Genomic DNA, 72,089 nt, shown 5'->3' with positions numbered 1-72,089 from the left:
ATCTTGGTAGGTAGTATGTTTTAGGAATTCATGCATTTCTTCTAGTTTATTCAATTTGTTGGCATACAATTGTTCATAGTAATTTCTTATGGTCTTTTTTTTTTTTTGTATCTGCAATAGCAGCTGTAATAGCTCCTCTTTCATTTCTGATTTTATCTGTCTTTTCTCTTTTCCTTCTTTAACCTACCTAGAGGTTTGTCAATTTCATGTGTCTTTTCATGTGTCATGTTCTAAAAACCAAATCTTAGTTTTATTTATATTTTCTATTGTTTTTCTAGTCTCTCATTGATTAATTTCTGCTCTAATCTTTGTTATTTCCTTCCTTCTAATTTTGGCTTACTTTGTTTTACTTTTTCTGAGTTCCTGTATTCCTGAAGTGTAATGTTAGGGTTGTTGTTTTTTTGTTTTTTGGGTTTTTTTAATTAATTTGAGATCTCTCTTTTTTCTTCATGTGGGCTTTTATTACTGTAAGTTTTCTTCTTAAAAGTGCTTTTGCTGAATTCCATGAGTTTTGTTATGTTGTGTTTCCATTTTCATTTGTCTCAATATGTTTTTAAATTTCATTTTTGATTTCTTTTTGACCCATTTTGTTGTTCAGGAATGTGTTGTTTAATTTCTGCATATTTCTGAATTTTTCAGTTTTCCTACTTTCTACTTCTGTACTATTTTGGTTATGAAAGATCCCTTATATGTTTTCAATATTCTTAAATTTTTAAAGACTTTTTATGTGGCTTAACATTTGATCTGTCTTGGAGAATGTTACATGTGCACTTGAAAAGAATGTGTATTTTGCTGCAGTTGGATGGAATGTTCTGCATATGTCTGTTAGGTCCTTTTGTTCTAATGTGCAGTTCCAGTCCAATTTTTTTTATTGATTTTCTGTCTGGATGATCTATCCATTATTGAATGTGCAGTATTAAAATTCCCACCTATTACTGTATTATTGTCTATTATTCCCTTTGGATCTACTAATATTTGTTTTATATATTTTGGTGCTCCAATGTCAGGTACATATCTATTTACAATAATTATATCCTGTTGAGAAATTGTCCCCTTTATCATTGTATAATAGCCTTCATTGTCTCTTATGACAGTTTTTGACTTAAAATATTTTTCGTCTTATACAAGTACAGGTACACCTGCTCTTTTCATTACCATTTGATGAAACATCTTTTTCTATCTTTTCATTTTTGGTCTAGGTGTGTCCTTAAGGCTGAAGTGAGTCTCTTACAGGTAGTAGTTCTTGTTTAAAGTAGTTCTTGTTGTTGTTGTTTTTTTTAATTCATTCAGCAACTCTATGTCTTTTGATTGGGAATTTAATCTGCTTATATTCATGGTACTTAATAATAGGTAAAGACTTACGCTTGCCATTTTTTAAATTGTTTTCTGGTTGTTTAATAGATCAACAACCAGAAACCTTTATTCCTTTCTTGCTGTCTTCCTGTGTGATTTGGTATCTCTGTAGTTGTATGATTCAATTCTGTTCTCTTTATTTTTTGTGTATCTACTATAGGTTTTTGCTTTGTGGTTACCATGAGGCTTGCATAAAATGTCTTTCAGTTATAACAGGTTATTATAAGCTGATAACTTAACTTTAATCACTTACCAAAACTGTACAATTTTACTTTCTCCTACCAAATTTTATGTTTTGATGTCACAATTTACATATATTACATTTTGAATTTATTAATAAGTTAATTGTATCTATAATTATTTTAAATATTTTTAAAATTTATACTAGAGTTATGAGTGATTTGTATACCATTATTACAGTATTAGAGTATTCTGAATTTGACTATGTACTTATTTTTACTCGTGAGTTGTATACTTTCTTATATTTTCATGTCACTGGTTAGTGTCCTTTTGTTTCAATTTGAAGAACTCCCTTTAGCACTTCTTGTAAGGCAGACCTGGTCATAATGAACTCCCTCAGCTTTTGTTTGTCTTTGATTTTTCATAGTTGGGTTATAATACATCTTGGTGACGTCTTCTAAGGTTTAGCCTAACTGGGGGCACTTGAGCTTCATGCATCTAGTTGTCCATAATTCTCCCTGGTTTGGGGGAATTTTCAGCCATTACTTTTTAAATAAACTTTCTACCCTGTTCTGTCTTGTTTCTTCTTTTGTAATGCCTATGAAGTGAATGTTGTCTCTCTCAATGGTGTCCCCCCAAATCCCATAGGTCTTCTTCATTTATTTTCCTTCCTTTTTCTTTTTTCCCATCTGACTGGATATTTGCAAATGACCTGTTTTCAAGTTCACAGATTCTTTCTTCTGCTTGATCAAGTCTTCTGTTGATGCTCTCTATGGCATTTTTTTATCTCATTCATTGTATTCTTCAGCTCCAGAATTTCTGTTCTACTCTTTTTAGTGATTTCTATCTCTATAAAGTTCTCATTTTGTTCTTGCATTTTTTTTTTCTGAATTCACTGAGTTGTTTGTCTGTGTTTTCTTGTAGCTTTCTGAGCTTCTTTAAAACAAGTATTTTTAATTCTTTTTTAGAAAAAAATTATAGATCCTCATTTTGGGGGGATTTGTAACTTAAATATTATTTTTTTCCTATCATGTTCCCTTGATTTGTTACATTCCCTAACATTTTGCATTGCTGTTTTGCAGTCACCTCCCATTTTTACTGACTGTCTTCATGAGATAAGTACCTTCACCAAACAGCCTGGCTAGGGATTCTAAGTCTCTCTCAGATCCTTTCCATGGTTTCACCCACTCCAAGCCTCTTGTTCTTACTTGGGGGCAGGGAGAATTTTTAAGATTGTATTCTTTCTCTCAATCTTGCAAAGTTAGTTTGAGTGCTGAGAGCCTCCTGTTTGTTTTCCCTAGGGCAGTGCCTTGAAATGCTCAAGTTTTTGTGCCTTCTCTCAATCCTGAAGAGCCAAGCCAGCTGTCTGCATAAGATACTTGCACTCATTATCTTTGGTGCATTTGGGGCATCAACCTAGTAGGGTGTGAGGTACATAGAGTGTTTTGAATGCCTGTGGGCCAGTTGGTGGAAGGGTTTGAAGGTGAGGCATCACAAGTGGCTCATAGGCAGTCTTCCCAATGGAGTCTGCAGAGTGGTTAGTAAGTTACATGCTCCCTTTTTCCTAATCACTCAGATGTGCCAATCACCTCAGTATTTTGGGTGGGGAAAGAACCAATTGGGCCTTTTGGGCAGTGTCCTACATGGCTGGGGGAGTGAGGAGCTCAATGACTTTGCTCTCACTTTCCCCTGTGGGAAAAATTGTGGTCTGAGGAAGCCTTGCTTGGCACTATGCTATGCTGCCTTTGGGGAGGGGTGAGTCAAGTAAAGTGAAACTGTTCTTCTTACCTTCTTCAATGCATCTATTCTTAGATTTTATGATCCAGCAGTGTGCTGGTATTTGTCTGCTAGACTCCCAGACTCCCACAAAGATCCCCCAGTCCATGGATAATTGTCTAAATCAATAATTCTGCAGGGGGATGATTGTAGAAAGCTCCTGTTCTCACATCTTGCTGATGTCACTCTGGAACATATTTTCTTTTGTCTTTGACTTATTAAATGTTAAGTTTTCTTTACATTCTTGGAAAGAACACACTAAAGCCATTGCCAGGTACCTCACCCACAAGGTAGATGCAGATTAACAGAATCCAAAAGACATTTTAAGAACCACTTCATTTTCCAAAATAAGTATTACAGTCAACTTAAGTAATATTTTCTCTTTTTTGTGATTTACTACCAGTGAATTGCCTAATGAACCAAAAAACAATTAGGTACTTCACAGGATGCCTGTCATTTCTATTTTCTGCCCTTGTAGCTTGCCATTTTAGTAAATATAAACTTACTCTCTGATGAAGCAGGTTTAATTTCAGTTATGTCTACTAGAAGCTTACTGAAATTGACTTCATATTTGTTTAGGAACTGGAATTAAGCATCACTTTTCCTTCAAGCTTCTTAAGGAGCATTCCCTGTGCAATTGCAGGATTTTTATAAAATCTTCTGGGAATTTCCCCATAGATAGAAATTTGGATAAGACAAAGAGACAGTGTCTCAATCAGTTTCTGCTGCTATAACAAAATACCTTAGACTGGTTAATTCATAAAGAACAGAAAGTTATTTCTTACAGTTCTGAAGGCTGAGAAGTCTAAAATCAAGGTACCAACATTAAGTGTCTGGTGAGAACCTTCTTGCTGCATCCTCACATGGCAGAAGAGTGGAAAGGCAAAAAAGAGCCTAGATAGATCCCTATAGCCCTTTTATAAGGCACTAATCCCATTCATGAGGTCCAAGTCCTAATGGCCTAATCACCTCCTTAAGACTCCACCTGTTAATACTTTTGCATTGGTGATTGTTTCAGCATTAACTTTGGAGGTCACACAAGCATTCAAACTATAGCCTTTTGCCCTGGCCCCCCGAAATTCATGTCCTTCTCATTTACAAAATGCACTCATTTCATCCCAATAGTCCTAAAAGTCTTAACTCATTCCAGCACCAGCTTTAAAGTCTAAGTCCGAAGTCTCATCTAAATATCATCTAAATCAGATATGGGTGAAACTCAAAGTATGATTCATCCTGAGAAAAATTCTCTCTCCAGCTGTGAGCCTGTGTAATTAAACAAGGTATGTACTTCCAAAATATAATGTGGGACAGGCATAGGATAGACATTCCTATTCGAAAAGGGAGTAATAAGAAAGAAGTAAGGGATAACAGATCCCAGGTAAGTTCAAAATTCAACAAGGAAAACAACATTAAATCTTAAGGCTTTAGAATCATCTTCTTTAATTCCATGTTCTGCCTTCTGGACACATTGGGACAGGCATTGGGCCCAGAAGGTTCCAAGAGGCCCTGCCCCTGTGGCTTTGCTGTGCACAGCCTACACAGCAGTTCTCATAGGTTGGAGTTGGGTTCTTGCAACTCTTCCAGTCTGTCATTAAATGCTGGTGGCTGTACAGATCTGAGGTTTCAGGGGGCAGCACTGCCCACACAGCTCCACTAAATATTGCCTTCATGGGGGCTCTTTGTGGTAGCCCTGACCTTACAGTTCTGCTGGACATTTCCCTAGTGGGAACCCTCTGCAGCAGTCCTGCCTCTAGGGCAATTCTCTGCCTGGGCCTCAAGATTCCCAAAGACATCCTTTGAAATCTAGATGGAGGTAGCCATGTCTCCATAGCTTGTACACTCTGGATTTGCAGAGTTAGCACGCTGTGAATGCAGACAAGGTTTACTGCTTGTGCCCTCTGAAGTTGCAACCCAAGCTGCACCTGGGCCTGAATGAGCCACAGCTAGGGTGGCTGAATAGTACTGTGCCAGAATGTGTGGAGCATAAACTTGAGACATAGATAATCCTGTAAGTGTTCCAAACTTGTGCATGTGTCATTAGTGACATTCTTTTTAATGTAAGCTCAGTATGTTTATGACTGAGTCTACATTTTTGAGAAGAGGAACAGGCTGGCTCATTTACTACCAAGAGATGAAAACATTGGGAAAGTCACGCATAGTAGCATTAGGCAGGATTTGCTCCATCTCTAGCCAGGTCTACCTAGGAAACGAGGTTCTTCCTGCAGTACAGCCAACTTCATTTAGGAAAAAACTTTGGGATTTGATGCCTCAAATCCAGTATCAATGATGTATTCTTCTGTGTGTCACAGATGAATAATTTGCTGAGGGCAAGATAATTTATTTACAGTTCAAAATTTCTACCCCATCTTTCTGTAATAACATTATGCTTCTTAAAAACTGAACACCAAAATCTGACAACCACATTTCTAGCCATATCTCATTAACCTCATTTATTGACTTTTCTAACAATCTCTCCTCCTTATATCAGGCAAACTTCAACACCATGCACATGGCTGTCATTGGTGCTGTCCCCAGAATAGATAAATATCTTATCCTACACCAAAGACTGAGACACTGACAGGATTGCCGCCACTGCTGTATTGTTTGGGATCTGACACACCACACCAGGCTGATGCCATTGCCTCTTTAATGCAGAGACTCCCATTACCCCACTCACACCCCAACAGTCTGCTCCTGGCTATCTCTGCTCACTCTCCCTACCTATATGGCCAACTACTCTGCTAGGTCCCCCTAATTCCCTTTTCTATTATTAGAAATTTTTTATTTTGAAGTAATAATACCTTCAAAAGAAGTTACCTAAAAACCACAGAAGATAGTATGTCCTCTACCCCCAGTTTCTTCCAATGGTAACATCTTACATAACAATAGTACAGCACCAAAACCGGAAAATTGACATCAGCATAATAAAAAACATATCCAGATATAACCAGCTTTATATGCAATTATTTGTATTGTGCATATAGTTTTGTGCAATTTTATCACATCTATATTCATGTAAACACCATCACAATCAAGAGACAGAACTGTTCTATCACCACAAAGACCCCCCATTCTATCTCTATAGTCACATTCATCGCCATCTACCCACACTCCCGTCTTTAAACCTCGACAACCACTAACATGTTCTCTATCTCAGATTTTTTGTTACTGTTTCTAGCATGTTATATAAATGCAGTTATACAGTATGGAACTTATTTAAATTGAGGTAAATTTTACATAACATAAAATTAACCATTTCAGAGTATACAATTCAGTAGCATTTAGTACATTCATAATGTTGTGCCATCATCACCTTTATCTAGCTCCAAAATGTTTTTATCACCACCCCCAACCAAAAAAAAGAAAAAACCACCATTAAGCAGTCACTCCCTGTGATTTCTTAATTTCCCTTTCACATAGGTCATTGCTAGTGTATAGATATAAAACTGATTTTTGTGTTGATCTAGCATCCTGCATCTTTCTTGAATTCATTTATTTTCTCTAGTGCTTTCTTTTTTGTGTGGTATTTTTAGGATTTTCTATATGTAGAATCATGTCATCTGTCTATAGAGATGATTTCACTTTTTCCTTTTCAGTTTGCCTTTTATTTCCTTTTCTTGCCTAATTGCTCTGTCTAGAACTTCTAATACAATGTTGAACAGCAGTGGTGAAAGCAAGCATCCTTTTCTTGTTCTTGATCTTAGGGGGAAAAGTTTCAGTCTTTCCCCATTAAGTATAATTTTAGCTGTGGGTTTCCTATAAATGCCTTTTATGCTATTGAGGATATCCCCCTTTATTCCTAGTTTTCTCAGTGCTTTTATCATGAAAGTGTGCTGAATTTTGTCACTTTTTTTTGCATTAATTGAGATGATCATGGGATATTTTCCCCTTTATTCTATTAATGTGGTATATTACACTGATTAATTTTTGTATATTGAACCACTCGCATTTTTGTGATAAATCGCACTTGATCATGATCTATAATCTTATTAATATGCTACTGGATTTGGTTTGCTAGAATTTTGTTCAGGATTTCTGCAACTATTTGTTCAGGATCTGGATTCAAAAAGGATATTGGTTTATAATTTCCTTTTCTTCAGATGTGTTTATCTTGCTCTCATATCAGGATAGTGTTGGCTTCATAGAATGAGTTATGAGATGTTGCCTACTATTCTATTCTTTGGGAGAGTTTGAGAAGGGTTGGTATTAATTCTTTTCTAAATGTTTGGTAGAATTCACCAGTGAAACCATCTGGCCCTGGACTTTCCTTTGTTAGGGGATTTTTGATTACTGGTTCTCTCTTTTTACTTCTTAAAGGCCAGATCAAATTTTTCAATTTTTTATTGAGTCGGTTTTGTTAGTTTACATTTTACTAGAAATTTATACATTTCATTAGGTTACCTAATTAGTTGGTGTACAATCATTTATAATATTCCATTAAAATCCTTAATTTCCCTGTATGGTCTGTATTAATAAGCCCAGTTTTATTTTTGATTTTAATAATTTGAGTCTTCTCTCTTCTTGCCCAATCTAGCTAAAGATTAATGAATTTTGTGGATCTTTGCAAAGAAGCAAATTTTGGTTTCGGAGATTCTCTCTATTGCTTTTCTTTTTTTTTTAAGACCAACTTAACTTTAATCTTGTACAAAAACTTTACTCCTTTGCAGCTCCACTTCCCCGCTTTATGATAGTGATGTCATAAGTCACACCTTTGTGTTATGTGTACCAATTAACATAGATTTATAGTCATATTTTATAAATTTGTGTTTAAATATTTTATAAATTTGTGTTGCTCTGCAACATTTTCAGGCTTTTGGCATATAGTCCCTGGTGTGCTGGGGGCTGCTTGTTTATTATGATAGAGTCATGGGTATTGTCATCCCAGATCTTATAGTGGCTCCTCATTCACAATCACTGTAATGGGGTGGAGACAGAGCTGGCATCCTATTAATAATATTTGCTCTGAGAACTACTTTAAGATCTTTTTTTCTTTGCTAGAGGATCCACACAGGTGTAAGTATGGGATTGGATGTGGAGACCTCTATTCCCTGCAAAGAAAAACCTCCAGTTAACCAAGCTTTAAAACAATGTTATTGGAAAGTGACAGCAGACTTTGGTGGAAAGTTTTTTTGTGCCATATAGAATAACTTTTAGGGGTGTGGGGAGTTCTTATTGAGACTTATTCTATTATCTTCCCTCAATTCAAGAGCCAATCTGGCATGACTTGTGCCAGTATAGAAAGGGGATAGTAGAACGGGGAGGTGTCATTAAGTGGAAGGCGATTTACATTTAGGTATTGTATACCTAGACTCATAAGTGGGAAGTGCCCATTTTGTGACTAGAAAAGTGATGACAAAGAGTTAAGGAACAAAATGGAAAGTTCAAGAAGAGATCCAATATATAGAAATATTTAATGAAAGCCTGAGTTCAGCTTCTTGCTGTTTGCATGATAATTGACTATAATTATGTATTTTCCCTAAGGACTTATTTCTTAATCTGTGAAAAAGAAATAAAAGTACACACCATATAAAAGTTTTGTGAAGTGTAAAAGAAAGAATGCACATATCTTATGTGGTATGGTTCCTGGCACTTAAATTCTTAATATATTTTAACTGACTATATCATTATTTATACTCCTCCCAGCCAACAGAAGGAACATGCAAATTAGTGGAGACTGGGGAAGTTTAATACATTTTGTCCAGTCCAGTACCCTCCCTCTGGTGCTGTGATATGAACAGACCCATATAGACCCTCTGCTGGAAAATGAGTGGTCTGGGAAGTTCCTTGGGCTACTGAAGTGCAATTGGTTGGCTCTGGTTGTATATGGTTACATCTTGGCATTTGTTCACGACCACTTACATAATCTCTAAGAAGACTCAGGCTTTCTTTACATCTCTCCTCTTCTTCTGAGCACTCACCAGAATTGCCCTTAATGCTCTGTTCATGGCAGGGTAGGCTTTTTCTAGCATGCTTCTCCAAGTTGTTCCAGCCTCTATGCATTGCCCAGTTCCAAGACCGCTTCCACATTTTTAGGTATTTGTTACAGCAGCACCCCACTTCTTGGTACCAATTTCCATCTTAGTTCATTCAGGTTGCTATAACAAAATACCTTAGACTGGATAATGTATAAGCAACAAAAATTTAATTCTCATATTTCTGGAGCCTGGGAAGTCTAAGATCAAGACACAGGCAGATATGGTGTCTGGTGAGGGCACATTCCTCATAAATGATGCCTTCTAGCTGTGTCCTCACATAGCAGACAGGCAAAAGGTACAAACAAGCTCCCTCAGGCCTCTTTGATAAGGGAACTAATCCCATTCACGAGGGCTCTGCCCTCTTGACCTAGTCACTTCCCAAAGACCTTACCTCTTAATCCAACACATTGGGGATTTGATTTCCACATATGAATTTGGAGGGACACTAACATTCAGACCATAGCAAATGTCAAAGAATTTGTGGACATGATTTAAAATCATGATGCTTTCTTTTTATCCTACTAACTTTCTTCCTTTTATCCTAACTTTTCACAATAAATATCAACAAATAATATTCTTTTAAACTTTGTTGTTGATGTTGCTGTTATTGTTGAATAGGTGTTTGCAAGGGTTGAAGTAAGTGTGCATGGTCCTTGTACTATGGGGGGAGAGAGGCATATCATTATATTCAGGATTCAGTGGTTGTAGGATGAGCTACCTAATGGAGTTGGTAAAGAAGAAAGGAATAATTTTACCACTTTATTTTCTTTTATGTATTTTCCTAACCACTGATTGTATCTTACAGTATAATTTAAGAGAAAATTTTCCATTGAGTTCCAAAAGTAAAAAATGGTACAAAGAGTTGGACTGCTAGACAGAGAAATGGATTCAAGAAACTCATGCTGTTGGGCCCATGCATAACCTCCATCACTGCTGTTAATGGATACTCCCTTCATGTACCCATTTTACCAGCTCTGCTAGTAGGGACTGGCTGATGTCAACTGGCTGTGTTATTCTGTCTACTAAACTGTTTAGTACCTCTTCTATGGTAGATGCTCTCTAGTGGGCATCAATATGTAATACAAAGATTTTCACTTTTTGACTACTCCCATTAGTCCATCTGCATGCCTCCTCCTTAGACTTTCTTGACATATCTAATATTCCAATATTTCTCTTTCCAGGACCCTGACCAACTTGAAAAGTCATGTTCTACTGCTTGGGTGTTCATATATATTCTTATCTTCGGCCAGTTCTCTTTGAACAAAGGTAAGTGACACAATGTTCTGTCCACAGCTATGTACATTGGGAAGTTTTACCCTTAAAATAGATGTCTTTCAGGATTACCTCTGAGTAAGACTCAGTGCAGCAGCATTTTCAGCTTGTACCCATATACTGAACCAGCCCATCCATGAATCAGGCTCAGTCATTTTTCTCCTCCGTCAGCTGGTCCTAAGGGGTTTCCCATGGCCACAAGTGTGAACTGAGAACAGAGGCTCCGATGCAGCAGCATTGATAACGTGGAAGTCTGGGCACCTTGCTCCAGTAGTTTCATTGTGCTTTTTGGACCTGCCCTTGCCCAATCCCAGCCATATCACTTCCAATTTACAATAAATTGTTTCTGGGCCCATTCAAGCTTACAATTTTTTTGGTCTGACAGTTTCTTTTTTTCATTTTTTAAAATTGTAATAAAACAAATATAACATAAGGATTGCCATTTTAAGCATTTTTAAACATACAAATGTGTGAAGTTAATTACATTCACAGTGTTGTATGACTACTACCTCTATTTCCAGAATGTTTTGTCATCCTAAACATAGACTCTGTATGTGGGTCTGACAGTGTCTAATCCATGATGGGAAATTCTGTCTGTATGTTCACTTAGTGTCAAAAGATCAGGTGCCCTGTCTCTACCAAGGCCCAATAACATTCTAGGGACTCTTTTGATTGGTATGTAGTTCTTCACTGCAGATGGCATGGCTTGCTCCAGAACAAAAGAGATTATGTTGCAAATTTCCTGCTGAGGTTTGCCATAAATTCCACATGAACTTTATTCCCTCCACATGTACCTCTAATACCATAAGATCTCTTGGGTCACATAGCCCACACAGCAGGAAGGAGAGGTACCAGGCTCCTTTTAACAACCAGGTTTTGTGGGGACTAAAAGAGCAAGAACTAACTCACTAATGCCATCAGGGACAGCATTAATCTATTCATTAGGGATCCATCCCCATGACCCAAACACCTCCCAACACTGCCACATTAGGGATCAGATTTTAACATGAGTTCTGGGGGACAAACTATATCACCACTCTAAGTTGGTGGACTTGTATGCTACTCAGCAAATGGATCAGAGCAGTATTCCCAAATTGGAATATACTGGCTCCAGAATCTGAAGAGGTATATCAAGTGTGGTATTTCCTACTCTAGTGGTGAATGGCACAAATGCTTTAATGTGTGTCATGTTTTTGTGGGGTTGTATGCCCAAGACCATTGGACCCCTAAAAACTTCACTGACATAAATCTGTGACATAAATCCCTCCAACTCTGGAGCACATGTGTTTTAATGAGGACTCAAATGTACCTGCCAATTCGTTCTCATTTGTTCAATTACAATGGTGTTATCTATATAGCGGACCAAAGTGGTGTACTGCAGAATGTCCACATGGTCCACATATCTTCAGACTATGTTATAACAGAGTGGGAGTGTTAACATAGCCCTGGGGCAAAGCCATAAATTAATTCTGTTGTCCAGACCATGTGAATGTGAACTGCATCTGGTCTTTCTTCATGGTAAGGATGGGAAAGAATTCATTTGCAGATTAGTGGCCACATACCATGTACCTAAAGCCATGTTAATCTGTTCTAGCAAAGATACTACATTTAGACCAGTAGCTGGAATTGGACCTAATCCTTGTTTGAATTTGTGGTATGTCACTCTCCTCCTCTATAATCCCTCTGGGCTTTTTTTATGGTCTATACTGGCAAATTAAATTGGGACAATGATGAACATTACTACCTCTGCATCCTTTAAGTCTTTAAGGGTGGCACAAATTTCTTCCACTCCCCACAGGATTTTGTATGGTTACTTGTTTACTGTCTTGGCTGGAGTAGTGGCAGTTTCAGACGCTTCCACTTGGATTTCCCCAGAATGATAGCTTCTTCCTCACAGGCTAAGGAACCAAAGTGGAGGTTCCACCACCTGTCATGTATATTAATTCTTTCTTTTTTTTTTCTCTCTCTCTCTCTTTTATTTATTTTGTGTTTGTTTGTTTTGTTTATTAATTTTTTTTTGACCAGTACGGAGATCACAACCTTCCACACGGTATGGTCTGCACCACGCTCAGCCAGTGAGTGCACCGGCCATCCCTATAAAGGATCCAAACCCGCGGCCTCGGCGCTCCCAGCGCCGCACTCTCCCGAGTGAGCCACGCGGCCAGCCCATGTATATTCATTCTAATTATATATTTGTTGATCACGGAAAAAACAAGCATATTAGTTTGTGGACTCATTAGAATGACAGTGAGCCAGACCTGGGCAGACTTAGCAGAAACACAGTGAGTCAAAATTGGACTGACTCATCTGCTCCATCTCTAACAGAGGCCCATGAAGATGCTTCAGGTCTTTGAGCATCAACTAGAACCCTGTGTTCAAATGCCTAAAAATGTCTGGGTAGTTTTTCCCCAGTGTACAGTTATCTAAGTTAGTGGCCATAGATCCCTTTGGGGAAGGACTGTGAGAACCATTACTATATAAACTTGCTCTAGAGTTGCATGGTCTTTCGTTCTGGAGACCTGACATCTGTGCTATCCCTAGAGGTTGACAAGACAAAATACTCTGGGGAGTAGGTGTGTTGGATTGAGTACTAAAGCAAGAGTCAGCAGATGTGTGTCCCATAGTCGTATCCATCAGTCTTTGTAGCACCTGAGGTAGGTCACTTTCTCTCTTATGGTCAGCACTCAATAAATGCCAACTCTTATTATTATAATCAGTTAAATGTCCTGTGGTGCTTTTGAGTAGTTTTGGAATACAAGGCGCTGTAAAAATGTTCAGACCTTCACCCAAACTCTTCTAGAATGTAGTTATTTTAAAAGACGATCTTTCCTGAAAAAAAGACTTGTGGTGAATGGCTCTGTTGAAGAGAAGTTCAAAGACATGGATCTGGTTTATACAGTACTCATAAACACACACACACACACACACACACACTCTCCAGATATCATCAAGCTAAATTCTCACACCCTTCCTGTAGCATAAAATCTCAGTCTATAATTGTACTAAATCCTTTCAGAATGCCACATGAAATACAACTTTTAGCAATAAGAAAAAAAGGCTGCAATGGCATTTATTCTGACATTCTTTACATTCAGAATATTATTATTAGTTGGGTTTAGGATTAGTCCTAAATTTCAAAAATTCTTCTAATACACACTATTATATGTGCAATTACTTTTATTTAGCTTGTCACTTGAATGCAGAGAACAGTCTCTAGCTGAAAGAACAACTCTAGACACCACCTGGGAGGGCAGCTGATGTCTCTTAAAGCGATAGCTGCATGGTGATGTAAGGAGGATGGATAACATAAAATGCAAAAATCAGAGGTCAGGAAAGCACATGAAACAAGAGCAAATGTGATGATGAAATTGTTCCCTGACTTCATACTCCATTGAATGATTAAGTGACCAATGCCTAACTATGCCTTCCTTTAAGCAATTGTAGAAAACAAATGTAGGTTAAAGGAAAGCGCTTCCCTATAGTTGATGTTAAACAGTGAGAACCTTCTGGAACTCTGGAACTTTCTAGATGTTTATGTAGCACAGGAAGCATTAAGACTGATTCTGGCATAAATCTGGATACTGAATCACGTGGTAGGATGTTCCCTTCAGACCCTTTCTAGGCTAACAAGAAAGATGTGTGCCGTGTGTGTTTGTGTGTGTGTGTCTGTGTGATGAGGGTGGGCGCAGAGAACAAAAATGAGAATATATAAATGTGGATACTGTAAGAAAAACAAATAAGGCATATACAGATCTTTTCTGTATAACCTTTTCATTTAAATATATATATATATATATATATTTGACAACTTTTTGTGTCAATAAAAATGCATTTCTATAACAGCAATTCCCAAGTAGGTACATCCTATGCTACCATAATTTTATCTATTACTATTTCCTCTCAAACAAATTCACCACAAGCTATCTACCCTTAGTATTTTTGTATATATTTTCCAGATGTATTTCTATATGTGTTCGTATATAATTCAAATTCCACACCTATATGTTCATGTGCATAAATATATTTTTGTTCAAAACTGAGTCACATTATATATTACTGCTATGGTCTGAATGTCCCCCAAAAATCACATGTTGAAACTTAATTGCCAATGTGATTATATTAAGAGGTGGTGCTTTTAGGTGATTAAGTCATGAGGGTGGAGCCCTCATGGATGGGGCTAGAGCCCTTATAAAAGGACTTGAGGGAGTGGGTTCATTTTTTTCCCACTCGTCCGCCACGTGAGGACACAGCATTCATTCCTTTTGCTCTTTTTGCCCCTTCTACCATTACCCCTTGAGGATGCATCGAGAAGGCCTTCACCTGACACCAAATCTGGTGCCTTGATCTTGGACTTCCCAGCCTCTAGAACTCTAAGAAATAAATTCCTATTGCTATAAATTACCCAGTCTCAGGTATTTTGTTAGAGCAGCACAAATAGACTAATACACATACTATTTTACATCTTTTTTATTTGTATATCTCAATGTGTCTATTTGCTTTTCTTTAATTTTAGTGTCATTGAGCAACTGGATGTTTGCCATTGCTTCTCACCTTGATAAAATTAAACATTACTGTTCTACCTAATCAGATTAATTTTTATGTCAGTTAAATGTCACTAAATTATGTTCTAATTATTTCTTTCATTTTTTGATGCCTTTAAATATATTGTATTTGGTGATAATGGCTTTTTATCCTCCCTGTATTATTCCAAATGAGACACATTATTTCACTGTAAATATAATGAAAGGACCACCAGTATGATTTTGATTTTTACTGATTTCTCAGATATGCAAAAATACAAGGGTACTTCAAAAAGTTCATGGAAACTAAAATTAAAAGATAATGTGAAACTTTTATGAACTTTTTGAAGACCCCTCATGTGTTCCATCATACCTTTTTAGCATCTCTGACCTCAACCTCAGACCCAACATTCCTCCCCCACCTCCATTTCTTTTCTATGATTTGGGGGGTTGGTAGTTAAAATTAATTTCAATTAACACAGTCTCCTCCCCATGATCCAATGATATAAACAGACCATTTCAACTGCTAAGTTTAAAACCATGGAAAAGTTAAGTTACACTCGTGAAGCTGAGTTTTTCATTCTTTTAATGGGAGTAATGAGCTTAATATAACATCACTGTTGTGAGAAGTTTGGGAAATTATGGGAAATATCTGGCCCATAGTAGGCTTTCATCAATTGTTACTCTCTGCCACTTTCCACCTCCTATTTCCTGTGAAAGAAATTACTTTGGCATTCATTTAATAGCATTACTGTGTAACAGGAAGAAAAAAAGTGTGTTCTTACTATCATAGTGTATGACGGAGATTTGGTGGCATTTTCCTGTTATGGTATGGCATCAAAAGAAATTGAAAAAATGGAGAGAAAATGAACTACTTTCTTTTATTTCATGCATTATCCTTTCCCTTCTTTTTGTTGTTTGATTAAACGCAGAGACAGAATTTTCCATGGAGCCTAAGAAGGAAGAAGTAGTAATTCCATAATTTAATAAATATATGTTGACTGCTGTTGTTGTTACTGCCACACAGAGGTCAGAGAACTGCAGAAAACCATTGCTAATCTTAGAAATCCTCCAAAGCCTTTGGGTGTAAGACTGGTAGAGTAATGCTAAAGCCACCAAAAAAAAATTGTTTTACTTCTGCTAGATTCCACATAAAGAACGGCTTTTATGTCCATTCTTTTAAAAAAAAATATCATACAAATGCATATCATTGTTGGGATCTAAACCATATACAGAATCCTGCTGGCCAAGAATTCTGGGAAATGTAATTCATAGGAATCCAGCTTCTGCAACACAGGGGCAAGCGTAGGAGGGGATGAAAAGGCTTCCAAGTGCCAGCTGACAATATCTGGAAAAGTCCCCTGAGTTTACTTCTCTAACCTTTCCAGTTCTTTTAAGTACTTGACTCCCCACATCAAATCTTTTTGTTTAATACTTAGTGCAATTTCTCTTTTGCTGACTGAATCTTGAGTGATGCACACTCCACTAGAGATTCTGATTGAATATTTCTTATACAAGTGAACTGCCATTCTTATTTTGAGAAACTGTGCTTTTGAGGGATTTTCCCCCTTCACACTGGAAGGAATAAAATCACATCCCATTTTTATGCTTTCCTTGCCTTACTAGCTATTTCGGCAGAGTATTACTTGTGCCTGGCCTATCCAGTAATTTCTTTGATGAGTAAAATTTGCACCAATTTACAGAATGACAGGATGGAAGACTAGAGAAACCACCCACAGACACAGGTAATCTTGAGTAAACACTGAACCACAAAAACAACATAAAGGTATGTTCTGAAGAGCTCAGCACTCCAAGTCTCTGAATTCGTTATTTAGTGCTCGCCAATTGTTGCCAGGCAGGAATGCACAGCCAATACTACCAAATCTTCAAATGTTTGTAAGAGTCTTTTTTTTTTTTGTATGAAATACCCCTTTCAAATGTTGATGAGGAAGTAAACAAACAATTGTGGAAGTAAAACAAAAACATATCTGTGGGCTGGACCTAGAGACTTAGGGACCTGGGCCTAGGGACAACGGCTTTTCAGCCTCTGCTCTAAAACTCTACTGGGCTGGAGCGTGAAGAGTCCAAAGACAAATTGTCTTTTGTCTCAAAATGGCCCCAGACTATTGAGAAGAGAGGCACAAAGTTCAATTCATTACAATAAAAATGTGCACCAGATATAGGTGTAGTGCAGAAGAGGGTAGAATTAACTCAGCAGAGACAGAACAGTATACCTGAAGAAGGTGATTATTATCTGTGCTTCAAGGGGCATATAGGAGTTTATTGGGCAAGTGCCTTTTGAGGGGAAAAAGGCATTTCAGGAAGAGGGAAGAACATATTCAATAACGTTGCATCATGGAATAACATTGTCTTCACAGGAATCTGTAAGAAAATTTAGTATTGCTAAATCATAAAGTAGTAGCAGAGGGGAGATATGGGGGCAGTGGATAGGGATGAAATCAGGGTGGTGGGGGGGCAGTAATAGTGCAAAACTCTGTCCTTTGACTTTATCCAACAAGCAGTGGAGCACCAGTGATGAATGGCAGCAATACGGAAATAGATTGGAGGGATTGAGAACAGGGGAAAGGAGACCAGTGGGGCAGATGCTATAGTTCTCACAAGACAAGGACTTGGAATATGTCAATGAAAGGGAGACTGGAAAGGAGAGCATACCTAAGAGAAACTTTTACATAAATGCACCAGGATGCATGTCCATCAACAAAGAAATAGATGGAAAACTGTAGAGCACTGACAGTGAATAACTACATCTACAAGCAACAACTTGGACGAATCTTAAAAACAAATGAGTGGTAGAAACAATTCCCAAAATGCTACCTAGAAAAAGACATACATTTTTGTGTAATTTGAAAACAATCAAAACTAAATGGCACTATTTAGGGATATATATGTGATAACAATATATTTTACTACAGCAAGGTAATAATAGACATAAATCAGGTTTAGTTTCTTTGGGAAGGGAAATGGGGGAGAAGATGGTGAGGAGATTTAAATTATTGGTAATAGTCCAGTTCTTTGGTCGGGTACCGGATTTGAGGGAGTGTACCGTAACTTAAATGGGTAGATCGCTAGATAAGCAGTTGTTTAAGCTGCGGTGAAGGCAATATGTAATGACCATTATTTCTGTTATAATAAATATTTCTGTTCTCTGTACTCAAGACTAAGAAAGACAGAAGATGTACTTTATAGGTATTTTGGAGGTGGAATCAATAGGTTTCTAGACTTTTTTCCCCCCCTCTTAAATTGGTTTTCAGATCGGCTCCTCCAAGGGAAGAGACCTCACTCTGTGAAGCCCACGTGCTTTTACATCCCGCGCTTTTTGCCCTTTGCCCTCGGCCGTCATCGCTTCCCCTCCACAGGGAGGCGGGGTGACGCCAAGAGGTGGAGGGAGGGGGCGATGGCCCGCGTTTGTAAACCTCTCCTATTGGTGGACAGAAAGAGCGAGAACGAGGCTCCAGCCGAAGCGAGGAAAAGAGGGGCAAAGTGGGCGGGGCTAAGCGGAGGGTGGGGCTAAAGAAGCTTAAGGGCAGCGAGACGCGAATGCGATTGTCCGCGCCTTGCTGCTATGGCGGCGGCGCCGAACACAGTCATTCCGCTGGCGGCGGAGTCTTCCCCTCAGGAAACTACCGTCCCTGCCGCCTCCTCCTCCTCCACCGCCTGCGCGGGGGCGGCGGCGGCGGCGGCGGCAGCAATGACTGTGCCTATCTCCTCCGCCACCTCCACCCTTGCCTGCCCGCCTGCCGGTGGCTGTGGCGACGGCGGCGGCGGCTTTGGCGGCTCCACTATGGCGGCGGCGGGGAGGGGGGGCAGTAGTTTTAAAGTAGGCACTCGCCCTTGCCTCAGAGAAGGTGAGTTCCCGTCCCGGGGTGCGGGGGCGACCCCATCTCCTTCGCTGCCTCTCTTCAGCCTGTCCGAGATCGGGCTGGGCGCGGTTCGCCACCGCCCCACCCTCGCACTGCTGTGGCGCAGTAAAGGCCAAGCTCGCCCCGCCCCGTCGTATTAGCTCCGAGTGTGCAAGATGGACTGAAGCAGAGAGGGGCTTCCCTACCTCTCCCTCCCGCACAGGATGCGGGCCCCCAGGCAAAGGAACTGCAGGTACTCACGAGGCAGAAGTTTGAAGGGAAAAAAAAAAAAAATACCACATAATTTCTCTCCCAGACAGGACGCCTTAGTGTGCTGTAGGAAGCTGAGGTGTGATTTGGGAAAAGAGGAGGCAAGGTAGAAGTGCTGTGGACCTAGAGGGTCATGGAAAGGGAAGGGGGACTAATAGGTAAAGGATACAAATAAAAGAGGAAAGGCCAAAGAAATATGTGGGGGTAAACCTCCCTTTGCCAAAATTCAACGCCCTGCAGTGTAGAAACTCGAAGTAGGATTTTTACAGAGAGATGGGGTTAGGAATTTGGAAAAGGTTAGCGTGTATACTTGAGCTTTAAAATAGGATCTGTTGGATTTTAGGATCATAGGGTCTGGTGGAGGGGGCTTTACTGGGGTAGAAAGAGGAAGAGTGTGACAAAAGCACAGATTTCAAAAATCACTTTGGAGAGTTTTCTTTGGCTACTTGAGGTTGTGATCTAGTAAAGCACGGTTTATGGGCCCATCTTTAAGGTGGTTTGGGTTTTAACAAGTACTGTTGTACCTACCAACACATATTATTCCTGATATAAAAAGGTATTTCTTGACTGTCTCAATACGAGCGTTTTTAGTTCACACAAAGTACTATATACTCGTAAATAGCCTACTAATAACAAACTGTAAAATTTGCCATTGAAATGTGTTTTAAAGCAATTTGGGAAATGTTCTTAGATGGTGGAGACCAATTCCACTACAGAAGATCTCAGTAGAGCATTTTGCCATAGTAAATTTAGTAGTTAATTTCCAGTATTTGCTGTGTTACCTTACATTGCTACCTTGCCTACAAAGTGGAAAGATTGTGGACGCCAAATAGAGTAAAATGATTTACGTTCCTTTTTCTTAGGACACTCCATTAATATTATCCCATAAAAATAATTTCCTCTAAACATTTAAAAATAATATATCCCTGTGTGCTGTTCCATAACCTTTCACACCTCTCACTTTGTAGGAAAGGCAAAGTAGTTGAAAAAAAAAAAAAAATCCCTCTCGATATTTGTAATAGGCACATTACATAAATGCCATTTACCAAATATGGAAGTTAGAAATACACTGTAACATATTAAGTTTTATTTATCAACTCTCTTGCTAAAGGCAGCCTTTGAAAGACTCTGATTTAGTGTCTACAGTCAGCCTGGATTTGTACCATTTTTCGGGGATGAAAACATGAAATCTCCTGGATTTTTAATTTATATACCAAACTTTCTGTCCTTAACTAGCAAGTAGGCAGAAGCTGTTTTATAGGCATCAAGATCACAAATCAATTTGGCTGTCATGGCCTGTTTGCAGTAAGGCTTAGGACCAGTATCTCACGGAAAAGTGGCTTTTTGCCTTGCTCTGTAACTAGTTTGGTTGTAGTATTTTTGAATATATGAAAATATTAAAGGCTTTAAGAGATATAAGTTCATGAAGTATTAGCTATATACTATTGCTAGGTGGTAAAATAAGAACCCTGTTGTAGGAGAAGTCTGGTGCAGTGACTGTAGATTCTGTTGCTAATTAGTCCACTAGATTTTGTGACCCTGAATAGGTCCCAAGCTTCCTGGATTTGGGTTTTGATATTTCTGAAATAGAGGAATTGCACTAGCCACACTCCGAGGATGATTTCAGATCTGAAAGTATGAACCATGATTTTGAAGTTCTGCATTGACATTCTTTCCATGGCATTTCCATGGCTGTGCACTAGAACAATAATTCATAAACTACAAGAAATCTTGACCAATAGTTATCACCCAACATTCAGTGAGTAATGAAATCTGTGTTGAGATGGTTTACTAGGATTTTAAAAAGCAAATGTAATTTTTACTTAAAAATTCTCTCTTATTTCATTTTAGCTAAATATCCTTCATTAGCTATTCAGATCAAACTAAAACTCTCTTACCTTTTCACTTAACAAATGGTAAATATTTGGTATATTGCACTGTCCAAAACACTATTAGGCCTCAAAATATTTTTGTTTAGATATTTATAAAGGCCACAAATGGTTACCAGTTATGATAGTGGATAAAGGAGAAGAGAGAAAAATGTTGCTTGGTGAGGTACCAATATCTTTTGCTTGTTTGTTGTTTTTCTACATACTAATTAGGAGATTGCTCTAAAAGATGTCAGAGAATTAAGATTTTAATTATTAGATCCACTTCTGATAGAATCATTTAAGTGGTTCGAAAAAGTATTTGCTGATCCATTTTCAATTGTAGCTAACACTCTTGAGGATCTCATCTGTCTTGGGGCTGATAATGAGCAAATGTCAGTGGAGATTAGAAATTGCCGAGCAGGGAATGTTAGAAGCTTTCAAATATTATAAAAGGGATATTGAGCAATAAACTTAAAAACAAAACAAAACAAACAAAAGAAATGCCAGTGAACAGACATATAAAAAGACACATATATACTCAGAATTCATGGTAAGGGGAATCATGAAATTTTGTAGGACTCTTCATATTTCATTAAATGAATTTTTTCAAAAGTGTTTAATGGCTCAAAAGTGAATTTTCATCCAGTACTGATGTTCCAGTGTACTCACAGTAAAACCCAAAACAAAAATAAACAAAAACCGCCTTGCTTATTTACCTCTTCTTTTTAAGAAAAATAAATGATCAAATAGATCCTGTTTTACATTGGAGAACATTCTGGCTTTTTGTTTAGTTATTAATCAATTTGCATCACAATCGCCTAACAAGTCATAAAGACCAACTTAAGCATCTCCTCCACTTTATTCATTACATATCTGTTAGGATAAGAATTTTGATTCTTTTCCATCTAAAACCAATCTTGCATATCCATTCACACTTACTAACCTGTTGGAATAGATTGCATGTATTTGGTGGCTGTCTGATGCAAAGTAGCTGTCATGGGATCAAGTAAATTAATGGATTTTCACAGGACCTTAATTCAGTTTCTGACTTGATAATCATGACCCCTGAACTCACCAGCCACAGAGGGCTTATAATTATGAAGGTCAAGGACTTAGTTTAGATAAAGACAGCGTAAATATTAAACATATACTAGTTCTCCAAATGATTTTGTTAATTCTGTTGCATTTTAGAAGTGTTAATATGCGGGCCAAGCCCGTGGCGCACTCGGGAGAGTGCGGCGCTGGGAGCGCAGCGACGCTCCCGCCGCGGGTTCGGATCCTGTATAGGAATGCCGGTGCACTCACTGGCTGAGTACCAGTCACGAAAAAGACAAAAAAAAAAGAGAGAGAGAGAGAGAGAATTGTTAATATGCCATGGGGAACCCTTCATTGTTTGTTTGATTGTGATAATCTGTAAAATAGCTAAAATTTGGTGAACTCATAAATCAGGTACTAATCTTATACCCTGAAAAACTAATGATACTGGATAGCATTATAGCTGTGAGTGTTCATCATGCTGACAGGTACAGATCTGTATTTCTAGCACAGTTAACGTTTCTGAAAACTCTTTAAACAGGATGTTACCTTTAGGAGAAAGAGTTAAAACCCTTTAGCAAGGTTAGCACAATTCCCCAGACTCCTATAACTTAGCACTGTGCTCTGCTCATTCTTTCCTAAGATTATGATGGTATTAAAAGATTGCAAAGGTCAAATCAGCTTTTTTAAAAAAAAATCCTGTTTAATTAAGAATGTTTGAGGGAGGTTATCTTTAATGGTGTAATCATGGAGAATATAATACATGTGCTCTTTGCACAATTAAAATGATTATTTCTCATATTTCTTAATGCCTGACTTTAAATCTATGACTAAGAACAAGATTTATGTTTACAGTATTGCAGCCAGTTCTTATGAGGTTTGCTCCATTTTTGTCACTTTATTAAAATAGGATCCACTCATACAAAGAGTTCTTTACAATGCTAGATTTTTTTTTTTTTTTTTTTGCATCAAGATCAGTTGGACTGTGTGAAATTTCCACTTCAGCAAAGCATTAAAACAGCTAATAGCAAAATCTAGCCATAAACATCTGATGGGTTGTCCTGAGGAGGGAATTTAGTGTTTTGTGCAGCTAAATCTAATTGTCATTTAACAAATGAAAGTATGATTCATTTTATTAAATATAGCCAGTTATATCTAAAGTAGCGTAACCTAATTTGAATAAGCTTAAACTTCTTATCAGGGTAACCAAAGAACATTTAATTGGAGTAAAGAGAGAAAATTCTCTTGCCCAGAACTGAAGAAATATAATAATCTTCTGGCTCCTTTTCTCAGAGATCCTGTATGGTTTATAATTCCATAAGAGGGGATAGACCAATTTCATTATTCTTTTCTGACTCAAGCCATAGATGTTATACTTTGGTCACAAAATCTATTTCATCCTAAGTTGCCTGGTGACATCTGGTAGTATTAGATAGGAGAAAGTTTCGAATGTGATAATTTGGACTTCACACTCAATTGCATTTTTGCAAGCAGAAGTTAAAGGCATTTTACTTCCACGTAATAGTGCAGCTATTTGGAGTAGGCCCAATCCAGCAAAGGTCAATTAAAAAGTAAGTTTCTTTCAAGTGAATCTCTTTGCTTTTTATGTCAGTGAAGGCCGTTATTCTGGTACGAGCTGAATTGAATATTTTTATATCAACATAAAGGAGATTTTAGTAATGCCCAAGTCCATAAAACGTGAGCTGTTAGTACTCATAATTGTATTTTACTGACTTAAGAATACCCTTCTGCAATTACTATTGTCTCTCTCCAGACAACTGGAATTTTTTATGCTCTAATCCACCTGAATCCAAAATGGCATCTTTTAAATTTTAGCTCCCCAAATCCTTTATTTCCTATAACCTCTCTGGGCCTTAGCTTCCTCACTTATGAAATTAGGACATTAGACTTAATTGGTTCTAAACTAGAGCCAATTTTGCCCCACAAAGAATATTTGGCAATGTCTGGAGGTATTTTGGGTTGTCACAACTAGGGAATGCTACCAACATCTAATTGGTAGAGGTCAGGGGTGCTGCCAGATAACCTACAATGCATGGGACAACCCCTCACAACAGTGAATTATCTGTCCCAAAGTGACAATAGTGCTGAGGTTGAGAAATCCTGGGCTAGATGATCTCTAAAATAACCCTGGTCTGAAATAAAATGATTATATATAATAGTAAGTAAAAGTTCAAAGCTTCTGGATTAGTAAACGAGCATATTTTATTGATTGCCTGTGTGTGTTGAACATTTCCTAAATTTTTGTTTGATTTAATATTTACCATATCCTGAGAATTAAAAATTACACATTATATTTCTCTACTTCTTAAAAGAAAAAAACTGGTTTAGAATGGTAAAATTTTCCTCAAGGTTATATATTTATGGATACAGATGGGATTTGAATCTGTTTGACCAACTAAAAATCTTTTTTTCCCTTATTACACAGTGCTGTGGGTCATAGTTCCCCCCTCCATTACAAATCATTATGAAAATTTTATTTTCTCAGGTCCTGTAAACATTCCTTGTAAACAGGAAACAGAGAGGTAAAACACTTATACTAATAGAAAATTGGGATTCATTCGTTCTTCAACCAAAGGCTAAAGCCACACTTAAATGTAATTAAATACATTACAGCGAATACACAAACTGTCTTATCAGATCCCGTTTATAATTTGTCACAAAACTACTCTTTCATTTCAAATAACCCTCATAAATGTTATTCAAGAGAGGGTCACTTATGTCATGGTAGCAAAACAGAGGTTTATCACTTTGCTCGTGCAGTTTCCTCTGAGCAACGGGTTGACTCTGCAGGGCAACTGTCCCTGCAGTGGTTCAGGGAGAAGGTGCTTTCATCTTTTATTTTTTATTGTGGTAAAATATGCATATTATAAAATTTGCCATTTTAAGTATTTTAAGTGTGCATTAAGAACATTCAATTTACATTGATGTGCAGCCTTTACCACTATCCATCTTGGGAAGTTTTTATCATCACAAACTGAAACTCTATGCCCGTAAATCATAGTTTTGTTATATAACCATGTATCTCTACTCTGAAGAACTTTCTGGTATGTCCGATTTCAGGAAAATAACATATACTTAAAAGTTATACTTAATTTGTTAACAGTTGACAACCTGGGTAAGTACAATTTATTATGACCATGAGGCATAACATTGCAAAGCAATTTTACCCTTTTTTACCCTAATTTAGCGTAAGTGGGACCGTTCATTAAATGTTATCTTTTTTGTATTGTATCATTTTAAGCCCTCACTCCATTCTCAGATTTAAGTTCTCTTCCCATTTTGAACCTAGTTTTTGACGGCACTTTCTTATTCCCCATTTCTTTTGTTTTATGCTAAAACGCAAAGAAGTGATACCAGCATCAGAAATTTCTGTTTCAAAGACAGTATACCCCAGGCCGTATTTGAGAACATGCCGCTGTGTCATTAAAATCTCACTACCAAGTTTCACTAAGCTGAGCTTTGATTATGAGTATAAAACTTTGCTCCTCTGTCCATCTCTTTTCCAAATTTATAATAACATAAAAAATTCAAATATACCAGGGAGTGAAGAACAGTTGAGAAGTGCTGTGCTAGAAATATTAAAACAACATTCCTAAGATTAACCAGGATTTATTGCAGATGAGAGATAAAATCATACTTCACAGAATTCAATACTTTGTCATTTAATATTGATGTGTAATCTGTTTATGTTTTTTAATCCTAACTCTCCTAACATTTTAGTGAATAACATTAAAAGATATAGGACCATCTGCTATCAATTCTGTGTATTTATTGTTGGGGAAGAAAACTGAGGTACTTATACCTAATTTATAACCAAAATATTAGTTTTGCAAAAAAAAATTCTTCTTGACACTACCTATAATGACCAAAACATTATACTTGGTAATAGAAATGCCATGGGTGTTTTTGAAAAGAAATATTTTGGAGAGAACTGGGTTTAGGATTAGGACATAGACAAGGAAATGAACATAATGGAGGAGTAGGGGAAGAAATATTGCGACCCTCTGATTTTTTTTTAGGCTATATAAGGTCTCTATTAACTGTATAGCTGCTTAAAACTTTAAATCGTCTTTTGTGTTTCTTGACAGTCTTATTAATTGAAAGCAGCTAAGCTATTTGGGTCCTCTGTAAGTGTCCCACCAAAATTTTGCTTTTGTATGTATTCCTATCCAAAATACAACCTTTTTCCATTGATTACCATCAACCCACATAAAGTCAAGTAGAAAAGAAACTTCAAAAATAGATATCTGAAAGTTTGTAATATGTTCTTAGTCTCATAGCTCGTTAATAGGAGGTTGAAAACTGTAACGTAGTCTCTCATTCTAGTGCTTTTTATAAGCCTTTCTGCTTTTGGAATTAAGAATCAGTATAACCCCATATTTAACAACCAACCAGTAAAAATATGATGTTTCATATTCTAATCAGTTAAGGATGAGAAAAGACATGGAGTGTAAAGAAGAAAAGGCAAGAGAGAAAGATACAAACGCCCAAGTTTCTTCAGCTATGCCTTCCCACTTCTACCAGAGTCAGTGCCTAAGTCCCAGTTCTTTGTCAGAATACTTACTTTAGTTCTTGGCATGTAGTGAGTGCTCAGTAAATATTAGTTTCTGTCCCAGCTGTCTTCCTCACAGCCAACATCATCTGTTCACCCAACCTCTATTCCCTGAGGTTGGTCTTCCTTCTAGGCCTTCGCCCTGAGACACCCTGAAAAGTACCTGTACTATCACCACTTTCAGAATTGTCTATAGGCCATTTATTTCTGGGACTCTAAAAATCATTTCTCAAATAGTGGAGGTGGGGGTAGCATGAGTCTAAGGCAACATTTATTTAGCATATCTTGTCAATCCGACATACTTTTCTTACATATACCAAGCCTAGAGAGGAAGTCTCGTGTTCAGGACTTTGTTTTTTTTTAAGTCTGTCAAGGAAATCTTGGACAGACTTCGATTGGAATTCTGGCACTGACACTCACTAGTTCTGTGACTTTGGGCAAACTGGTGAGCCTCTCCAAGCCTTGGGTATCACTTTTAGAAAGGAGAGATCATCACATTCATGTCAAATTTAGGGTAAATGCAGCTTGAGGAGAATTTGGCAGTATAGTATGTCATCTGAAAAACAATACTCCATCATATAAATTTGTTCTCAGTAAAAATCCACCTTCCACAAGGCTTCTGTCAACAGATTCAGGATCCAAAAAGATCTTGAAAGGCTAGAATGGTTGGTTGAAATTTGAATGGAACAAACTTAAGTATATATTGAGTCTGTTTAAGGGTCTAGAAAAGTTTCTATCTGTATAACCAAGTCCTAGAGGGACAGTTTAACCAGCTCCAGGTAAAACAGAACCATGTATTTTAGTCAAAAGTTAGCTGACCATGAGTCAGCAGCATGATGTGACCACCAAAAAAAATGGTGAAGCTGTCTTAGACTATAAAGTAAAAGAAGGTAAATATTCAAAATAAGAAATTAAATGTACTATACCTAACACTACTGAATAGTATACTTAAAAATGGTTGAGTTGGTAAATTTTATGTTATGTTTTTTTTGTTTTTTGTTGTTGTTTTTTTTTTTTGGGCACAGTTAAAAAAATAAGAAGGTAACGATCCCATTTTACTTATTGTAATCCTATAAGGTAATTAGGTTACACTTTATGAATGGCAGGGATTTAGGCAAACTAATAAGAGGACCAGAAGTCATGCTGTATGAAGTAATTGGGATTAATTCACAAAAGGGCTAAAGAGGGAGGAAAGGAATAAAGACATACTAGCTTTCATAAAAGATTGCCATTTTAGAAGAGGATTTATAATTACCATATCTTCAAGGAGTAGAACTAGGACCAGTGGAAGCTCTAGGAAAGTGGTTCTCAAAGTATGGTCCCTGGACCAGCAGCAGCAGCATCACCAGGGAACTTTTTAGAAGTGTACATTCTTGGGCCCCATCCCACAACTACTAAATCACAATTTCTGGGGGTGGGGTCCAGTAATCTTTCTTTGACAACTCTCCAGGTGATTCTGATACACACCAAAGTTTGAGAACCCCTACTCTTTGAAAACAGCTTTCAATTAAAAAAAAAAAAAACATGAAAATTTGGTTGCTAAAAAGGTAGCAGTGGCTTTCAACCCTCACTGTGCAACACAATCACCTGGGAAACTTTAATAAACAAAACAAACAACAAACTATGACTGGGAACCACTCCAAGATTCTGATGAATTTTGGTCTGGGATGGAGCTTGGGCACTGTTATGTTTTAATTTGTGATTCTAGTGTGCAGCCCAAGTTGAGAACTACCATGGTGGAAGGTTGAACTAGATTACTAGTTTGGCTGTTTACGAGATTATAGCCAAACAGGCTGTTTAAGAACAGATTCTTGAGCATTTTTTTATGTACCTGTTCACCTTTTGTATGTCTTCCTTTGAAAAATGTCTATTCAGCTCCTTTGCCCACTTTTTAATTGGGTTATTTTTTTTTTTACTGTATAATTGCTTGAGTTCCTTGTATATTATTGATATTAATCCTTTGTCAGATGCATAGTTTGCAAAAGTTTTCACCCACTCTGTAGGTTATCGTTTCACTCTGTTGATTGTTTCCTTTGCTATGCAGAAACTTTTTAGTTTGATATAGTCCCATTTGTTTATTTTTTCTTTTGCTGCTTGTGCTTTCAGGCTCATGTTCATAAAGCCTGTGCCCAGATCTAATTGCTGAAGTGTTTCACCTATATTTTCCCTTAGTAATTTTACAGTTTCAGGTCTTATACTTAAGTCTTTAATCCATTTTGAGTTGATTTTAGTGTATGGTGAGAGAAGCATGTCTAGTTTCATTCTTCTGCATATAAATAATCCAGTTTTCCCAGCACCACTTGGTGAAGAGGCAGTCTTTTCCCCATTGTAGATTTTTGTTGCCTTTGTCCAATATCAGATGGCTGTAAGCCTGAGGGGTGGTTTCTGGGTTCTCAATTCTACTCCACTGGTCTGAATGTCTGTTTTTATACCAGTAGTACCATGCTGTTTTGGTTACAATAGCTCGACATCATTAGTCATCAGGGAAATGCAAATCAAAACTACATTGAGATAGCCCCTCGCCCCAGTTAGACTGGCTATAATCAAAAAGACACTGAATAACAAATGCTGGCGAGGGTGTAGAGAGAAGGGAACACTCCTGCACTGTTGGTGGGACTGTAAATTAGTACAACCACTATGGAAAACAGTATGGAGGTTTCTCAAACAACTACAGATAGGTCTTCCGTATAACCCAGCAATCCCACTCTGGGAATATACCCAGAGGAATGGAAATCATCATGTCAAAGGGATACCTGCACTCCCATATTCATCACAGCTCTGTTTACAATAGCCAAGACGTGGAACCAAACTAAATGTCCATCGATGGATGATTGGATAAGGAAACTGTGGTAGGTATACATGCCATAAAAAAGAATGAAATACTCCCATTTGCAACAACATGGATGAACCTGGAGAAACTTTTATTGAGTGAAATAAGCAAAGCACAGAGGGATAAATACCACATGATCTCACTCATATGTGGGAGCTAAGAGAGAAAGAAGGAAGGAAAGAAAGACCACAGTAGTGCACTGTACTTGCAGAAGGAGAGAACATTTCTTGGGCTACCAAGTGGAGTCGGGGGAAAGGAGTGGGGGAGGGAGGTTGTGGATAATTGGGTGGGGGACACGGGGTAAAAATGCAATTTGTGGTGATGAGTACGCTTCCAGTAAGAATCTGGCCCTCACATCATGGGCACGAGGGGTGACAATCAGCTTTGTATCTCATGAACATTCATAACCAATAAAAAAAAAAAACAAATTCTTTGGCCTCAATCCTGGAAATTTGAATAGATTTGAGGTAGTGACAAGGGATATGTACACTCATTTGTCCTTCTTTCCTTCCTTTTTTTTCCAAAAATCTCTTCAAGTTAGACTAAAGCATAATTTAGCTTGATAAGTACCCTTCTAGATGAAAAGACCTTTATATCAATCAGCTTAGTCACCAAATAGATATTGGACAGCCATTACGTGTAAGACTAAACCTATCCTGTAGGGCAGTGATTCCCATCACAGTTGATCATCGGAATCACTTGTGGATGAATTGAACCACCCACAGAGATTTTTAATTTAATTAAGCATGTGTATGTGCATTTGATATGAAATCCTGATTAAGAATGATTTTTACATGAAGATTTGTTCCTGAAGATTTAATCATGTTTAATTGATTAGAAGAGCATGCTATTAAAGAAAACTAGGGTAAATCCTTTTAAGTGCATTTTAAATACAAATCATCATTCCAGTATCTTTTCTAATTTCATATTTTCATGAATTTTAATTTCTTGTTCACTGAAGTCAGAGCATCAACACATTCACTTTAGTAAACTCACAAAGAGAATTTGCCATTGTCAAATAATTGTAGATGAAATTATTGGATGTAAGGTCAAAGCTCCACCTCTTGCATTAGGAACAACATTACTTAAGCGTAAATGTAATAGATCTAAAGACTTATATTCATAGGTTCTGAGCTCAGGCTTTAATATCTCATTTTAATAGATATGTGCCTTCTTTCCTTCTTTTCTGTGTCCACTGTCCCTCTTCTGGTTCAAGCCTCAAGCCTGAAACTGACTCTTGATGTACCCATTGAAGTCACTCCTCCCCTGTTGAATGCAGAATTAAGTACAAGTGCTTTAATAAAGCCTATTATGATTTGGCACCATTCCAAGCTTTCTATTGTCCTTCATACCCTTGCCTCCCCTGAACTACCTCTATTCCACTCATTTGGATTTTACATGTGTTTTAAAGCTTAGTTCAAAATCTGTTTTCCTCTAGAAAGCTTTTCCCAAATGCCTCAGCAGGAACACACTGTACCTTCTTATGTCTTACAGCACTACATTTTGGTCTTGGAATCTTAGTTCTTTCTGTACACATCTTATCTTCCATACTAACTTGTAAATTCCTTGAGATTAGGAACTTTTCATTTAGTTTGTCCTTTCCAACATGTGGAACAGTTAGGTATTTATAATGAAAAGAGTGAAGACAAAACAAAGTTTAAGTTCCAGCTCCACCAAATAACACATGTGATAAGTTATTCTGATTTCATTGAATCCCAATTTCCTAAACTTCAGAACTTTGGAAATGCCACCTACTTTTCACGTTTGTCTTAAGGTCTAAAGACATTCTCTGTCGTCATGTTTGACACACAGAAGGCCCTCAAAAAATGTTCATTCTTTCTTATATCTTTCCAAAGTATCTACCATAGTACTTTGAAACTGAGCCCAATAAATATCAGTAAATACAAATAATGCCCAGAGACATCAAGAGCCTGAACTAGGTCGTAATATGGGGAATTAAAAAGAAGAGTAGATATAAAAGAATGTTTTAAACTAAAATTGGCATGAGTCATTGATTTTCTGGGGTGAAGAATAGCTGGGATGTTAAGCCTGGGAATATTATGCCATTTGATAAGGAAAAACAGACCAAGAACTTGTTTGAAGGAAATGAGTTAAAGACAATAAGTCTAGGCAATACCAGTCTAAAGGGAAGAAGTTAAAGGTGCACCAGTAATTTCAAAGGCGTCATGGAAATGATCTGGAGCACCACCAGTAATGAAAGGCTGGGTTAAAAAAAAAAAAAAAAAAAAGAACAGTCTTGGTATTTACCAAGCTGAGTGTCAGTTTCAAACTTTGACTATTAATAGTGGAGAAATCTGGAATTAAGGGTTGATCTAGGAAATAAAAGAGTGTTAAATTTTAGTAATTCTTGAACCTCTAAATTAGTAGTTATCTTTTGTCTTCTTAAAGGAATATTTTTTCTGTAATAAGATACATTGCCACCAAAGGTATTTGCTTTATTAAAGATTTTAATGAAAAGTTCAAGATCATGCCACTATATGCTCAGGTTGCACATAGTAGTTAATTCTGAAATAAGGGAAGTCCTGAAATACATTTTTGCTAACCTCTTTACATTGCTGATAATAGAGTCAAACTTGGATAAATCCATTACTTGAAAACAACCTCAAAAATAATTCAGAGTTAATACTATATATTATAGGGGTAAATTTGTAACTGTTTTTTAAGTCACTTCTGACATGTTTCTAATTATGGTTTTTCTTATCTTAAACATGTAATTTTTAAGGTAAATCTTTTAAATTTATACAATCATATTAAAAATTAAGTTTAATTGAAGATATATAACATAACTTAAAGTAAATTTTTTAATGTTTTCTATCTGAAACTCCTGCTCTCTTTTGGTTTCCTTTTGCATGGAATATCTTTTTCTATCCCTTCACTTTCAGTCTGTGTGTGACCTTACAGGTGAGATCATTTTCTCGCAGGCAGCATGTAGTTTGGTCTTATTTTTTAATTCAGCTACTCTGTATCTTTTGATTGGAGAATTGAATCCATTTTCTTGCAAGGTAATTATTCAAATGTAAGGACTTAATACTGCCATTTTTCAATTGTTTTCTGACTTTTTTGTACTTTCTTTGTTCCTTTCTTCCACTCTTGCTGTCTTCCTTTGCAATTAAATGGTTTTCTGTAGTGGCATGCTTTGATTCCTTATTTTTTTGTCTTATGTGTATCTGCTATAGGTTTTTGCTTTGTGGTTACCAGGGGACTTACAAAAAATATCATATAGTTATAACAGGCTATTCTAAGCTGGCAACAACTTAACTTTTATCACATAAAAAAACTCTACACTTTTACTCTCCCCCTCCTACATTTTATGTTTTTGATGTCACAATTTATATCTTTTTATATTGTGTACCCCTATTATTGTAGCTATTATTGTAGCTATTATTCTCAATAGTTTTGTCCTTTAACGTTCATACAAAAGATATAAGTGATTTACACATAATCACTATATTAAAGTATTCTGAATTTAACTGTGTACTTACCTTTACCTCAGTGAATTTTATACTTTCATGTTTTTGTGTTACTAATTAGCATCTTTTTCTTTCAGCTTGAAGAACTCACTTCAGCATTTCATGTAAGACAGGTCTGGTGGTGATGAACTCCCTCAGCTTTTGTTTGTCTGGGAAAGTCTTTATCTTTTCTTAATTTCTAAAGGACAGCTTGATTGTACAGTATTCTTGGTTGGCAGGTTATTTTCTTTAGCACTTTGAGTATATCATCCCATTTTCTCCTGTCCTGCAATGTCTCTGCTGAGAAAACTGCTGCTGGCCTTATTGGATCACCTTTACATATGTTATTTGCTTCTTTCCTCTTGCTGCTTGTAGAATCCTCTCTTTGTCCTTAATTTTTAACAGTTTGGTTATAATATGTCTTGGAGTAGTATTGTTTGGATTGAATCTGATTGGAGACATTTCGCTTTTCTGTACCTGGATATTTATATGTTTCTCCAAATTTGGAAAGTTTTCTGCTATTTCTTTAAATAAACTTTCTACCCCTTTGTCTTTCTCTTCTTCACTAACTTCTATAACCTGGACATTTCGTCTTTTGATTCTGTGTCATAAATTCTGTACATGTTCTTTGTTCCTTTACATTCTATTTTTCTTTTTTGTCTGCTGACTATGTATTTTCAAATAACCTGCCTTCTTGTTTCAAAGATTCATTCTTCTGCATGATCAAGTTTGCTGTTGATGCTCTCTATTGCATTTTTAATTCATTATATTTTTCAGCTCTAGAATTTCTGTTTGTATTTTTATAATTTCAATATTTCTATTAAATTCCTCTTTTGGGTCATTTATTGTTTTCTTGCTTATATTGAATTGTTTCTCTGTATTTTTTTGAAGTTCGCAGAGTTTCCTAAAAACAATTATTTTGAATTCTTTCTCATGAAGTTTGTATATCTTGATTTCTTTGGGGTCAGCTGCTGAGAGCTTATTGTGTCCTTTTGTCGTTGTTATGTCTCCTTGTTTTTTGTTTCTCATTGTGTTACACTGATATCTGTGTGTTTGAAAAAGGGACTTATTCTAGTCTTTGTGGACCAGCTTTGTGTGGGAAAGCCATTTACCAGTCAGCCCATCCAGAGATTCTGGGCAGGCTGTCTAGCATGGTCCTTGGGAAGGCTTGCTTCTGGAGTCCTTGGACAGACTGGTCTGATACCTGGGTCAGCAGATGGACAGGCCTGGTGCCTAGGTCCTCAGGTTTGGGACTGAAGCCTGAATTCACTGGGGTGGACCTGTTGACTTGGTCTTCAGGGATGGGCCTGGAGCCTGGGTTCACAAAGGTAGGCCTGGTACTGGGGTGGGCCTTGACCCTGAGTCTACAGGGGCTGGCCTAGTGCTGGGGTAAACCTGGCATCTGGGACCCTTGGTACAGGCCTGGGGCCTGAATCTGCAGAGGTGGTCTTGGAGCCTCAGTCCAAGGGGTCCAGCCTGGTACTGAGGTTTCCTGGGTGGGCCTGAATCCTGGTCTGCTGAATCAGGCCTGGGTCCTGGGTCATCTAGAGACTGGGGCCACAGGAACTGGCCTGAAGCCTGGGACTATCCTGGTGCTGAGACGGGTATGGAGCCTGGATCCTTAGGGCCTGGTCTGAAGCCTCAGTGCTTGCCTGGTGCCCAGAGCCACCAGGGCTGGCCTGGAGCCTAGGTCTGTGAGGACCGACCTGGAGCTTGGGACTGCTGGTACCAGCCTGGAGGTTGGGTGTGCAGGTGCTGGCTTGGAGGCAAGGTCTGCAAGGGCTAGCCTGAGTCCTTTGGACTACAGGATCAGCCTGGGACCTGGGTACACAGAGGCAGTTATTGAGCCAGGGTCCATGGGGGCTGGTTCAGCACTGGGGTCTATTAGGATAGGGCTGAACCCTGGGTCTGCTGGAGGCTCCAGGGGCCAGCCTGGAGAGTGGGGCTGCAGGATTCTGCCTAGTACCAAGGTGGACTTGGAGGCTCAGTCTGCAGGTACTGGCCTGCAGCCTGTGTTTGCTGGTGCCAGCGTGGAGGCCGAGTTCATGGGTGCTGGCCCGATAACTAGGGATGCAAGGGCCAGCCTGATGCTGGGGCTGTCTTGAAGCCTGGAGTCTTATAGGTCAGTTTGGTGCCGAGAGTAGTCTAGAACCTGGGGTTGCTGAGGTTGGTCTTGCTTTGGGGTAGCCTGGAGACCATGCTCACTGCACAGGACTGCAGCCTAGAGCTATGAGATCTGGCCTACTGCTGAGGTAGGCCTAGAGGCTCAGTGTGCAGTTATTGGCCTGAAGTTTGGGGCTATGGAGTACTGGATATTACTAGGGCAGACCCAGTTTTGGGGTCAGAGGCAGAGTTCAGTGCTCACTTTCCTCTCCTATCCCCACAGAAAGGATTTCTCTCTCCACACTATGCTGCCTGGGGTTGGGAGAGGGGTATAATTCAGGTATTGTAAAACAGTCCTTACACTCTTTGATGCATCTTTTCTTGTTTCTGTGCTACAACTCAGGTACTGTAATCTCTTACCTGGTTTCCCTAGATCTTGTGAAGATATTTTCACGTGTGGTTAGTTCTTCGAATTGATGTTTCTGTCAAGGGATGAGCGCCGGAGAGTCCTGTTTCACCATCTTGATGATATATGTCCTAATGGTTTTTAATTAGAAAGTCTTACATGCTTTTTGCAAAATTAAAACAAGACAGTTGTACAGAGAGCAAAATGTTAAATTTTCTCCCCTTGTTTCTTTTCTAGCCCAACTTCCCAAAGTTAACCACTTCTAAATTTATTTTATATCATTCCAAATTTTTTAAGTGCATATATATGCATATAATTAATTTTTTTAGTGTTGGGAGTTGAATATATTATATTTGTTCTACAACTTATTTATTTAATATATCATTGGCATCTCTCCATGAAAGTATATGTAGCACCAACTTATTCATTTAAATAGCCAAATAACAGGCAAAATTTTGATGTTTTGTGGTTCATACACTATAGATAAACTAATAAATTTTAACAGCATACATTGCAGCTGTTAGGAACTGTAGATAAAAGTGTGGACCTCAAATGTAAATTCAGAAAGTTTTGGTATGTGTTCTTCATTACAGTGAGAAATACTATAGAATAAATTTCTAGATCTTAGTATATGAGCATTGCTTTATAGCTTTGAGAAGCTTGCGTAAGACTTATTTGACCAAATAAGTGTGCTGGTGTTTATACAACAATGGAGGATGTTTGCCTACCGTGGGCAAAGATGGTTTATGGTTCTGTGATTTTTAGAGAACATTGGAGCCATCGCTCGAGATAATTGACAGTTCTAATCCTAAAATAATGCATTTTTTTAGGATTGTCTGCTGTAAAACACATAATATCAAGGCTAGAAATCCAGCCTTTTATTATTGGTGTCCCAAATCATTCCATGAAGCTCACAAAGTTATTGGTGCCCCTGTAACTATTCCTTTAGAATGGCAGTGCCTAGACTTATCATGCTAAATAAATAACCCTTGCCATATCAGACATTAGAAGCATACTTAATATGTACATATTAAATTGCATATTTGAGCAAAAAGTTATTACTGCAGCCTCACAAGCACTCAAATTGGAAGTTGAGGAATAAAAATGGAACCTCTAAATATTCAGTAATGTGATATATTGTCTTACTCCCCTTTATTTTATTCATAGATGCCCCTTGGAATGAACAGAAAAAGGTTGAATTTTTTACCGATAACTTTTGTCAAATATGTGGAGTGGTGCTACAGTTTGAATCACAAAGGGTTTCACATTATAAGGTAGGTTAAAAATAATGGGAATAGGGTCTAAAGCATGTTTTTAAATGTAGCAAGTAAACTTTATGTAAGTCATCTTTCTTGATTCTTACGATAATCCTGTGAAATAGGTGGCATTATTTCCCCTTGACAGATGAGGAGACTGGCTCAGAGAAGGACAGTAGAATCCTACCTTAAGTTTAGGGAATTCAGATTTAATCTCCGTCTTTTTGACTCCAGAGCTTGTTTTCTTTTCTTCACACCATTCTGCCTCCCTTTGTATCTATCAAACCACTATACCATTCATCCTAGTAATAAATATAAGGAGGCTATTGTGAAGCTTGCATAGGAAACTATTAATGTGAATCAAGGTATACTGTAGAACTCTGAATCTTCTTTTACAGTAAATGAAGACTATAAAAACAAAATCAGCCAGTCTTGCACTTGGCTTAGCCACGAGATTTTAGGCACAGAACCATAGAACTCTAGAGCTAGAAGAGAAAATGTTTAATGTTCTTAATCTCTTATTTTGTGGATTAGAAAACTGAGACCCGAGAGTTAGTGATTCTCTCTATAGCTAGTCATTGGCATGAATAAGCCTAAAAAGGATTACTTCTGATTTCATATCCATCGTTCGTTCCCTTTATATGGCGTTCCCTCACAATTCTACATCATCTGATAAGCTGTTAGGTTCCTTTCATATCTGGTTTCTGGGTTATCAAAAGTTCTAGATACATTTATTTAAATAATGCTAGTTCTACTTTTTAAACATCTCATCTAGTTTTGCCCATTGCTAATTTTATTGGCAACCATGTTTTAGTCTTTATGTTGACTGGGATTAAATTACTGTAATTACAGATAGGGACATTGGGTTGGCTGTGGATGGAGAGGAGCTACGTTCAAGTCTTAACTTCACCATTGACTACTTGTGTGACCCTGGGTCACTTTACCTCTCTGAGCATGTTTTTTGAACCTGCAAAATGTTGGTGGTAAAAAATATCTCTTACTATACTTTTCAGAATTAAGTGAAATCAAATATGTGAGAGTGCCTAGCACATCTTTAAACTCCATAGCTAAAAGATAAGAGTAAAGAGAGAAAGACAATCAAGGTTCTCTGTGATAACTGCAGTCAGAACCATTTGAATTTAAATTTGAAAAGCAGCTTTTTATGGAATTATAAAGCACTATGAGTGTTTAGTGTAAAAAATATACAAAAATACAAGAAAATAAACATCATAATTCTGTCACTTATAGTTAACCATCATTTAGGTTTTTTTGTTTATATAATTCCAATATGTTTTCTGAATACACACACACACACAGACACTTTTACAAAAGAGAATCATGTATGTTATTTTTGTACTTTTTTTTCACGTAAGAACATAATCTGGACATTTTGTCCTGCAATTATATCTTTCTTTTCTATAATAGTTTTAATGGCTATAAAGTATTATATTATGTAGATGTACCACATTTTTCAATTTAAATTTGAGTACCATCTGCAGTTTGATGCTTAAGCCTGTTAGATCACCACACCAAAACTACACATGATTTTCTATAAATTTGAAAGCATTTTCCATGTAAATATTCTACTTGAAAAAGTGATTTTTTTTCTTTAGCATATAGCCTGGTTAATACTGTCAGACTATCTCAGAATAGTACTTATTTACATGTAAAATATGACAGTGCTACAGAAATTTTGAATTTTAATGACGTTGCATCTATTGATAATTCCCTTTGTATCTGTGCTTATGTGTTTAAGAAATCATTCTATGTGCTTTTGTCATATAGATACTTACCTCTATTTTCTTCCAAAACTTTGAAAAGTTTTACATCTTATGTTAAAGTGTTTAATCCATCTGATATTGATTTTCATGTCTGGGAAGATGGTGACAACATTTTTTTTCATATGGATAGCCAGTTGTCCCAGCACCATTTTATTGCACAGTTCATCCTTGCCCCACTGATTTGTAGTCGCACCTCCATCATATACAAATTTCCACATATATATTGGTCTGTCTTGAAGCTATTATTCTGTTTTATCTTATTGGCTTGCTTTTCTATCTCTACAACAATTTCACCTTTAAAATAAGTCACAACTTTAAAATGAGTCATAATATTTGCAGGAGAAACTTACATGGCACATAAAAAATTATAAACTAAGTTAAAAGATAAGCCACAGATTTGATGGTATTTATAACAAAGGACTAGTGTCTAGAATACGTAAAAGACTAGGAATCATTTAGAACAAGAACCCAATAGAAAAATGGGAAAGTGTTATGAACAGGCTATAGAAGATGTACTCCACTTCACTAGTGATCACACGAGAAATGCAAATTAAAGTGATAATGAACTATCATATAAAAACCATAATTCTGGCAAAAATTAAAATCTAATAGCACTTAGGAGGATGTGGGAAAACACACATATGCTGCACTTGAAGCTATAAACTGCTTCAGAATTTTATAATACCTAGTGAAGTTGAAAATCCGCATACCTTGTAAGTCAAGAATTCCACTTCTAGGTATTATCTATTCTTGGACATGTATATTAGGAGATATGTTTACATATGTTCATTGCAGCAATGTGTGTAATAACAAAATAAGCAGAGACATAACTGCCCTCAGTAAGGGACTGGATGGGTAGCATATGAAGTGGAATATTATACAGTATGTAACATGAATGCGCTAGAGCTATGTATCAATATGGGTAAATCTTAGAAATATAATATTGAGCTTTAAAAAACTACTTGGAAAAGGATATGTGTGTAATGATTCCATTTTCATAAAATGTTTTAAAACTCAGTAATATATAATACTGTTTATCGGTACATGGGGTACATGCATATGTAGTAAAAGAATAAAAGCATGAAAGAAAATGATGTACACCAACTTTAAGATAGTGGTTACCTGTGGGGAGGGAGAGAAGAGGAAAGGATTTTTGGCAGGAGGGTATATGACTGTATCTGTAAAATTTTACCTCTTTTAAAAAGATCTGATAGAAATACAGCAAAATACTAATATCTGTTGAAACTGGATGGTGGGTATAGGCTTTGGCTATATTATTTCCTGTCCTTTTCTATATGATGAATATAATTCACAATTTAAAATTATGTAAAGAAAGAGTGATTGTCTCACATAATGTGCTCAGGAAATGTTCGTTTCTCTTCTCCCTGCACCAATATCTTGATTATTCTTATGAGTTTGGTTATACATTTATTCAGAGATTATTTATAATATGGCTTAAACCCAGAGGGCTTATTTCCTCACATAAAAGAATTTGAGAGGTAGACAGTATGGGGTTGACATGACAGCTCCATGGCATCAACAGGGACCTAGGCATTTTCTCTTTCTGCTTTGATGAACTGGCTTTCCTCTTCAAGGTGCCCCATGGTCCAAAATGGCTGCTGGAACTCCATCCTTTGTATCTTAATTCCAAAAGCAGGAGGGAAGAAAAATAGAAGGGCTTATCCCTCAGCCTTTTGAGGATGCTTCCCAGAAGTTCCACAGATCACTTCAGATTACATCTTATTGGCCAGAATCTAGTTACATGACTACATCTTGCTGAATGGGAGGCCAGAAACTAGTCTTTTAGCTGGGTACGTTCCCAAGATTTATAATTAAGGAAGAAGACGACATTTGATATTGGGCAGCAAGTAGGAGTTTTTGTCAAAAACAAGAATCTAGGAGGTATTGGCTTTTAAATTGTAGCATTATTTTCATTTTAACTGAGATTTAGATATTTGAAAGCACGGGAAGCTCTTTCATAAGCTTAGTACATACTAATATGAAAACTCATGGGTGCTGCCCTCAAATTCAGAGAGGTGTAAATTTTGGGTGACTGTTATTAAATAAACAAGGTCATATTATATTTTTTTTCAGAGTGAAAAACATGCTCAAAATGTTAGTTTTTATTTTCGAATGCATGGGGAACAAAATGAAGTGCCTGGTAAAATAATGAAGATGCATGTTGGGAATTTTCAGGTGAGTGGTCTGTGTTGACATCGTAATTCTAAACTTTGAGTTGTCAAATCTTTCTAATAAGATTGTGCTTGTTTCAGGTGCATAGAAGTGGAGTAGTGGACAGGAACAAATTTTGTGATCTCTGCAACATGGTTTTTAGCTCCCCGGTTGTTGCCGAGTCTCACTATGTGGGGAAGGGCCGTGCTAAAAACCTGAAGCAGTTAGTGGAGGAACATGATCAGGTATCTCCATCAGGATTTCAGCCAGAGATGGGTAAGATTCAGTTCACCTCTTTATATTCAATACAGGATCTATCGATCATTTTTTTCCAACTCTGCCATCCATTTTTTATTGGGGAGACTTTCACTCTCATTGATATAACTTGATTATTATTCTTCTGCCCAGTTAATCTCTTTCTGTGTCTTTCTCATTTAATATGGAGATTGTAATTGCTAGCTGAATTTTAAGAAATGTTAATGACCTCTCCCTTTCAATTTACCACATTCAAATAAAAACAAATTATTTGCTATATTGCTATAAACAACAAGCAGCTGGAAGTCTGTCAGTTTTTGATCAAATCATAAAATCTTAGTTCCTTCTTCTTTTCCTTGGCATCTTTTTTTGCTTTAGTATTTTCCAAAAAATTATTTCATATGTGTTCAGATCAATGTCTTCATCATAGTATAGTTACGGATGCAGCATTTCCTGACTATAAATGTAGACCAAAAAATAAATAAGTTACTGAATCTTCTTCTACCCTGACAGCCATTCCCTTCTTCCTAAGAATGTCTTTATAAGTATCACCAACATCATCATTCAGTAATTACTGGATACTTATGCTAAATTCCAAAAATACAGATAATTATAAAACATTACTTCTTTTCTCCTTTCAGTGATGTTGGGCCACCAGTGCATATGAGAGATTTGACCCAAAGTTGCCTGAGATGGCAGAGTACACCTGGAAAACCCATTTTGTATTTTGAAAGACTTGTGTGCTAGAACAAAACAAAACAAAAAGATTAATCCTCTGGAATAAGTCATTTATCACACTCTTAGCAACTTCAGCACTTTAGGACTGAGGCATGCCTAGCATGGACAATTTACCAACATTAATTTCCAACTCATAGTATAGGCATCACCCAGCAAAGTTAGTGCCACAAGAAACATTATTAAAAGTTAATCCCATACCGGCCATCAACCCAAAAAACAAACAAACAAACAAAACCTTATTGTTTTCTTAATAAATGAAACCAGAATTATTTTTCAATTTATTTTAATCTCTCCAGTTTTTGTGTTTTTCTTCTTGTCAGTCTAAAGAGGGACAGAATCAGTGTCCCCTACAAAAAAAAAGCTTTTTGTAAAAGCTGTATCTTTTTAGTCCCCAAAATTCATTAATTTGGGCTCAGAGAGGAGAATAAATGAAAGAGCTATGAAATAACTGGAATTGTGGAAATATTTATAGTTTTGTAGTCATAAACAACTGCACATATTTTTTTCTGATGCAAACATCTCATCTAGACTAACTAGATGCCGTACTATGTTATTCAACTTAGAAGTTGGTGTCATCTGTTTTCCCTTCACTAATTTCTCTGAATCATTCTAAGATACCTCTCATACTTTCATTGATTCTTCAAATGAACAGAATTAGGCAATGCCTGATGCAGAACATTTCTTCCTTCCTGCTTCTTTATTGGAGAAATTTGGTGAGAAATTTGGAAGGAATTTTTTTACTTGAGTACCTTTATCTAGCAGCCCTCTGCTAAAAAAGCCCAAAGATCATGAGGTTTTTAGAACATTCTGAATTTCTCTAATACTTTACAATGAATACAGCTCTAATATCTGAACACATGTTGATCATTTCTCATTACTATTTCAGCAGCTATGCCTATTACTACTTCTGCAGCATTTAATTTCCTGAAGCCCCTTGCTGTGAAGCCTCCTCCAGGTGGGATTGAAGACAAGACTATGCCTTCCTCCTCGAGCAGTGATTTGGATTTGAATAATCCAAACAAATATTGCAAGCTCTGTGCTGCTTCCTTTAATAGTCCGATAATGGCCCAACAACATTATGTTGGGAAAAAACACAAAAGAAATGAAGCTAGGAAGACATTTGTAGACAAGATGAGAGAGAAACCTCTTCCAGCAAAATCAAATGCAAATGGTAAACAGCAAAATTATCCCAAAACTCTTTCATAGGAAATTTGTATTTTATAAAACATACTAGCTTATTTTTGTACCATTTTACTCTTATTAAGAGGCTGATAGTATTCATGGAATTATAGAATTTTAGATAAGAATTTTCAAGTCCTTCTAGTTTGATCTGTTTGTTTTCTGGAAAATGAGACCCAGAGTGGTTTAGATGACTCCTATTAATTTTAGAATCAAATGTAGGCATTCCCATAGTTCCATGTTATCTTAAGTATATAAAGAAGTATTTTAAATTAGTATCATGTGGTTATATCATTTATTCACTAAGTATGGTTTAAGTATCTCTTGTATGCTAGGCTAGTCATTCTTAGGAATACAAATGAAAATATACCACTTTCCCTGAAGGAGCAAGTGCAAAAACTTGTTGGGTTAATAATACTTCATTGTGAGAGGATACAGACGTGGATTTTTATGTGCATATTTTGGTAACGAGAGGAGTGAATCATCATGGTCCAGAAAATCTTTGTAGATTTCAGTGATTTCATTTGATAGAAATGGGAAGGAGAGAGGATGGACAAAGAGCTTGGAGCTAAGAAAGACTGCCAAGAATTCAGGCGCGATAGAGAGAGGGATCCTGACTGGAGTGATTCACTTGCTCTTCTAACCATATTTTTTTTATGTTTTCCCCCTACAGGCACCTTCTTACTACTAGTGTTTTTTACTCCCCTTTCATATTCTCTCTTCCACCCACTTCTTTTCCTCCATTCACTGTGACTTCTCTATTCTTTCCTTACTAGACCTTTCTCCTTCGTGTGAAGATGTTCATTCTTCTCTCCTTCTTGAAGCTCTGTTCTTTGTCATATGTAACTCCCTGTGCTCTGGTTCTTCTCCTGTGTTTCTATTTCTTTTCTGTTTTCTTTATGGGCTCTTTTCCTTATTCATTACGTAGACCTAGGTATTCCCATGGTTCCATTCTTCACCTTACTCTACAAACATGATTTAATCTATTTCCCTGGTTTTATCTCTCATCTGTATGCTTATGACCTTTCTGTCAGGCTTTAGACTCACATATCCAAATGGCAGCTACTGCTTCGCTGGGATGCCTCATAGCCATTCCGAATCCACTCAGTTGTTCAAAATAGAAACCTGCCGTTAACTGTGAACCTCCGAACACCACCTTCTTCACTCTTTGTATCTAATTAAGTACCTAGCTGTGAATCTTTTACCTCCTAAATACTGTCCCATTATCTCCAGCCCTGCTTTTTCCACACTAGTTCAAGTCCTCAACATCTTTCCTAGAGTTTTGCCACTCAAAGTGTGAGTGAATCCGCACCCTTTTGCATCACCTGGGAGCTTGTTAGAAAAAAAGAATCTCGGGCTCCACTGCAGACCTACTAAATCAGAATCTGCATTTTAACAAAATCCCTCGGTGATTTTTACTCAATAAATTTTGAGAAGTGTTATCCTAGAATATTGCCACAACCTCCTAACTGCTCTCCCTGCCTCCAGCTTTGTCTCCCCCAATCCATCTCCAATTTAACCTCTAGAGTGTTTTCACTTAAAGTGCAAATATTTTCATGTTATTCCCTTTCTTAAACACCCTTCATTGTTTCTCCATCTTCTGAAGGTGAAATCTAAGCTCCATAGCTTCCTACCATCTTGTTTCTGCTTGCCTTTTCCAGGCTTATCCCCTTTTACTTCCAGCCATGATCTATGTGGGTCAGTATCTGCAAACTGTTTATGATTTACAGAAGCCATCACCCTATTTCTTATCTCTGTGCCCTCATTTGCCTGGAATATCCCCATAACCCTCTTGTCCTAGCTAATTCCTACTCATTCTTTAACATGCTGCTGCTGCCTGGAAGCCTTTTTACTTCCTTCAAGGCTAATCTTCTGTGCTTCCTTATTCTGCATATCTAATTATCTCTTCATGTGTCTTTATCTCCCATTAGAATGTCAGATCTTCAAGGGAAGGGACTTCATCTAACTCATGTATATTTCCAGTGCTAGAGACAGAAACTGGCACAGAGGTAGGCCTACCTCAATAGAGATGAGTTTAATATCTGAATCAGTGAACTATTAATTCATCTTTTTAATTGGGTACTTATACTTTGTACTATTTCACTTTCCTACTTAACATGATTCAACATATTCCAAAAAGTTACATAGAGATACATGCTTTTTATCTAGGATTTTAAAGAATGTTGAGTTAGGCACGTGTATAGAAGTGGTAAGGCTTCTGAAAGTAGGAGTAGAGTTTGGAGAAATGACAAACTTCTATTTGTTACGGTATCTTTCCTATTGTTGGGCTGAGGATATCTGAGATAAGTGGTTTCTAGTTTAGTGGCATTAAGTAAATTTGAACTGAGTCAGCTATGAGAAGTGTGTGCACCCTTGTCACTTCTAAACAGGGAGGGTCATTTTAGCTCTCTAAAGTTTCAAGGTTATTAGAATGAGGGAAGAAGGATTTTGATGAAATTCTCATCTTATGGTGGGAGAGGAAGGATGATCCTCAGTGTGACTTAATCCAGTCATTGAAGTCATTTTACACTATACACTGAAGCTAGAGCTCAAAGAACAAATTTTCAACCCTGTCTTGACTATTTCATTTTGAGAGTAATAACATTTGAACATGGCTTGAGAATTTAAAATAGCTACTGAGAATTTCAAAGAACAGTCAGAGTACAAGCCCATATTACAAGTGAGCAAGTGGTAAGACAAAAACAATTTAAACATAAGCCACCTTAACTATTTCACTCTTCACCCATTTTCTCCTTTCTGTGTCTGCCTTCCTCTTGATCTGCTATTGTTTATATGTTTCTTTCATATCTAATCTCTTTCTCTTTTTCTTTATCATTCCTACTGCTTTCTTCATGTCCCTCATCCAGCCCAGGTCTTAGTAGCACAGGAATGGCTACCATAACGATATGGAACTAAAGTATGTATGCGTATTTTATTGTATTTGTTTTGTTTATCTTAATAATTTCTAGCCCCATTACTGCACTTAAATGTCTCACCTTCATCTGTAATCAACATATCTAAAATTGAATAAATCTCCTCTAAAACCAACGAGAATTTCCCAAGTTTTCTCTCTTTGTCAGTAATACTGCTATTATTAGTCACCTACACTTGAATCTTTGAGGGCATCTTTGACTACTTAATTCCCTATATCCTATCCATAAGCAAGTCTTATCATATCTTCTTAGAGCTATTTCTCCTTTCTGTATTTTTTCATTACATTTCTCCACTATCATTACTTCACACCTTAACACTTTAACAAACTTCTGGAAAGCTTTACTACACCTCATTGTTACTTATTCCCTAGTGGTGAGATTTCAACTGTAGATCAATTCCACTCTCCACCTTTTCTGCTTCTGCATTGAAGCTACTGAGTAATGCAACGGAAAATTATGTAAGTTTAGAGACTGAGTACCTCTTCAGGGTATCCAGCCTCTTTGGGCCTTTAATCCTGCTTAATCCTTTTTCTTTCCCTTCATTTTCCCCTTAACAATGATTTTAAACCTATATCACTTTCCAAGACTTTCTTCCCCTAATCTACACTCCCCCCTCCTCACGCTTCTCAAATAAGCTTCTTTCTTATTTCATAAAGAAAAATTTGGCCATTAGATGTGTATTACCAAGTATCTGGCTTAACCAAATCCTCCTGTAACCCTGAGTTCCTCTTTAACTACTGCATCTCCCCTTTCCTTCTCAGCCAAGTTTTTGTAAGTGTAGTCTGCTTGTGCTGTCTTCACCTGTTATTCACTCCTCAACTCACTGCCATTTTTTTTTTTTTTTTTTTTGTCTTTTTTTTGTGACCGGCACTCAGCCAGTGAGTGCACCGGCCAGTCCTAAATAGGATCCGAACCCGCGGCGGGAGCGTCGCTGCGCTCCCAGCGCCGCACTCTCCCGAGTGCGCCACGGGCTCGGCCCAACTCACTGCCATTTGCTTGCACACATTCCCCCAGCCTTCACACCACCAATCTACCACTTCACTGAAACTTCTAAATTTTTTAATCTAATGGACATCTTTATTTAGCTCCTTTGATATCACTCTTCTTTCTCAACCATCTTAAAGAGTTGCACTCACCAGGGTTTTATCATTATGTTGCTCTTCCTATACCCACCATATGTTCTCCTCAGGAGATTTCATCCACTCTATTTTTTAACTAGCCCCATGTTCTCACATCTCCAAAATCTCTCTGACCTTTCAAACTCCTATATATGACTGCCTGTTGGACACCTTTACATGGAAGTCTCACAGATATCCCAGACTCTTTGTGTTTTAACTGATACTCACCATTGCTTATTCTCCCACCCCCTAAAACAGCACTTCCTTCTGAAGTTCCAACTTCAGTTAATGAGATCACTACCCACTCAGTTACCAAACTAGGATTCTGGAAATTATTTTAGACTCCTCTAGATTCCTCCCTTTTTTTATACCTAATAGTCACCAAGTTTTGCCATTTTTAAAGCTAAATATTTCACCAGTCTCGCTGCTCCTCTCTACCCCTACTGAGAACCTTCTAGTCTATGCCCTCATTATCTTTTTCCTGGTCTAGTATATTCACCTCATAATTGTAGTCTCCTTATTTCCACACTTTCTCCTCTTAAATTTATTCTCTATATTACAGCCAGAGGAGATATTCATCTAAAATGCACAATTGACCAGTCTTCTCACTTACTACTTAAACCACTTCAAGGATTCCCAAAGCACAGAATAAAGTTAGGCTCCATAGCATAACGTATAAGTCTCACTTTGATCTGACCCCTTTTTACCTCTCCCATCTCATCCCCTTGTGTTTTACTCCACAACAATTCCAAATTTTAAGTTCCCATAAACACTTCTGTACTTTTTTTCATGCTAATTCCTGCGCCTACAATGCTCTTCTCACCTTTTTTCATCAACTACTTTTTATCCCTCCAAGTTTAGCTAAGGCATCATCCCTTCCAGTAGCCTTCTTTAGACCGTCATATTGTACTAAGTGCCTCTGCTTCTTTGTGCTCCCATACTTCTTAAGCATACCTCTCTTACTTTCACCAAACGAAGTTGAAATCCTTAGTTTATGTATCTCTTTCTCACACTGGATTCGTGAACACCTGGCTGTTTTATTCATCTTGTATCTCCAGCGCCTGGGTCCTGTGCATTGGTGTTTTGTATTTTCTCTTTTTTAACTTCCCTAGTTATTCTGATTTGGAGCCAAGATTGAGAAACACAATGTTAGACTACAAAGACCTGTGTTTCACAATTTATGCTTTGAAAACAAAGACCTTATTTCAAATATTTATGAAATAGGACTGTGATTAGGAGAAGAGTGGGCCCCACAAGTGTTAGGTTATGGGAGATTCTGAAAGGTACAAGATGCAAGGAAGTCTGAGTGTCTGGATGAACTTCGAAACAAGGAATCCTAGCAGAGCCAAGAGCAACAAAGCTGCATAGGGCCGAGGATCATTCTCTGATATAAAAGAACAAAGAGTGTAAGAGACATAGTGAAGGCAGGTTTCAGGAGGATTTGATCAGGAATTCTGACCTTGAAGACAATGAATAGGCTTCATGTCTTCACAGAAAGGATTCACACAGTTTTTATATAATATTTTCTCAGATGTGTGTATCCCAGAAAAAGATAAGGAGGACCAGTGTGTGAAAAAGCCAAGGGCTAAAGTAATAGTACTGAGATAACAGTTCTAGAACTGACCAAGCAGCTCCTCTAAACTCCTATATTACCTCTTTTAGCATCTTACTTCTAGCGTAATTTGTGGAGAAAGAAAAGAGGAGCTGATGAAAACACCGTATACAGTATACTTTATAATTATAAACACTAAATAAACACATAACACCTCTGAAACATAAGCTGAGTTTATAATCACAATGAAGATCATTGGCTCAGTAATCTCGGGTAGGTGCTCAGCAATGGCTGCACAATAAAATCATCTGGAAAGCTTTCAAAAAGTAAAGTGTGGTTCCACCAGTAGAGATTCTGATTTAATTGGCCTGATGTAGAGCTGTAACATCAATATTTTTAAAGTTTTCCTCATGTTTCTAATGTATAACCAGCATTGAGGACCACTAATCAAGAGGAAAACAGGACTCCTGCTTATTTTGCATAAATTGTACATTCTCAAAACATATGGTATTGGTTATACTGAGCCTTAATTTCCATACCTGTAAAATAAAGATGGTAATAATTTCATGAAAATGGTTGTCGTGAAGATGCACAGTCCTGGGTTTAGTCCTTAGCTTTGCAGGAAGTCTAGAATCTTCATAGTTGATCAGCCTCAAATCAGGGACTCATTAACCACAAACAAACTTCAAAGAGCCTGATAAATAGCCAAGGAACTGGAAAGGTATTTCCTCAGTGTATTTCTCACAGTCTCTTATAATAATCACTTGCCGTATTCGTTGAAATACAAATTCCTTATGACTGCCCCAGAAACAATACATCATGTTCTTCAGGGGAGGGGTCTGAAAATCTGTATTTTAAACTAACACATCACGTGGTTCTTATCAAAATCGTCTAGAAAACATTGTAGTTTAAGTAAATGTATTGTTATTCTGGTATTGATTTATGGCGGGAGGAGATACATACTTCCAGTTCCCAATTTTTCTTGAAGTCTATCATCCATGATATCCTTTTCTTGGAATCAAAGAATATGGGAAACCAGGCTGTAATCATAAAGTGACTTGGTGAGCATGAAATCAGAGCACAAGGAGGGAAGATAGTTTTGAGGGATTATTCATTCAGATTTTGGTGTAACCTGCAGAGCTCTCCTGGGCCCACAATAGAGTATATGTCAGTAGTGAGCAGTCTCATGTTCTTCAAAATTAGCATCTTTCTTTCCTCTTGACAGTCTCCTGTTTCTGTGAATAATCTTTGCTTGGACAAGACCAATACCCTTGATAATGATTAATTTAGTTTCCTTTCAATAATTAGGTTGCTGCTTGATTTAAAAGAAGATGACCATGGTTGTCCCTAAAAATCTCTGCAGCTGTCAGTTTATTGCCTCCTCTCTAGGCTGGGATTGCTTTTGTATTTGGCTTATGAAACAAGATAACGAGATCAAGAAAACAAAAATTAATTTATCCTCTGCTTCTAATTCTACCTAAGAAGCAGAATAGTGAGGTAGCTGGTATACAGTTCCTATTCTGTAGTTCTTGACTCTTTGGAGTGGTACCAGTAGTATTAGAATTTTGCTTTCAGCTTTTATCCTAAGAGTGGGGCTCACTGTACTTCTCTCTAAAATCTGTGGAAATTACTTTTGGTAACTAATGCACTACAGTGATTTCAGGTAAGAGAGTAAAAAAATGCTTTTATTTGTTTTTAATCTTTTGTGACATTCCTGGTTTTGGTTAGGTGGAAAGAGGGGCAAACAAAAAGAAGTAGGTTGAGGGGTTAGGAGTCAAAAGTTGGTTGAGCATGCTAAATTTGAGGTGCCTCTTCCATCTCCATGTAGGAGCAATTAGCAGGCAGATAACAGATTCTTAGGAAAGAGGGAAAGGCTAGAGGAGCAGTGTGGTGCAGTGTAAAGAATGCTAGGCATTAAATAAAGAGACATGGGCTCTGAAAGTCTAACTCTATTACTGACTGGCTCTGTGACTTTGACCAAGTCATTTGACCTCTCTTGGCCCTGCTTTTGTTGGGAAATTTCAGGTAGATGGTTTCTAATAGGTTCTTGTCCACCTCTAATATTATGTGATTCTAAGTGTATCCACACTGACCTTTTTAACTTGAACTCTGTTTCTTCAGCACTTAGTACAAGAACCTATGTTTGCCGTGTTTGTGGTATCACCTTTACATCTTTAGATATGTTCCGGTCTCACACGCGAGGAAGTGAACATCATATTAAGTAAGTACTTTTGCCAAAATGCTCCTGTGACACAAATGACCAGCGCTTCTACTCAAGTACCCTTTCATAAATTTTACAAACTTTTGAGGCATTCATTTTCCCTATGAGTTGAACCCATATATGGTTGGCAGTATTTGTAAAATATTGCGCACTAGTGTGCCCGAAGGAGTTCTCTAGTCTAGTGTACTGGCAGAGCTGGCTAACATGTACCCCTCCAGACCAGACAGCATTGTCCTTCTATGGAGAGATACTAAAGGATCATTCTCAGGCTATAACCATTCAAATTCAAAGAGTCTCTGGAAGGTTGGCTTAGTTTCTAGGGCTTCAGTGAATCAGTCATCATACTTCCAGTGAGTTATAGTGGCTAAGAACAAAGGTCTTGCTGTTAGAAAGACCTGAATCGGAATATCAGATACATATTTCTACCAGGTATGTAACTTTGGACAGCTCTGATGTAAGATTGTTATAATGAAATATAATAATATGTGTAAGATGCCTATCTTGGCACATAGTAGAAGCTCAATAAATGTTTAGTCCATTCTATTCAATTAATTAAGGAGAGGAGAATTGAGTGGATGGACACTTAGGGACTGGATAATTCAGATAGTGAAACAGAGGGCCATTTAACTATTGTATATTTGGTTTGTTGCTTTTAAAGTCAAAGCATAGTATTTCTGTTAACATTATTTTATTCTAATAGAAAATATATTATTCGAGTTTGAATACTTAGAAGCTAAACTGTGTGACTTGCCAAATTAACTTACGTTTAGACTTTTCTAAAGATCCCAGGTTTCCAGAATAAATACCTGCCACATTTATAAGGCTATACAAGGAACTGACTAACCAAAATATTAAAAATAATATGACATTCAGATCAGACCATTTATTGGGGTATTAAATAATACTGGTACTTACCCACATACCAGGCCTGAGAAAGGTTTTTTTGCATAAAAATTGTGAGGTGCCTGAGAGATACTTGACTATCGCTGCTGCTTTTTGGGGGGCATAAAAAGTCATGATTTATAGCTTTTATAAAGAGGTAGGTTTTTAAAATTTACTTGGGCTTTTGTTGGGTTTTTTTTTTCACACTAATATTTTTGAAAGCAAAGAAAATATTCAGAATAAAATAAGTAAAAAGAACTTTTTACTGTATTTTTTGCAGGGAATCTTTTGTTATTAATCCAGTGAAGAAGTCAAAGACACAAAACTCTTATCGAGATGAATGTGCAGACTATGTCAAAGTGCAGAAATCCAGAGAATTAAAGCCCAAGACATGTTTCAGAAAGATGGAAGAGAGTTCTTTGGATACCCGTGGGTATAGAGAAGTGGTCAGTTCCAGGCCCAGACGTAGAATGTTTGATCAAAGATGCCCATTTGAGACTTTCCAGACATACACAGGGCCATACAATATTTCACAAGCAGTGGAAAACCAGTTACCTCACTATTTACCAGCTTATTCAAAGAAGACATATGACTCCTTCCAAGATGAACTTGAAGATTACATTAAAGCTCAGAAAGCCAGAGGACTAGATCCAAAGACTTGTTTTAGAAAGATGAGAGAAAGTTCTATGGAAACCCATGGGTATAGAGAAATGGTCGATTCTCAACCCAGAAAAAGAATATATGAGCAAAGATTTTCATTTGAGACTTCCCAGGCCTACCAACAGCCATACTACGCTTCACCAGTAGAAGGCCAGTTACCTCATTGCTTGCCAGCTTATTCAAAAAAGAAGTATAACTCTTTTCAAGATGAACTTGAACATTACATCAAAGTGCAGAAAGCCAGAGGACTAGAGCCAAAGACTTGTTTCAGACAGATAGACGATAGCTCTGTGGAAACCCATAGGTACAGAGAAATGGTTGATATTAGATCCAGACATAGAATGTTGGAACAAAGACTCCCATCCGAGACTTGCCAGACCTACCCAGGACCATACAATATTTCACAAGCAGTGGAAAACCATTTACCTCATTGCTTACCAGCTCATGATAGCTACTGTCAACTCACCAGAGACTATTTCCCAGAAAAACCAGTACCCCTGAGCCTTAATCAGCAAGAAAACAACTCTGGCCCATACAGTGTAGAATCCGAAGTTTACAAGCACCTGTCCTCAGAAAACAGTATCAGTGACCATCAAGCAAGTCATAAACGGAGACATCAAAAGAGAAGACGACACCTGGAAGAAGGTGAAGAAAGACCAGAGAAGCAGCAGTCCAAGCATAAAAGGAAAAGGAGTTATGAGGATATGGATTTAGACAAAGACAAGAGCATCAGACAAAGAAAAAGAGAGAGAGATAAAGTTAGGGTCAGTTCAGGAAAGCTTAAGCATCGAAAAAAGAGAAAAAGCCATGATATACCCTCTGAGAAAGAAGAACGTAAGCACAAGAAAGAGAAAAAGAAATCTGTTGAAGAAAGGACAGAAGAAGAAATGCTTTGGGATGAGTCTATTCTTGGATTTTGAACTTTTTGTTTACCCAAGGATAAATTGAAGAAAATGGTTAAGACTGGATTTAGACAAAGACAGGAACATCTGATGAAGAAAAGAAGTGGATACAATCACTATCAGTTCAGGAAAGCTTAGTTTTTTGTGTAAAAATTGAAATTGAATTGAAAAAAGAAACAGAAAAGCTTAAACTCAGCCTCTGAGAAAGAACATAAGAATGCAAGAAGAACATGTAAGAAAAGGAAACCTGTTGAAGAAAAGACAGAAGAGTCAGTATTTTGGGATGAGTTTACTGTTGGATTTTGAGCTTTTTAGTTTTGTTTCCATAAAGTTGAAGAAATGGGTTGAAGAGTTTGGTTTCATGAAATTCGTGTTACTTGAATTTTTCTTGGTGGACAGTTACTTTAAACTCTAACAGGGCTGGCTAGTTAGTTCAGTTTATGGTCAAGGGTTCAGATCCCCATATCAGCCAGCTGCAAAAGAGAAAAAGAAAAGTGTACTTGATCTTCAAAGATGAGCTCAGAGCCCACCTTTTGGGCTGGCCGGTTAGCTCAGTTGGTTACAGCACCACCTTATAACTCCAAGGTCAAGGGTTCAATCCTTGTACCAGCCAGCCACGAAACAAACTCTAACAAAGGCCAAGTGAAATAAAAGTGTTCAATATGCCTTTTCCTCAAATTACTTTCCTTCATTTTCTAAAAAAAGGAAAAAAAATTATTACATGTTTCTTACATATAATGTAATTGCCCTAAATGAAGTTGTGTCTACTTTGTACATCAAATTGCTGTGACAGTGAATTATTTACCCATGGGAGATCATTTATTTTAAGTGAGAGAATTACCAGGCATTGCAGAATCCGTTCCTTGTTTGGGTTCGTGTCAGTGTTGGTGGTATTTTATTGTTGATGTTGTGTGTTTATGTTTCTTGGTTTTCTCCAAGGAAAATGTATGAAACAATTTAGACTGATTTTTTTCTTTGTTAAATCTAATTTGCAGTGTATTTTTGTATTTTCTAGTTCTGAAAGTGGAAAATGAAACAGTCTATAATAAACTTAGATGATATATAGTTTTAAAAAGCTCTCAAAAAGTACTGATTAAAAATTAGTCTATATTCTGGAAATGTTTATATTAAAGTGTTTTAATTTCTACATATTGTTTTATGTAAATGTTCATTTATTATGCAAAAATGATTATTTGAGGAGTGGGGGCAGTAAACAGTTTGCACTTTATATGTCTGAAGTGATCACACGGTAAAGTTGTAATAATTTTAGTTTTTCTACATCTTGCCTGGTAGAAGCTGATTTTTAGTCAGGAGCTCAGTTCTAGGTCAGAAAAATATAACCAACTAAATAATTGAAACTGTGGAAAGAATGACTTATAAGTGGTAGAGAACCACGAGGGTGTGTTACCTTTAAACTGTTTGATTTTGGCAATTTTTTTTTTTTTACTCTGGTGCTTCCTTTTTTATGATCAGCACCTCCTGTAAGCATTTGAGCATCATTATAGCATAGTAGGAAGTATGATGGCCAGGGAATCCAAATCCCAGGATTCTGGTCTCAATTGTACCATCAAGTTACTGGTGACCTGGTGAGAATACCATCTGAATGCAACAAGGAGTCACCAAGAATAGGAAAAATAGGCTATAGAATTATCTTCATGTGTTAATCCTATCAAAAAAGTAAATAAATCTAGATAGTAATATATCTGCATTTAGGCAAGGCATTCAATAGGGTTTTTGTTGTTTGAGATTTGAATAAAATAGGAAATATGAGCTGAAGCATAAGATGAATGGTTGAGTTTATACCTATTTGAATGAGTCGTCTCAAAGAGAGTTAGATAGTCCCCAAATCAACTTTTTTTCCATGAGGCTATTGGCATAAGACTATTTTATGCTACAGTATCACACCATTCCCCCTTTTAAAAACATATCTGGTGTACTGGTGAAAGGAGAGGAGAAAGAAGAACCAGTGTAGAATTAGGCAGCCACAAAATTAGCAAATTCTCTTTTCTGAGCACACAAAAAATGCAGCATTTTTTCACAGAAAGGGCAAAACGAGATCAACTGTCAGCATTTTTAGAATTGATAAATTATTTTACAGGTTTATTTTGTGTTTAAAGCTGGGGAGGAGATTCAAAACTATCATAAGATTATCCACTAAGATACCAAATTACTGTGATCTTTTCAAAATAAGTAGATACAGTTATTAATTAAAATTAGCCACATAATTTTATGGTGGGTAAATCATGCAAAATTTGAAAATGAAAATCATCAACTGGGTGGTGTGGCAAGTAGAGGGAGGGAAAGTGGTGTGGTATTCATTATAGTCTCGGGGAGGTCACCAGTGGCTTGCTCTAGAAAAAGAGGTTTTCAAAAATTTTAGAACAGACTTTTTTGCCAAAAATAAATTTCATGTTAACCTCACCATAAAATAAATTTTATGTTAAACGGAAAACATAATTTCCTAGCTGAAGCTGGGAGCAAGGCACAGAGTCTGACTTTGACACATTTGCTCCACTCCCTCTGAGCACTTGAAAGTAAGGGTATATATAAGTCAAGATATTTGGGTATGGAAGACAATACAAAAACAGGTTTGAGGAGAAATAGTTTAAGATGTTAGGTGTGAAAACAGTGTCGGGGGTTTTATTACAGGTTTGGTTTGAAAGACTAATATGCTCATCCAGACATGAAATCATATGATTTGAGGCAAACATATTGAACACAGTATTCAGAACAAGTTCAAGCACCTAACTTCAGAGATATATTCTGAATTGGGAAGAAGATACAGGGAGGCAAATATTGGCCAAATTTGGAAAATAATTTTCAAAAATTGAAGCCATAGAAAAAATGGAATTGACTGTCTTGTTATATGTATGCACTGAGCAAATAATAAGCTGGCTGTCAGTGCTGTGCTAGGAAGGAACCTGAGAGAAAAGCGAACACAGCCTCTGTTTCACAAACAACTCACAGTCCAACAGAAGAAATGGACCAATAAGCAGGCAATTGCAATATAAATTTCATAAAGGCTACAATAGGAGTGATGAAGGATGCGGTGGGTAGCAAGGGCAATAAACGTGATGGGATGGGAAGAGGGCATTTAGGAAAGGCTTCCCAAAGGCAGTAACATCTAAACGGACCTTTTTCTTTCAGTTGAAAGATTTATTTCTTTGATGTATCCTCGTGGCTATCTAGGAGGCACTTCAAACAATGTAGCCAAATAGAGTGCCTGCTTCTGCCACTGCTAGTCATTCATCTCCCAATTTCCCCCATTTCTATAAAACCATTCAATTGCTCAAGCCAAAAATCACTTTTGCGCATCCTTTCTCCTCTACATTAGAACATAATCAATTCCCCTTGATCATATCTCCAAAATATCTATCGTAATGTTCAGTTCTCTCCATCTTCACTGCCATCACCCTAATCTGTCATCACTACTTCTTGAACAAACTGGGAAAACAGGTTTGAGAGCAATTGAAACATTGGAAGAAGCATCACAGGTTCTGAATTACAGATAAGTGCAGAAAATTGTACAGAATCATCAAGAGATCAAAGAGAGCTGTGGTGAACTAAGCCCTTGAGGATTTCAGAACTATCCAGCATGTTTTCCTCTAGACGAACAAATCCACATACAAAAAAACCCAAACCAAAACAAAACTGCTAGTTTCAGAAATCAAATTAAACAGAGCAGAAACATTGTCGATAAGGGAAAAGGAAAGTTCAGATAGAAGAAGAACAGGGAGGAATTCAGATCAAGCAGATCCCAGAAAGTATTATGACAGCAAAATAAACTTCTAAGGTGAGAGTAACACCTTGGAAGACAAGACCTGTAGGAGGTAAACACAACAGAAAAATGCAGACACAAAGCAAATGGAAACTCTGAGCCAGTATTTCTAAATAAGCCAAAAGAAAGAAAACATTTAAAGCTTTGAAACAGAACATAAGTCAGAAAAAGAACCCAGGAATAGAAAACAGAAGGATGTAAAATAAAAACTGACAGAACTAAGGAAGTAATTAGAAATTATGAATGAGGATTAACTTGGGAGGAATACAAGAGAGGAGAAACACTATGATAAAGATGGTAAGGTAAATGAAGAAAAGAGGAAAATGAAGATGAATAGAATTTTTTTAATTATACAAAAGATTGGTAGAAGTAATAGATAAACCCAATGGAGATAGAATTAAATTTGCTGTAATGGATGCTGTATTGTGCTGCTCAGAACCACCCCCACCACTGCCACACCTTTTCAGGACAGAGGCAATCATTTCTCCAACTTCTGAGAAATAGGCCTTGTCTGAAGAGAACTGCCTCTCCTGACGTTATGCCCTCTCCTGGGAGCAGTCCACATCCAGTGATAAGATGATGTAGGTATACAAAGGCCAGGTCTCCTGCCTCAATTTTGGGCAACTGAAAGGCCATCCTCGTTCCAGAACTCCCCGTGGTATCATCTGAGGACTTCGTTGTGACTATCTCACAATTCGGTTTCTTTCTCTGTTGCTACTTCCCTCACTACCTCACAGATGTTGTCTTGAGCATGACCCTATAAATTGCCTACAAACAAATCTTCATCTCATAGTCATTTTCCCCAGAACCTTACCAAAGACAGGGAATAACAGGAGTGGTTCTAGTAAACACACACCAAAAATAGGATATTGAAGCAGGCAATAAGGATACTTTCATTGGTAATAGGTAAAATACTAATTGGTTGGTAGTCTCTGGCATGCTATGGCAGCACAGGTGTTCAAACTTCCACCAGTGATACTAGTGGAAAGGAATGTCCATGTAAGTGTAATATCTCAAGCAGTAGAGAGGATTGGGGAAAATTATTATATGGAATCTGCTGACTTTCTGAGTGCCATTGATGAATCGGAGAAAGAAAATGAAAGACCGAAAGAATTAAGCACCAATTTAAGACAAAATATGAAAGTCAGAAGGCATCCTTGGTAGCATATGAAGAGACTTTTAACTCTTCGTCTTCATCCCCCACCCCCACCCCAAACTCTCTGAGCTCTAGGACTGACAGATAAAATTCAGAATACCCAGTTGAATTTGAATTTGAGATAAAGAGCTAACGTTTAATATAAATATGTTCCATGCAGTATTGGGGACAAACTTATACTGAAAAAAACACATTGTTTATCTGAAATCCAAATTTAACTAGGTATCCTTTGTATTTATTTTTGCTAAGTCTGGCAACCTAACCCATTCCTCTCAATTATTGGCTAGCATGCCCCTATTGCTTGAGGATAATATTTAGGCTTCTCTGCCTTACAAGTCAACAAGCCCCATTCTTTAGCATCTATCTGCTTCACTCCTGTTGACCACCAGACCAATAACTATGATCAAATCACAATTTAACCTGGCCTGAGAAGTGCTGGTGTGATAAGGGAAAAAAGAGGGACTATGTGTACTCCAAGGGAAGGAAAGAACTAGGAAGGGGCTTGGTGGGATTGGCCTCAAATGTCAGAATTTGTGGCCAGACTGTAAGAGGGCTAGGGATTTCCAGAAGGAGCCCCCATAGTGCGTGGGGGGTGGGGGTGGGAATAGAGAATAAGTATGGGCTTCCCATAGAGACAGCAGCCCACCTGAGAATATAACAGAGAATATGCAAGGGGAGGTAGGGTCAGACCTGGAAAACTTTGACAAACAGAGAGGATCATAGTCTTGGCCAGTTAGGAAACAGGAGTTGCTATGGTTTGAATATTTTATTTCCCTCCAAAACTCATGTTGAAATTTAATCCCCAAAGCAACAGGTGGGGCTTAATGAGAGGTGTTTAGGTCATGAATGGATTAATGCCACTATAAAAAGGGCTTGTGGGAGTAGGTTCACTCTCATTCTTCTGCCATGTGAGACACAGTGTTTCTCACTTCCAGATGATGCAGTGCTCAACGTGCCATCTTACAATGAGAGACCAGGCTCTTACCAGGCACCAAACCTGCCAGCACCTTGACTTTGGACTTTGCAGCCTCCGAAATTGTGAGAAATAAATTTATGTTTTTTTATAAATTATCCAGTCTCAGACATTCTGTTATAGCAGCATTAAACGGACTAAGACAGGGGTCATTGAGGATTTCTAAGCCAAAAAAAAAGGAAGAAAGAAAGAAGAAAGGAAGGAATGAAGGAAAGAAAAAAAAGAAAGAGAGAGAGAAGGAAGGGAAGGGGGGAAGGAGAGAAAGAGGGAGGGAGGGAGGGAGGGAGGGAGGGAGAGAGAAGAGAAGAAAAGAAAAGAAAAGAAAGGATGCTGGACTAGACTAGATGGCCTCTAATGGTCTCAAATTACTCTAATGTGCTCATTAAAGAGTGTTAGTGTGAAGTTGGAAGGGTGGGCGCGGAAGGAGACCAAACACGGAATCTGTACAGAAATCCCAGTGTGATATCAGAGATCAGTATGGTATCAGAGAGAAATAGGAGTAAGAGACAGATGGAGACAGACTGTGAAATTCTCTTGAGAAGGCACTGAAACACTAGGCTGGTTCATAGATGTCTGAGAAATATTCAAGCTGAAAGGCGGGAAAGTGGGAAAGCAAAGTCCTGTTTCAGAAGGCAAATTTCACAATGACTGATATCAAGAAAGTCAAACTAAGATCATGACGTAATTAAAGCAAAATAGCCTTCAGATTGAAAGAAACCTAATAGTTTCACAACAAATTCAAGTTTTGGGGGGAACTTTTAATTGACACTGAGGAGGATTAAAGACTTTAAGTATGTAACTACTGACCTCGGGACATGCGGTTAGTAAAGCTTCACTCTGCCCCTGAATTTAAGATAGGCACATGGACAACAGAAGTCTGGGAGGAGCAATGACATCATATTCCAGAAAGGTTGAAAAGGTTTTCCCCTAAATCTGCTCTTCTATAAATAAAATTATTAGCATGGTGTCACTAAAGTTCTGATCCATTATGTTTTCTTCCCTCTGTTCTTTACAAGTGTATTGACAACATTCTTGGGCATATTATGGCAAGATTCATAAAGAACGATTCATAAAACCTTTTTTTAAATGTTTATTTATCCACCTTTAATTGGTCCATGGAGGATAGAACAGTGTTGTCTAGGAAATCTAACTGTTAATTTCTTTTCAAAAGATTAGCTGCACATCAATCCCACCTCACCTGCTGGATATAGAGGTCAAGGAGATTTGTTAGGAAAAGGAAGTGTAGTTGGTACCCCTCGAAGAGATGGACAGACCGAAAGTGTGCAGTATGCTTTCCCCTTCATTTATGAAATGGACTAAGTAAGCAAGAGCTTAATTTTGTTCCTCGAATTTTCAGCCACCATGAAATGGGTGAATCTATAAATGTAGGGACAGCTATGGGGAGAAGTGAGAATCATAGCTTATCAAGCTCTCATTTATCCTGAAATACTGTACAAAGTAACCAAGAAAGTAATCATTTATTTGACTCTTGTACATACTACACATCATGTTTTTTATTTCCAGAGGTGATAGAGCATAGAAGAGGTTGGGTGGGGAAAGGTTTTCTCCATCCCAGAAAAGAAGAAAATTCTGACCTTAAATATTTCTGCATCTTGCGTTTAATGAAATCAGGATGTGATTCCTGAAATTTTCCCTGAATTCACTTTAGTGTAATGACTGTTTTTCAATACTAGCAGTAACCTACCAAGTGCCATTTAACTCACAGCACAACACAGGGAGAGAAAACCCTATATGTATTAGTCTGTTTTGTGTTGCTATAACAAAAATACATGAGACTAGTTTATTTATAAGGAAAAGAGGTTTATCTGGCTTACAATTCTGGGACAGCTGCATCTGGCACGGGCCTCAGGCTGCTTCTACTCATGGCAGAAAGCGGCAGGCAGCCAGTGGGTACAAGCAGATAACATGGTGAGAGGAAGCAAGAGAGAAGAAGAGAGGAGGTGTCAGGGTCTTTTAAACAACCAGCTCTTGTGGGAACTAATAGAGTGAGAACTCACTCACTCATTACACCCCACACCTAGGGAGAGCAATAAACCATTCATGAGGGATCCACCCCGTGTCTCAAACTGCCACACTGCGGATCAAATTTCCATATGAGTTCTGGGAAGATAATACATCCAAACTCCATCACTATATGAGGGTACCTCAAAAAGTTTGTGGGAAAATAGAATTACAAGATAATACAAAATTTTCCATGAACTTTTTGAAGTATCCTCACACACTATGGGGAGATAACATGGAGTGGTGCAGGCACTGGATTCAGATTCACAAGACTTGCTGTTGAAAGACCACTTTCACACTAGCTTGTTTTAGGGTAGCTGAGGCCAGGTGATTTAACCTCCTTAAACCTTACTTTTCCTAATCTGTAAAATGGAGACTTTTTTAAAACCTCACTTCACAAGATTATTTAAGGATTAAATAAGATAATGTGTCAGTACAGTTTCTGACATATACTGAACTCTCAAGAAACATTAATTAAATTAGAATATCAGGTAGAGAGTAGGATTAGAAAGAACCATGAACAGTTGCTAAAGTACATGATGGTGACCCTAATAAAAAGCCCTTTCTAGTGGTCATAGCTGTCCAAAGGGAAAATGGTTTATCTCAAGAGGTACTGAATACTGCCAGCGTTCAAAGGTTAAATGATTATTCAGCTAGGTTTTGTGGGGGGCTCTGAAGCATTAACTCACCTTCATTTCTCACTCACAACTTTACTCTTATTTTTTTCTATTTCATTTTCCTTTATATAAAATTTCATCGCTTTTTTAAAAAATCCTGTAATCAAGCTCCGATCTTTGTAAACTGCCTTGACATTTTCTTTAAATGAACCCTGGTATAAATGAATAAGCAAATTTCACAAAAATTATATGTGGCATTAGACCTGGGAATTTTGAATTTCTGTTTTCATTATTCATACTAAGAGAAATTTGGTAGGTAATGTCCACCTTCAGGGAGGCTGTGTGAATAAACATAAGTCACAAATTTCTTGCATTAACACAGTTTTCAGGCTATTGCTTTGTGGGTAGACATTATTTCTTACTATCAGCTAAGATTGTATAACATTGGATATGTAAAATTATATTGCCTGATAGTGATTGAGTTCAAGTTTGTAAGAAGTTTTCACATCACCTTCACCAGTTAAACTATCCCTAGTTTACAGATGAGCAAAGAAAGGTTTTGAGTGATGTTCCCCAAATCACATAACTCCCTCCATGCAGGTATTTAATATCTACATATTCGTCTTAGTGTGTTTAACTTGTCAAACATTACATCCCTGAGGATGAAGGTACCACATACAAGAATGGAATGCCATCATCTACCAGAGATCCTCCCTTACCAAAAGCATCTGCCAATTTCCAAAGTATCTGAAAAAAGAGGGATAGGCTTTCTTCCTAAACTGCATCCCTCTCAGAAAGAATGAGACTTTCAATTGAATCAATAAAGTTTAAATCCTTTGGGGTAAAGAATGTCTTTTGCAAATGCTCTGCTGAGAGTAATTTATTCAACCATTAATAGCCACTAATTTTCCCTCTGGAAAAATGGCAGATGGTTTCCTGCAAGAGAGAAAATAGAAGCATCAAGGAAGATTTGAATATGAGGAGAGAGAATTGGAACTAGATTTTGAGTACCAATATTGGGCTAGGCACTTCTATAAGTTATCTTTTTAAAATCTTACATTGATTCTAAGAACCAAGTGGAAAACAACAAGGAAAGTGTGTCTCAGAGTAGCTAGTCCATTGCCTAAGATGACACAGTTGGGAGAAGAGTTGGAAATGAATCCCCATTTTTATGACCACCGAAGCTGGCCCAAAGCAATCTTATCCATTAAGGAAGCAGACATAATGCTTAGGTCTCGTGATACTGTTAGGGATCCACAAAAATGGTTTAATTTAGGGGAGTAGTGTCACTCAAAATGTCACAAGGGCGAGCTCCAGGGCCCTCTTCCTCTACAAAAGAACTAATAAGCTAGCAAAAACTGTCAGACTCAACTCTCACAGAACTATGGAATCTAGACAAAATCTTACAGCAACCAGGGCAAGTTTCATGGAGAAAGAAGCTGCAGTGTCGCAGCAAGAGGGTGCTTGCTGTGGCATTTCAAATAGTTCTCTTACCATCCACATTCCCCTGATTAGCAGCAGCTGTGAAGATTTCTAGTGCAGGTTGCTAAGATCCAGAGAACACTACAGACCTTATTCTCAAAGAATTGCGATTGTGTGCTTCAACTAGTCTGGCAGCTCTCTCAAGGACCATCTCAAAGTCTTCCCTTTATTTCTCCTGACTTGAAGAGTCCCCACAGCTTGGACAACTTCCTAGGCAGCATTTGCTGAAATCATTTGTGATGGCTAGTCTTATGTGTCAACTTGATTGGGCCAAGGTGCCCAAATATTTGGTCAAACATTATTCTGGATATTTCTGTGAAGATGTTTTATTGGATGAAATTAACATTTAAATCAATGGACTTTTGAGAAAAGCAGTTTACTATCCATAGTGTGAGTGGGCCTTATCCAGTCAGTGGAAGACCTTAATAGAACAAACACTAACCTCCCAGAGTAAAAAGGAATTCTGCCAGCAGACTGCCTTTGGACTTGAACTGCAGCTCTTCCCTGGGTCTTTAGCCTGCTAGCCTACCCTGCATATTTTTTCTTACCAAATGCTATGGATTCAATGTTTGTCCCCCCCAAAATTATGTTGGAAATTAATCCCCATAATGGTATTTGAAAGATGACTGGATCATGAGGACTATGCCCTCACGAATGGATTCATCAATTCATGAATTAATGGGTTAATGATTTAATGGATTATCAGGGAGTAGATCTGGGGGCTTTATAAGGAGAAGAAGAAGCACATTAGCATGTTCTTGCTCAGCCCTCACCATGGACATATCCTCTGTCACCACAGGACTCCGTAGAGAGCTTCCACCAAGAAGGAGGCACTCACCAGATAAGCCCTGGACTTTGGACTTCCCAGCCTCCAAAACTGTAAGAAATAAATTTTGTTTCTTTATTAGTTACCCAGTTTCAGATATTCAGATATCAGCAACAGAAAACGGACTAATACACCAAGCCTTCACAATCTCATAAGCCAATTCCTTAACGTCTATCTATATAATCTACCTACATTCTCTTGGTTCTGGTTCTCTGGAGAACCCAGATGAATACAGATTTTGGTACCGAGAAGTGGGGTGCTACTGTAACAAATGCCTAAATATGTGAAAATAACTTTGGAACTGGGTAATTGGTAGAAACTGGAAGAGTTTTGAGGTACATGTTAGAAAAAGTCTAAATTGCCTGGAAGAGACTGTTAGTAGAAATATGAACATTCAAGGTAAATCTGGTGAAGGTTCAGAAAAAAAAGAGAAATATATTATAGCAAACCAGAGGAGAGGTAATCCTTGTTATAAAGTGGCAAGGAGGGGGTTTCAAGATGGCGGCGGCTGCGGCGGCTGGCGCGGAGTAGCTGAGGTGGAAAAGGTGGCCACTGGGCCTCAGGCAGTCGGGAAACTTGTGGACCTTCCTCTGGCCATCTCTTAAGGGAGGACTGCTGCTGCTGGCCGGTCGTGGGGGCTCAACGCCACTTTGCCCCCGGCAGGAGAGGCTGCCTCATTTACAGGCAACAGCTTTGAAGTGTGGAGCAGGAAAAGAACTGATTCTTAGCTGCAAAAGCGAGTCTTGAAACAGGGAACACGGCGCCAGGGCTGCTGTGGATGCAGCCAGGATCCCAGAGGCCGGGGCCGCACTGAAGGCGGCCAGCTGCCCTATTCAGGATTCGAGGTTTCAGGCCGGCATTAAAGAAGATTCCTGGGAGCGCCCGAGCGGCGCCGCGACTGAACAGCCCGAGGCGGCAGCGCCGAAAACATGGAAGGCAACAAACCAGAGACAGAGCGAGCGCCCGACCTGGCACAGCACTGTGAGTGATCCCTGGCACAGCTCTGTTCGTGGGGTGGATGCCCACGTGGCTCCCACCTGCACCACCAGGCCACTCACTGCCCCGGTGCTGCCTCCATTTTCCCAGGTGCGGGCAGCTCCGCCCTGCTCGGCCATCACTGAGCCCATTTGCTTGGCCTGGCGCGGGGCTTTCCGGACCCTGCAGGCCGGCCTCCTCTCCCACTCCCTCCGCGGTTCTCTGGCGGGGCTGGGGGTGTGGGGCGTCCCGACCAGTGTTGGGAGGGCTAGGAAGTACGGGCCGGCCGACTGTCACTCCACCACACCCTGGACTCCGCCCCGGTAAACTTCCTGTTACTGGGAGGCAGATACCATCTCTGTGACCACCAGTTTGGAAAAAAGCCTAACGAATTTCTGGTTGGGAATAGTGTGGCAGGAGAGTTCCCAGGTCCGCTTGAACCTGCCGGAGAGCAGGCTGCAGGCGGGCACTAGACTCGGTTTATACCGGGGGGATACAAAGGTGAACAAGACCCGAGAAAGATCTACACAGTGCTACAAAGGCACCCAGAGAGACCGGTCGTCTGTGCCTAGCAGAAACCTGGTAGACTTCCTGGGCAAGGCGGTGCTGAGCAGGGTCTTGAAGGCCCAGCTGATAGACGAGGGGTGCAGAAGACACACCCCAGCCCAGCACAGTGTGCACAGAGGGGGGAGACATGCGGCCAGGGAGGCGGAGACTCGACAGAAACCACACACCCGGTGGGGTCACCACTGCACGATCTAACAGCCTGGGCCAGAGCACACGGAACGGGGAGAAGTCCTGTACAGAAAGTGAAAGCTCAACAGAGATCACACACCCTGTGGTACGTGATCCACCAGCCCAGCAGAGTACAAGCTGACCAGAAAGGTGGATCCCCGGAGAAGCCCAAGACCCGAGGCAACCACACACACAAGACACTAGAGGCCAACTGAGCAGTCACGGCGGGAGCCATACCAAATTGGCAACCACAGCAACATCCTAGTTAGTCATTAGTCTCAAACCGGTGGACTGTGAAACCCCCTGCCACAATGAATAAACACCAAAAAAAAGACACCAGAAATACAAAAATTCAAGAAAGTACACCACCAAAAGTTAATAAATCTCAAACTCTAGATCCTATAGAACAAGAAGCCCTTGAAATAACTGACAAGGAATTTCGAGTGATCATTCTAAGGAAACTGAATGAGATACAAGAAAACTCAGCTAGACATCATGATGAAATGAGGAAAAGTATACAGGATCTGAAAGAGGAAATATACAAGGAAATCAATGTCCTGAAAAAAAATGTAGCAGAACTTGCTGAACTGAAGAAGTTATTCAGCGAAATAAAAAACACAACGGAGAGTTTAACCAGCAGGCTTGTCGAAGTTGAAGAGAGAACCTCTGAACTTGAAGATGGGCTGTTTGAAATAACACAAGCAGACAAAAAGAAAGAAAAAAGAATCAAGGACATGGAAGAAAATCTGAGAGAGATATCAGACAACCTCAAGCGCTCAAATATCCGAGTCATGGGTATTCCAGAAGGGGAGGAAAATGGAGATTCCATTGAAAACATATTCAACAAAATAGTGGCAGAAAACTTCCGAGGTATAGGAAAAATCACAGATCTTCAGATCCAGGAAGCTCAACGATCTCCAAACGTATTCAACCCAAAAAGGCCTTCTCCAAGACATGTCATAGTCAAATTGGCAAAACTCAGAGACAAAGAGAGAATCTTAAAAGCTGCAAGAGAGAAGCGTCAAATCACCTATAAGGGAGCCCCAATCAGGTTAACATCAGACTTTTCATCACAAACCCTAAAAGCTAGAAAGGAATGGGATGATATTTTCAAAATACTAAAAGACAAAGATTGCCAGCCAAGAATACTCTACCCTGCAAGGCTATCCTTCCGAAATGAGGGGCAAATAGTATATTTCTCAGACAAACAAAAACTGCGGGAGTTCACTACCACAAGACCACCCTTACAAGAAATCCTCAAGGGAGTACTGGGTTTGGTTCCTGAAAAATAACTACCACTGCCATAAAAACCTAAGAAAAATCTAAACCCGCTAGTACAATAAAAATGGCATTCATGAAGAGAAAACAAGCTAACAAAAACACTATCTACAACCTAAGGAACCAACAAACAAAGAAACCAAACAGTAAATCAGAAAGCAAGGAACAAAAGACACCTAAGACAACCAAACAACCAATAAAATGCTAGGAATAAATCAACACCTTTCAATAACAACTCTTAATGTTAAAGGCTTAAATTCCCCAATTAAAAGACACAGACTGGCTGACTGGATCAAAAAGCAGGACCCAACTATATGCTGCCTACAAGAGACCCACCTCACCCATAAAGATTCACACAGACTAAGAGTGAAAGGATGGAAAAAGATTTACCATGCAAACAGAAAAGAAAAACGAGCTGGAGTGGCTATTCTTATATCTGACAAAATAGACTTTAAACTAAAAACCATAAAAAGAGACAATGAGGGACACTACTTAATGATAAAAGGACTGATCCATCAAGAAGACATAACAATCATAAATATGTACGCACCCAATGTTGGAGCAGCCAGATTTATAAAACAAACTCTATTAGACCTAAAGAAGGAAATAGACACTAATACCATAATAGCAGGGGACCTGAACACTCCACTGTCAATATTAGACAGATCATCTAGGCAAAGAATCAGTAGAGAAACACAAGATCTAAACAATACTCTAGACCAATTGGAATTGGCAGATATCTACAGAACATTCCACCCAACAACCTCAGAATATTCATTCTTCTCATCAGCACATGGATCATTCTCCAGGATAGATCACATATTAGGTCACAAATCAAGTCTCAATAAATTCAAAAAAATTGGAATTATCCCATGTATCTTCTCAGACCACAATGGATTAAAACTAGAAATTAATAACAAACAAAACTCTGGAAACTATACAAACACATGGAAATTAAACAGCATTCTACTTAATGACATATGGGTCCAAGAAGAAATCAAGCAGGAAATCAAAAAGTTTATTGAAACTAATGAAAACAATGATACATGATACCAAAACCTGTGGGATACTGCAAAAGCAGTATTGAGGGGAAAATTTATTGCATTAAATGCTCACTTCAGAAGAATGGAAAGATGGCAAGTGAACAACCTAACACTTCACCTTAAAGAACTAGAAAAACAAGAAAAATCCAATCCTAAAGTTAGCAGACGGAAAGAAATCATTAAGATCAGAGCAGAACTGAATGAAATTGAAAACCAAAAAACAATTCAAAAGATCAACGAATCAAAAAGTTGGTTTTTTGAAAAGATAAATAAAATTGACAAACCATTAGCATGGCTAACAAAAAAAAGAAGAGAGAAGACTCAAATATCAAAAATTAGAAATGAAAAAGGCGATATTACAACTGATTCATCTGAAATACAAGGAATCATTCGAGACTACTATAAACAACTATACGCCAACAAATTTGAAAATCTGGCGGAAATGGATAAATTTCTGGACACACACAAGCTCCCAAAACTGAACCATGAAGACGTAGAAAATTTGAACAGACCAATAACAATAAAGGAGATTGAAGCTGTTATCAGAAGGCTCCCAACAAAGAAAAGCCCAGGACCAGATGGATTCACAGCAGAATTTTACCAAACATTCAAAGAGGAATTGACACCGATTCTTTACAAACTATTCCAAAAGATTGAAACGGACGCAAATCTCCCAAACTCATTCTATGAAGCAAACATCATCCTGATACCAAAACCAGGTAAAGATATAACCAAAAAAGAAAACTACAGGCCGATATCCTTGATGAATATAGATGCAAAAATCCTCACTAAAATACTAGCAAACAGAATACAGCAACACATACGAAAAATTATTCATCACGATCAAGTGGGATTCATCCCAGGGATGCAAGGTTGGTTCAACATACGCTAATCAATAAATGTGATACACCATATTAATAAACTCAAACACAAGGACCATATGATCATCTCTATAGATGCTGAAAAAGCATTTGATAAAGTTCAGCACTCATTCATGACAAAGACCCTCTATAAGTTAGGTATAGAGGGAAAGTATCTCAACATAATTAAAGCCATATATGCCAAACCCACTGCCAATATCATCCTGAATGGGGAAAAGCTGAAAGCTTTTCCTTTAAGAACAGGCACTAGACAAGGATGCCCACTCTCACCACTCCTATTCAACATAGTGTTGGAAGTACTAGCCAGAGCAATCAGAGAAGAGAAGGAAATAAAGGGCATCCAGATTGGAAAAGATGAAGTCAAACTGTCCCTGTTTGCAGATGACATGATCCTATATATCGAACAGCCTAAAACCTCTACAAAAAAACTGTTGGAATTGATAAATGATTTCAGCACAGTAGCAGGATACAAAATCAACACACAAAAATCAGTAGCATTTCTTTTCTCCAATAGTGAACATGCAGAAGGAGAAATCAAGAAAGCCTGCCCATTTACAATAGCCACCAAAAAAATAAAATACTTAGGAATAGAGTTAACCAAGGAGGTGAAAAATCTCTATAATGAGAACTACAAACCACTGCTGAGAGAAATTAGAGAGGATACAAGAAGATGGAAAGATATTCCATGCTCTTGGATTGGAAGAATCAACATAGTGAAAATGTCCATACTACCCAAAGTGATATACAAATTCAATGCAATCCCCATCAAAATTCCAAAGACATTTTTCTCAGAAATGGAAAAAACTATTCAGACATTTATATGGAACAATAAAAGACCACGAATGGCCAAAGCAATGCTCAGCAAAAAAAATAAAGCTGGAGGCATAACACTACCTGACTTTAAGCTATACTACAAAGCTATAATAACCAAAACAGTATGGTACTGGCATAAAAACAGACACACTGACCAATGGAATAGAATAGAGAATCCAGAAATCAACCCACACACTTACTGCCATCTGATCTTTGACAAAGGCACCAAGCCTATTCACTGGGGAAGGGATTGCCTCTTCAGCAAGTGGTGCTGGGATAACTGGATATCGATATGCAGGAGAATGAAACTAGATCCATACCTCTCACCGTATACTAAAATCAACTCAAAATGGATTAAGGATTTAAATATACACCCTGAGACAATAAATCTTCTTAAAGAAAACATAGGAGAAACACTTCAGGAAATAGGACTGGGCACAGACTTCATGAATACGACCCCAAAAGCACGGGCAACCAAAGGAAAAATAAACAAATGGGATTATATCAAACTAAAAAGCTTCAGCACAGCAAAAGAAACAATTAAAAGAGTTAAAAGACAACCAACAGAGTGGGAGAAAATATTTGCAAAATATACATCTGACAAAGGATTAATATCCAGAATATATAAGGAACTCAAACAACTTTACCAGAAGAAAACAAGCAACCCAATTAAAAAATGGGCAAAAGAGCTAAGTAGGCATTTCTCTAAGGAAGATATCCAAATGGCCAACAGACATATGAAAAAATGCTCAACATCACTCAGCATCCGGGAAATGCAAATCAAAACCACATTGAGATACCATCTAACCCCAGTTAGGATGGCTAAAATCCAAAAGACTATGAACGATAAATGCTGGCGAGGCTGCGGAGAAAAAGGAACTCTCATACATTGTTGGTGGGACTGCAAAATGGTGCAGCCTCTATGGAAAATGGTATGGAGGTTCCTTAAACAATTGCAAATAGATCTACCATACGACCCAGCCATCCCACTGTTGGGAATATACCCAGAGGAATGGAAATCATCAAGTCGAAGGTATACCTGTTCCCCAATGTTCATCGCAGCACTCTTTACAATAGCCAAGAGTTGGAACCAGCCCAAATGCCCATCATCAGATGAGTGGATACGGAAAATGTGGTACATCTACACAATGGAATACTACTCAGCTATAAAAACGAATGAAATACTGCCATTTGCAACAACATGGATGGACCTTGAGAGAATTATATTAAGTGAAACAAGTCAGGCACAGAAAGAGAAATACCACATGTTCTCACTTATTGGAGGGAGCTAAAAATTAATATATAAATTCACACACACACACACACACACACAAACCGGGGGGGGGGGGAGAAGATATAACAACCATAATTATTTGAAGTTGATACGACAAGCAAACAGAAAGGACATTGTTGTGGGGGAGGGGGGGAGGGAGAAGGGAGGGAGGTTTTGGTGATGGGGAGCAATAATCAGCTACAATGTATATCGACAAAATAAAATTTAAAAAAAATAATAATAAATTAATTAATTAATTAATTAAAAAAATAAATAAATAAATAAAATAAAAAATAAAGTTCATGACTCAAAAAAAAAATAAATAAATAAATAAAAAATAAAGTGGCAAGGAACTTGGCTGAATTGAGGTTTAGTGTTTTGTGATAAGTAGAAATTGTAAGTGACAAACTTGTATATTTAGCAGAGGATATTTATAAGCACAATGTTGAAGGTGTAACCTGGTTTCTCTTTGCAACCTTACAGTAAAATGTGCAAAGAAAGAGATAAATTCAAGAAGGAATTGTTAAGTGAAAAGGCACAGGAACTTGAAGGTTTGGAAAATTTCTAGTCTATCTATATTGCAAAAAATTTCTAGTCTATCTATATTACAAAAAGCATGTTCTGGTAAAAAAAAAAAACCAAGGGTGTGGCTGAACAATCATGCTATAAAGATATTAGAGGTGTGATTCATGAATCTCATCAGCCATCTCAGAGGAATCCAGTAACAGATATGAGGTTATACCAGCAGAAACAGTGCCAGCTTCTACTGAAGGGAACAGAGATGGGACAAAATGAAAGAAGGCTATCAGACTTTTGGGATTCTGTGAGCATGTGTTATCCTTCTAAAAAACGTAAGAATGTCCCCAAAGGTGGGGCTGTCTCCTGCTTGGTTTCAGAGGGCAGGGCCACCTTCTCAGTAACAGTGGGCTAGGCTGCCATGCATAGGACCTTGAGGGTAAGGCTGCCAAACTGGTGGGCACAGAAGGTGGGGCTGCCACTTCTGTGGGCACAGAGGACAGAGTATCAAGCCAAAGATAATTATTCTTAAGCCTTAAATTTTAATGGAATTTGCCCTACTAGGTTGTAGTCTTACT

At 37.9% G+C, this 72,089-nt stretch overlaps 1 protein-coding gene across 1 annotated transcript; it reads left to right on the top strand.

The window, feature by feature from the left end:
• The first annotated feature begins 18,659 nt into the window (after positions 1-18,659).
• On the top strand, positions 18,660-53,161 carry ZMAT1 (zinc finger matrin-type 1). The gene is made up of 6 exons (XM_063085102.1): positions 18,660-18,942; positions 36,662-36,768; positions 40,626-40,727; positions 40,805-40,979; positions 50,600-50,699; positions 51,862-53,161. The coding sequence occupies exons 1-6, from the start codon at positions 18,660-18,662 to the stop codon at positions 53,159-53,161; spliced, it is 2,067 nt and encodes a 688-aa protein (XP_062941172.1).
• The last annotated feature ends 18,928 nt before the right edge of the window (positions 53,162-72,089 follow it).

Source organism: Cynocephalus volans, chromosome X, assembly GCF_027409185.1.
Source record: "Cynocephalus volans isolate mCynVol1 chromosome X, mCynVol1.pri, whole genome shotgun sequence".
Taxonomy (NCBI): Eukaryota; Metazoa; Chordata; class Mammalia; order Dermoptera; family Cynocephalidae; genus Cynocephalus; species Cynocephalus volans.
This window is presented reverse-complemented; position numbering and strand designations above follow the sequence as displayed.

What these genes read in the sequence shown, in the direction of transcription:
- ZMAT1 (XM_063085102.1), top strand. Translation starts at nt 18,660, where the DNA reads ATGGCGGCGGCGCCGAACACAGTCATTCCGCTGGCGGCGGAGTCTTCC. An exon ending in AAAGGGTTTCACATTATAAG is followed by an intron (nt 36,769 to 40,625) that starts GTAGGTTAAAAA and finishes ATTTTTTTTCAG; the next exon opens with AGTGAAAAACATGCTCAAAA. An exon ending in TGCATGTTGGGAATTTTCAG is followed by an intron (nt 40,728 to 40,804) that starts GTGAGTGGTCTG and finishes TGCTTGTTTCAG; the next exon opens with GTGCATAGAAGTGGAGTAGT.